Source organism: Diadema setosum, chromosome 15, assembly GCF_964275005.1.
Source record: "Diadema setosum chromosome 15, eeDiaSeto1, whole genome shotgun sequence".
Taxonomy (NCBI): domain Eukaryota; kingdom Metazoa; phylum Echinodermata; class Echinoidea; order Diadematoida; family Diadematidae; genus Diadema; species Diadema setosum.
In genome coordinates, this window is record NC_092699.1 from 10,564,282 (window position 1) to 10,625,442 (window position 61,161).

Below are 61,161 nucleotides of genomic sequence, written 5' to 3' on the forward strand. Positions count from 1 at the left end.
TACTACACGTGTGTAGTAGCGGGAAGCTGATGACGTAAACAACTTAAGGGCGATCGCACATTGCCGGTTAAGGTGGCGGTTCATGGCGATGCTCTGCCAAAGACCGTGTTTACACCGTACACAAACCTTGGTCATCCGTCACTCATCCGCCATAAGCTCCAAGAACCGCGAGGAACCGCCAGAAAAACAAAAACAGAACAAAACGAAAAATTCGAGACGGTCTTGGCGGTTTCAAATGGACCGTGTTCAAAACGCCGTTCATCGTGTAAAGAACGGCATCCTCCGTGTTTGCACCGCAAGATCCGTGATAATACCGTGTTAACACCACCGTAATTTTCATGCGAGCAAAAAAAAAAAAAAAAAAAGAGAAAAAAAAAAGCAAAGATGAACCCATAATACAAGATACCCGGCCCCGTTTTATCAAAAGATAAAATTAACTTTAAGTCAAGATAATCTATGATTAAAGGAGACGTCCAGACGATTTTGAAAAAAATTAGCCAAAATCTACATAAATAAAGGACCATAATGACTAAGTTTCATTGAAAAAGACCCTCCCAACTCGCCACAATCGATTTTTTAGCATCACTAATTTTGAATCGTAACCGTTCGATTTCTGTACGCCGGCGAGAAAGATCACGTGACAGCGTGACGTATCATCCTCACATTGCTTTTTGCTTGGAGCGTCAGCTGGCTCGGGGGAGCCCTGCTTGAGCAACGGTGATACGGGTCAAGCAAGCGGTAGTAGCCGCGTACCGCTCAACAGTCTCTGACCACACAGCGGATGCACGCGGCATGATCTATTGCTTCATTAAAAAAATGCCGATGTGTCAAGTGTTAGGGTGTTGTCAATACTTCAACTTTACTAGTAAGTCTTCAAATTGAAGAAATATTTCGATTTTAAATTGATATTTATCCACGATACTACCTTATCATGATCCTGAATGCTACAACACGCAGCCCCATTACGCTGTGTGTATTGGGCTGCTGGTCGTAGTTACCGGCGCGGCGCGGCGGCGGTACCGCGCTGGCGTTTCTTCCGCGGTTCAAGTTACATGTATACTGTCGTATTTTATCACCGTCAGACACACTTTTCAACAGTCTCGGACAACAAAAGAGGCAATAATTCTGACATTGACAGACTGATTTCAGATTGTTCACACTCAGAAGTCGACAAAACGATCGCGGATTGTGATAGCACTTGGCAGCAGCAGACGTAAATGTATGCCTGAACAGCCCGACAACAGCTAATGCATTGTAAGTGATGGGGTGGACACTAATAAGTACGGCAGTATTATAATACATACATATTTCAATTTAAACGAAAATGTTATAGCATTGCAACTATTTTACATTAATCTTTGAAGATTTTATATAGATATATAACGAAGATTATTTGAATAAAGGAATACAGCGTTTGGCAACAGCACTCCTAAATCGGTGTACGGTCTCCTGCAGTAGCGCACAGTAGCGCCGACAAGGCACACCTATGCAGGCATGCAGATACCGCCCGCAGTCAGCAGTGCAATGGAAGATCGATGCGTAGCTGGGCTTCGCTCGCGGTGCTCTCAGCTGAGGAAACTGCGCCCGATACGTCACGCGCAATGCATCCTGGGACAGATAGTACGAAGGGCTGCTCGGGACAGATAGTACGAAGGGCTGCTCGCGACGGATTCGAACATGAAGAATTACCTTATTTTAAAAAAAAAAAAATCATAGTAAATGTATCTGATGGTCTTTTCTCGTCGGGAAAAGGGTAATAGGTTCATGAAATATTGTTCTTTACACACGAAACGGCTGATAATCATCCGGACTTCCCCTTTAACCTCTCAAATCAACTCTTAAGTCTTTTAATCAATAATTAACTTCCAAATCAACTTCAAGTCCGTTTTATCAAGAGACCCAGAGTTGAAATCAACTTTAACTTCGTCCCCAATCAACTTTAAGTTTTCTCAACCGCTCCAAATCCATAACTTTATAGTTGATAAAATATCAACTTTAAGTAGAGACAGTCTAGGTAGACTCAATTATAGGGCAATTTACAGAAGAAAGATGACTGTCACACTTTCCTAGTCTAGCTGGGGCCTTGTCACAAATGTTTGTCTGTTAACTGCTCACTTTCTCTAACATTTAGTTACGTTTCTTTCATCTAGTTATGGTCTTTTCTTTGCATGAAATTCACGATCGGCACGCATTGCTTACGCGACTGCTGCACGCAAACACCTAGACAGCAGTCTCAATCCCACCATGCGCGCCCGGCGCCTCGGCCCGCTCGCCCGCCAGCGTGCCAATCAACAAGGGCAAGTAACCGAGCGCTGGAACCGCGTCTGTGTGCAAATCATAGTATTCTTGCATGCCAAAGAATATGCGAGGAAACCAGCGATTTCTGACGTGCGTAGGCCTACGTACGTGTAGAGCTAGTTCGTCAATAGCTACTAGTGTCTAATTAATAGTTTAGTAGGCCTATACAGAAAATAAAGAGTTTAATTCTATCGCGCCGACCTTTCTAACCAATAGGCCCAACAGTTAAGTGACGTTACAGCTGGTCGTTTGTACTTTATACTGTACACTGTCATGTAGATTACTACGTACTAGGTATAGAATTTCGACATGCAGACTCGCGATCTATTCTTTACAAATCCGATCCTACACGTAACATACAAGACTTGAAACAATGCATACAAAACACGACCTTCGCGCGCCTTGGACAGTCCCACTGGCACTGCAGAAAATCCACTGTCATTGTCTGTGTCAGATTATCCATGTCAATGAATACTAATGTTAGATCTGATACTCGTCCTCTAAGTATCCTACGTAGTATCAGTGTGCCGGATCTTCTCGGTACGCGCGCGTACGCAGATTTTCGTTCAGCTCGCGATGTGCTAGATCTATCGACGTACTTTCGTCAATACAACGCAAAACAACGGCATATTTTGCGGTTCTGTTGCAACCATATCTCTATGGTTGCAACATACCTGTACTTCTAATTCGGTGGATTCCAAATACGGTGCGCCACCTATCGGTTGTAGCGGACAGGCCGATTTTCAACTTTGGGGTCGACATCGCGCTATGCAGCTAGAGCATGCGCTGCAGCGCAGCAGACAGTAGCTGCATGCGCAGTGCACTGTTTACTATACAAATGATGCACAGGACACCTGTGCATCATTTGTTTTATAAAATGGGTCGAAAACTAACAGCATTTTTCACCTACCTTTGTGGGTCAATACCAGTCAGCGTAGCACTCGCTGAAGAATCAAGATGTCCGAAGATGTTCGTCCCAAACATTTACGCACGTCGCACTCGGTAATCCCGCACAAAAGTACTGTACGTATAAGAGTGTACGTACGCCACACATGTTATGCACAAGAAAAGCCGGCCGGCATGCAGGCTGAGCCGGTGTAGCCCGAACTAGAAGTTGTTTACAGGATTGATAGCGCGTATATAATAGTAGCGCGCGACGCACTTGTAACAACTGATTGAGTGCGCGCTGCGAGTGTAAACATTGTGACGTCAGGCCGAGCATGTTAGTGAGAAATTAATGCACGCACACGTGACTCATTTCAGCGCTTCCAATTGGCTACATTCTTGAACCCATTTTATAATGTATGATAACTGTACTGGCCTAGCGCCTGGCGATCGGTATACGCGGTAACTAGAGGTACGCGTTACGGTCGCCACAAAGCACAGCGGACTTTAAAAAATGGCAGACCCCCCCCCCCCCCCAAACCCAAGGCCCACGGCGAAAATGGCAGACCCCCAAGACCTAGCTGTCTTCCGGCGAATGCGAGTCGACGAACTGAAGAAATACCTGAATGATCGTAGCATACCTCCCGTGCAGTCAGGAGAGGCGGGCCAAGCCAGACCAGAAGGCCAAGAAGCACAAGGAGGCATTGGCAGCCCTGGTTGTGTCTGTTTAGAACAGCAGGTAAGTAACAATTTGGCATGTGAGATTCCTTTTTTTCCAACCAGCGTTGGTGTCTTTTGCCAAAGAAATAAGTGAAAAGTCAAGCCTGCATTTTGCAGTGTACATACGTCGCGTCGAACATGCAACACGGAAAAGCCAGTTTGCTGCTAATACCATACCGTATCGATCCCGAGCAATCGACTCATCCGACCGGCCCAGCCCGGGCGCCCGCCCGCCCGGCTTGGCCGGCTGAGCTGAGCTGCGCTGCTGCATGTGCATATAATGCGAGTAATTTTGATGTCGACTTTTTCCCATAAGGCATTGCGGATTTCGGCCTGTCAGCTACAACCGATAGGTGGCGCACCGTATATGGAATCCACCGAATTCAGCGGCTGTAGCGCTAAGCATACTGCGGCGCACTAGCAGACTACGCTTCCGTGGATGTGGCAAACAATTATGTAAATAATTCGTCTCTTTGTTGTTTGTTCTGCTTTTTGTATTATAATGTTTTTGAGCAGTCTCGTCCTGTGTTTTTTGTTTTGACTTAATCAATAATTAAGTCATGGTGATCAGCTATAACTATAATCGACTATTAAGTCTCTTCGTAAAAAGGAAATTTAAAGTTGATGTAAAGTGATAGCCGACTTTAAGTTGATTAAAGTTAGAGTTGATTTCACAATCAACGCTAAACTTCAACTTGATAAAACGAGGCCCCGCTGGTTCATTAAATTGAATGCTAAAAAGTCCTTACTTTTTTTAACACATAGAGTAACAAAGAAAGTTTTACGTTCAAAAAATTGATAGGTATGTTGAATAGTACATCAGTTACATTAGAAGGTGTGTTCATATTTTTGTTAAAGCTTAACGGCTTAAAAGGGCATTTTACCGGTTTTTATTTTTTTATATGTTGTTCTTTTAATTCTAAAAGACCCAGCGGTGCAAACAGAATCAAAGTTTCATAACGATTAAGTCCGTAATTTAATGTTAAAAATGGAACTTTTTAGGTGAGAATTATGCTAATGAGCTGACGAGCCCGGATGTTATGATGTCACAGGTGCTCTCACTATTACTGCTTGCATACGCGTGCGTTAATTCGTATCGAGTAGCAGACGACGCTTAGGCCTAATTTAGCTAGCAGGCGGCGCTTGTGTACTGTTCTATCCATGTAGATATCTCATATTTCACTAAACCAAATCGCACCAAAATTACAGGATATACTTCATAGCATATTTTGAAGTATTCTCTTATATTTGAACGAAATCAGTAATCGAGAAGTATCAATATTGACGCCGACTTTCAAGTCGTCACTCAAAAAAAAAATCACTCTTCGCGAGAGATCTTGGCGAACGCAAGATGCACAATCTAGAAATGAAGTTAGCCGACTAGTACTGTGCGAACGGGGAATTTACGCGAGAACTAAATTTAAAAGTGTAATGATTTTTGCGACTTGTGTGATATAGGAACTACATTTTTCATTCAACTTACCACAAATAATTTGTAACTTCATTTATTGCCCCCGATTACTTGAAAGAGTTGTCTCATGATATTAAATGGCTAACTTCAGTCTGTGCGTGCGCAGCAGATAGACACTCTAGGTAGGGCCTGGCCGCAATCACTCATGTTAGTCATAACGAGTTAGAGCAGATTATTTTTAGCGACGCCGACAGGAAAGTCGACATCTACACTTACACTTTCCGACATGTGATTTGTTTCCAATTAACGTGAGCTGTTGGATATGAATCATAAAGTATTTCCTGTGAGTTTGGTGCCATTTGGCAAGGTAAATTTTGAGATATCTACATGGATACGGAAGTACGCTAGCACCTACACCAGCGCTGGGATCGCGAAGCAGCGACACTGTGTTAGAATCTACGTGGTCAGGCCACTCTTCCGAGATATGGGTCCTAGTACAGTAGGCCTACTGAAACAAACTGTTAGATCTAACATTAGTCCTTGGTGTAAAGAACACCACTATGAGATTTACTCGACTACAAAACATCGGAAATCCATAAAGCAGATACCTTACCTGAAAAATTCAGCACAGGAACAACAGTGCCTGCAGGACAAGGGTCCAGATCTAGATCTGGAGTCTGGACTTTCGTCTGGACTTTCCCAAGTTCTGGCAGCAGGGTATGTAACGTTACGCTGTGCCTTATTAGCGTTGTGCACATAGGGCCTACAGCTGCAATGTCGACGGTGAGTGAGTGTAGGGCTTACTCATCAAAACTTAGACTGCCACGTAGAACCTACTCCTTGACTGCTCAGTAGTCCTAGTCCTAGTTCTAGTATTTCAGCGTCTATGTGTACTGGGTACCGTTTTCATCTCACTAAGCGTAAATCGTGCGTGCCGTTGAAGAGAGTCTATCTACATTTGGATTTAGATTCACTCAGCCCTCATCTACGTTAGATAGTTTGAAATGCACTGGCGAACCATCGCTCGATCATAATCATCAATGCGTAACGTTACTTACACACGGTCTTCTATGGGCAGCACGTTTGGATAACGATGCCAATTTCATTTTGCATATCTGGAATTTCCCCACAAGTTTTATCTAAATAAAAAGCTGTTGAAGAGCTTGCTTTTAAAGATTAATAGATATTGTTTAACATATCTATTATAGCTCCATATTGCAATTATACTAAATAACATCTTTTGGAGTGCTTCGTGTGAGATTTCATCAGTAAATTGGCATTATGTAGTTCGTCTTGCTAATGTCGGAGTTGTGCACAAAGAGCACCTGTGACGTAGGCCAAATTGCGTGGATCGTTCCATGGCTTCTCGTTTTCATTTTTTTCAAAAAATCATTACAGGCTTATCCTGGGTTTTACAATCTTCTCTTTCCAGTAGTAGGCATCAAAAAATGTAGATTAGAATTATCAGACAATTAGAAAATGTCAGGACAGTTTTCTTTTAAAAGATGGCCAGCTACATGAACCTGTACAGTAAGTTGTACACAGAAGACTACGTAAATATATTGGGTTCTGCGTTAGAAAACGTTTTGGGCTTATTGATGGAACTTGCATGTTTTATATCATTTGGGATGCTCTGGTCCACATAGTAGAGGCTATTACGTAATCCCGCGAGATTTTTGTGCCAATTTTTTTTTTCTCTTTTTTTTTTTTTTTTTTTTTGCTAACATTGTCAATTTGGGGGTGCTGAATCAAAAAACTTTGGTTCCATTTTTCACGTCTTCAGCCACCATTTTGAATTTCACTGTATTGGACCCATTTCTCATAAAGTGAGTATTGTAGAAGCTTCATATTTGGTGCAAAATGCATGGTTGTGATGTCAGACACTCTGATTTTTTTTTTTTTTGTAATAGTGGATTGTTTTGATACAATTTGTAGGCTGCCATCTTGAATTTCAAAATGGCCGCCATAGCAAACTATATTTTGGCACATATCTCATAAAGTGAGCATCGTAGAAGCTTCAAATTTAGTGCAAAATGCACGGTTGTGATGTCAGACAATCTGACATATCTTTTTCTGATACTGTGGATTGCTTTGATACAGTTTGTAGGCTGTCATCTTGAAATTCAAAGTGGCCGCCATAGCGTTTTTACCCATATCTCAGGTTGCAATTACTGTAGAAGCATCAAATCTTCAAGAATGCACATGCTTGTGGTGTCCAACGTTCCAGTACAGCTGTTTCGTAATGCTGGTTCAATTTAGGTAGGCCATCATGTTGAAATGTAAGATGGCCGCCATAGCATTATAATACTGTTTTAAGCGCCTTAGATAAATTTGCCAAAATTATCCTAGTTAGACCAGATTCTTTTCCAGGTCACAGCCATCTCTCAATTCAAAATTGCCGACATAAAATTCAAAATGTAAGGACGAGGCTCCAATGGCGTCATCAAGCCATGCTGAGGGGCAAAAATTGCGTATTGGGGGGGGGGGGGGATGCGAGAAGGGGTCCCATACCACTGTCCCATAATATGTGTGGTCAAGTGTGTAAGCGTTACACTCACATCCCATATATAGCAAGGCGAGTATAACACGTCCATGCGTGGAAGCTAGCTATAAAAATGAGCTTAAAATACACACGTGATTTGTTTTTTCCTCTCAGGCAAGACGTACATTATTTTTGCGTTGTGGAACCTCATTAATGATTACATTTCATCCCAGTCATTATTTGTACAAAAGCAAGCATTGATACAATTGAAGGTGATCTTCAAAAACTTGATGCTGCCTCGAGAGAATGAAGACAAACAAGGAAAAGTCTCGCAATGCCTAGAAATGCCATGGTCACCCTACCAGGCATCCCATTCACAAGCTTGTTTGTTGGCCACAAAGTGAAACAAGGTTTGCTGGACATATTTCTGCAATAACACGAGTGAATAAGGAATGAGCACATAGGCTTTTTTCCTGATTGCACTTGTTTGGGTCATCGTCAATTACTAGTATCAAGACTTCCAAGATATTTACTGCTGTACAACCAATGATTCTAAAACTACGAAGGAGCAACTACAATAGCTCAGTTCTATGGTGCTTTGCATGCACCAGCATTCCTCCACAATATTTATAGGAGACCATGACACAATGGTAATCTAAAAAAATGTCACTGCATTTAAAGCTGATGAATGTGGTGTTTGGCGATCAGGTATCGGAAACATTCGAGGAGGATATTCCACAAAAAGATGAAAAGGGGAAGTTTTCCTGTTCTGTACTAAGAATTAAATATTTATAGGGCCTATACAAATTTTGTTTATATATATCAACAAAAAAACAAAACTGAAGCAAAGTTCATGCTGTATTCACCAACCGTTTATTTCGGCACACAAATATTCCATTGTCGAAATTCGGCAATGAATTTAAGTTATATAAGAAAATCAAGTAATTCACTCTTTCTCAAGTGTTGATACTAAGAGAACAATAACAATTTTTATTTAAACAAAGCAATACGCTCTTTGTTGTAACCCATTGAAGACGAGTGAAAGGGCTCTGATGGCATCCAACTACATTGGCTTGGTATGGACTTCTCAACCTTTTGGGGAGACCCGTGTTACTACCGTGTAGAGACGTCGTGTTCAAAACGTGAAGAGAACGTATTCACATCGCGTTTAATAATTGCTTTTCGCCATCGTTGGGACACGGCTCACGGCGGTTTAAGAACCGCCATGAACCGCCATCTAAAGCCGGCGATGAGTGATCGCCCCTTTACCATAGGCCGATAAGGTTGTCTCCTTACATGCGGGACTGGTCAGATCTCACCTCTCTAATTCGTACAATGAATGCAGCTTCAAACGTTAATGAAGATGAAAGTACAACATATAATTCATTGGCCATGTTGCTTTGGATTTAATAAGTTATTAGTCTTATGTCCTATCATATATTATTAAGGCATATTTTAGATCTTTGTTGCCAGTGGCGTACCGTGGGTCACAACATGGGGGGACGGGCACCTCGTGGAATTTTCATTTACATGGATTATGGAATAACGGTGTGAAACGACAAATTACTTGTAGCAACATCAGGAGAATACATAGCAATTAAATGCGAGCGAGCGAGCTTGAAAATTTTGACATTTACAGTCCAAAAATTGCCATTTGTAGCTGTATTTTTTCGCTTTGGAAATTAAGGGAGCTCACGGGGGCGCAACTGCTGGCAATTATACTGGCAGCAACATCAGGAGAATGGCATACCGATTAAATGCGAGTGAGCGAAGCGAGCGAGTTTGAAATTTTTGACATTTTACAGTCCCCAAACTGCCGTTGTACTTATATTTTTTCACCTTGGAAATTAAGGGGGAGGGGCACCGGTCGCAACTGCTGGCAATTACTGGCAACAACATCAGGATAATAGCATGACGATTAAATGCGAGCGAGTGACGTGAGCGAGCTTGAAAATTGTGACATTTTACAGTCCCAAAACTGCCGTTCGTACCTATATTTTTTCGCTTTGGAAATTATGGGGGGGGGGGGGGGCGCACCGGGCAAAGCTGCTGGCAATTACTGGCATCAGGAGAATGGCATAACAATTAAATGCGAGCGAGCTTAAAAATTCTGACATTTTACAGTCTAAAAACTGCCGTTTCTAGATATTTTTTCGCTTTGGAAATTAAGGGGGGCGCACCGGGCGCAACCGCTGGCAATTTACTGCATGGCAGCAACATATCCATAGCATAGCGATTAGATGCGAGCGAGCGGAGCGAGCGAGATTGAAAATTGTTGACATTTTACGATCCCAAACTGCCGTTTGTAGCCGCATGTATTCGCTTTGGAAACTTAGGGGGGCGCCCGGTGCCCCCCCCCCCCCCCCGATCCGCTACTGGTAGTCAAGGGTTTCGGTTTATGTTCATGATTGGGGAAGGTATGACCAGCGAGGAGGCGTCGAAGTGACCATGCGGGGGAAGGATGTCCTAAATCTGCACTTTAGAGCATCCCAAATTGTTTGTTTGTGTGTGTGTGTATGTGTGTGTGTGTTATATACATGGAAAAGTTAGGAAATAACCCAGGTCAAGTCTTATTATGGGCAATACAAGGCATTTTAATATCGACTAGTATGTAAAGCAACACTGCAAAATCAATGATCTAGCTTTGATACAACGAAGGTGTACATTCTACATTGCGCAACATTGCAGCGGCTCTTTTTTGCCGTTCGGATGTTCTGAGTACACTGCGCACATCGCTATCCTGCTTATATTCAGAACGCCAACCAGGAATCACGCTGAATCACAATCTTGTGTCGGCTCCAGGCCTTTTGAACAATGTTTCACACTATAAACCTCTCTAATTATGGTTGAAAGAAATCTTAGAAAAACATCTTATTTCTTAATCACCCTTTCATGTCGATTTCAAAAGCAGTTTGCTAACCCTTGAATTACCATTCTGGTAAGGTTTTTTATTTTTTATTTATTTTTATTAACCAGCGGATGGGGGGGGGGGGGGGCACGTGCCCCCCCCCCCCCATGCCCCGTAGTTGCGCCACTGTTTGTTGCTATGAAATATATCGTGCACACTCCAAGCGGCACCAACAGTTTGGCAGCAGAGACAGCATGTGTACTGTATGTGTTTGTTTGTCTTTTAATTTGTAATTGTATTGTTTAATTTTATACGCAGATACACGAAACCACAGTGGTGACATTGGTGAGAACTTTACTGACATGTTTGAAACGCAAAGGAGCCACGGTGTGTTGGCCTGCATTGGCAAGAGTATTAAAAGTATTTAAAGGTTCCCTAAAATACAAATGCACGTTGAACCGTGTTGATTTATGATACCCTCAACATCACTTTTGCGGTGAAACGAATATCTATAAGAAACGTTCAGGACATTTTTAATTAATTTTTCCTCAATTTTTCTTCAGATTACTGGGATATGCCTAAAAAAAAAAAAAATGTGACTAACAAAAGACATGGCAATGGAACATGAAAGTTATTCTCTGTCTCAGGGAGGGTGCATTTAAGATGTTTTGTTAATCATATAGATACTTATGCCATGATTGAAAGATGAGGTCATAGCAGGAATATTGATTTGGAAAGATTTTTTTTTTTTTTTTTGTAGGCTTATCCAAGAAATAACCACAAAAGTGATGTTCAGGTTATCATGAATCAACATAAATCAATATGCATTTGTATGTCATAGAACATTTTTTGATAGACAATCTCTGGAGCACATGCAGCAGATGGTATACAGTGTATTAAACATATGAAACATGTATGTCTCCGATTGAAGCTGCAGGGCAGCGGGGTCGCACACACCGCTCCTTGCCCTGCAGCTTCGCCTTCCAAGCTAAACTGAATAGGTAGCAGACGCTGAGCCTGATCTGATCTCCTTGCTTATACATCTCAAAATATGTGTGTATGCTAGTTCTCAATAGGTGCCATGACCAAATATACTGACCACTTCTATTTGTCTTCATTCGCTAAGAACACATTGTGCAATGGACATACAATGAAATCGCATTTTTATTGCCTCGCTTCAGATTAAAAAGAAAAAATCATTGGCGTTTAATTCCATGTTATTTGTCATGTTTGAGTGTTTATTTTTCTTTTGTCCTGTGTGTGTTACCAGATTTCCAAGCGTTGACAAGGCAACTGGAGCCTTCTCTTCGTCACGACAATTGGGGGAATGAAACAGAGATTGCAAAAATTAGGTGAGTATAGGCTTTCGTTGGGCGCGCAGTCTCACGATTATCGCTATCAGAAAATTTGCGCCATCGCACCAAGGAAAAGGGGATGGAGCCCAGACTAACAAGGAGCCAGCCTAGAGCCAACCACAGAACTCTTACACAGTGTAAGAGTTCTGTGGAGCCAACCCGAGTTACGGACTCTGGCCCCAGGGCAAACATCAGACTGCAGGGCTTTGTTGTTGTTATTGTTAGCATGTTATACCTTATAGCCTTTTTGCAAAGGCGGCTCGCGATGGACTCGCATAATACGGCGGGTGGTGGACTCGCGCGCACACAGCGATCGGATGGGAGCCTGCGAGCTCGCCGATCGCGCGCTGTGTGCGCGAGTCCATTGCTCTTTGCGTGCGTGTGCTGAAATTAAGCGAGCTGCCTTTGTAAAAGGCTATAAGGCTGGGTCAAGAGGACAAATGTGTACAGTCTATAGTGACTCTGGGTTTTTGTTTTGCTTCGTTTCTTTGTGTATGTGTGTGTGTGTGTGTGTGTGTGTGTGTGTTCTCTGTTTGTTTGGGGGTTTTCGGAGGGGGCGGGGGCTTTAGGACTCTAGAGCCAATAGAACCCTGACTTTGAACAACTTTGCAGATTACAGTGCACTCCCGTTATAACGAACATGGTTTAAACAAAATTCCGGTTGCAGGGGAGTAAAATTTCAGGTCGCAGCATTATCCTCATTATCCAAATTTCAAATTCCACAGTAGATTAACGAAAGTGTGTTCCAGTTAACACTGTTGATCTCTCGAAAATGAAATTGAGTGCTCTAAAGCAAAATTGGCTTCCTACTAACACTTTTAATCGCTCAAAAAAACACACGCTCCATCAAATACGAAATAGATTGATTGCTGTTTGTGTTGAATTGAATGACCGATAGACACAAAACGTATGGTGTTGTCGAATTTGAATGACGATTTTAAGAATTTGATTAGGAAGGGTTTGAAATTTGACTAGACATATTCTCCCGGAGAGCGTATATTTAGGTCGATGATTCCACAAGTATGGGTCTCTACATACCTCAAACTGTGTTCTCGTTGAAAATTTTCGGTTTTTCTCAAGTGTAAAACAAACACACACACACACAAACACACACACACAAATAATAATGTTAAAAGCATTATCTCATGGGCAGGACGAATTTATACCATAAAGGAGTTGCAATTAAATGATAATGTACGACATTACGATATCTGCAAGACAATGAATGTGGATTATATCACCCATCCCTTATTGCTGCAAAGTTACTTTAACCGTAGTGCAGGCAAAATTTGAAACCTAAATCTGAACGTGGATATAATGTCATTATTTGATTGATTAATGATATATTTCGTTTTGACTGAACAATAAATTAATTATCTTACATCATCACATTTTATCTTCGTTACACTTTAGGAGTTTCAAATTTCCCCTTGTAAGTCACCATGAATGTCATTATTCGTTGATGTTTATCCAGAAAAGCGTTTTCCAAGCATCGGACGTTGCAGAAAACCATTCAGTTATTCAAAACCGGTATTCCACCGATGGATATGCGATTCTCCAGTAACGTCACGAAGATACCACAACTCAACCAGACTACCAACATGACTGAAAAACGGACCTGTGCTATCATTGGCAACTCTGGTGTGCTGTTGAATAGCAGTTGCGGTTATCTCATCGACAGCTCCGATCTTGTAATCCGAATGAATCTGGCGCTGTTTGGAGGCGAGTTCGCTTCGGACGTCGGTTCGAAAGTCAGTCTGATGTCACTGAATTCCGAACAATACAGGCATCTGACGTACTGTACCGACAACTACGGCAACATCACTATCGATGGGCTGCCACGCGTGTGTTGGGAACTTCTGACAAGCTTAACCCGCATGAACGGCAGTACCCTCTGGTATTCCGGGAGTATGGCCCACAACGATCATCTGAAAACGGCGCTGGCGGTGCTGAGCAATTTCTACAATCTCCACTTTGGTTTCGCCTACAGCCCTGCAGAGCTCAAGGGTCAAGTGAAAAAGTGAGCTGATGGAGAATTATTCGGAAATGCTGACAGTGAAAAAAACAAATGTTCTGTAGGCTTTGTTTGGGGTTACTTTTATTTCTTTTCAGAAAAAGAAATGCTTGTTTGTCATAATGTAGACCTGATACTGCGAATTATATTTTACATGTACATGGTAATGGGGGAAATTCATCATGAAGACGAATCAATATACCTTCTGAAGGCAGTCATTCACTAACAAGAAGGATTCGCATCTACTGGTAACAGGGCCTAATCTGGACTCCCTTACTCCGAAACACCGTATCTACGTTCAGACGATGATCCTTAACCTCGAGGATAGCTATCTTCGAGGATAAACTCTGGCCCCATTTACACGCGTTCACATTTAAATGGAGCTCATCCTCGAAGGTGTCTAGCTATCCTCGACAATAAGCTCTATAAGTGTAACCCCTGCCCCGTAAACTACAAGCGAGTCCCATCCGATGATAAAACCACAGAACAGGAAGTTTCGCGACGACCCCAGAACTAACCAGGGTGTAATCACTGAAGTAAAAATGAAGGGGAACATGAGCTTATCTAGGCGTGCGAGTGTCACCAGTGCCAATGTGCGCGACGATCGCAATGGCTATACGAGTATTCACGTTACTGATGCTTTTTTTTTGCATACTCAGTATGTGTGTGTGTGTGAGTGTGTGTGTGAGTGTGTGTGTCCAACAACAGGCACACATGGTACGCATCTAAACAGAATTGTAATGCAATGTATTATGGGGGAACTTCTTCATCCAGGTTCTTCTTCCAGGTTAGCGACCACAATCAACTAGATGATTATTCTGTCACTTTTGTAGAGAGGTTGGCTATACACTTCGCAGAAATTTTTAATAGTTAACTTTGATGATAATGATAATTGCAAATAAATGGCTCAATTTCAATGAATTTGAAAAAAAAACTGTAATCAATAAGCAGAAATAAACAGAAAAAAGTAGAAATAAATAAATTAATTAATTAATAAAGAGCTAGCAGATGATCAGCTATTCTCGTCTTGTGGCCCTTGACACAAAAGTGTTGATGGAATTGGCCTCAACGACTTCCTGAGAGAGTCATTTCCACTGCTTGATGGTACGTGGCAGGAATGAATTCAGATGGTAATGTATGCGGCATTGTGTGATGACAAATTGTTGATTGTGACCCCTTCTTTGTCTTGATGGAAGCGGGATGGAGGTGTTCTTGGATATTCCTCACGCAGGCAAGGCCGTGATGGTTCTTGTACAGCATGGTGAGGCGGGAAGTACAGCGTCGCTCCTCGAGTGATGGCCACTGCAGTTCGTCAATCATGGCCGATACAATCGAGGTGTTGTTACGGTATCAGTCGTCTCATGACGAAGCGAGCTGCACGTCGTTGGACAAAATGAGCTCCAACATGTTGATGGCCTGCTGGGTGTGGGGATCCCAGATGGTGGTGGCATACTTCATTACTGGTCTGACATTAAGTCTTGTATGCTGTCTCTTTTATCTTCCTGGAAGAGATCTTGAGGTTGTGTCTCACAAAGCCCAGGGTCTTGTTGGCTTTGGAACAGATGCCGGTGGTGTGCTCTATCCAGTTGAGGTCTGGGCATAGCGTTACTCCTAGATATTTCACACTCTTGGCAACCTCCAGTGTATGTCCATGTAAGTAATATTCAGGCTGGAGAACTTTCTTCCTTCATGTAACTGGAAGGACAACAAATTTTGAGGGATGGAAGAGCATATCCCATCTTTTCTCCCACTCAACAAGTTGGTCCAGGGGGGCATTTCATCAACGAGTTCGTCGGAGTTTTCACCGACAAATTTGCTATCAGCCAATCAGATGCAAGGATTTCATTAGCTTTTAACAGTTGTCAGTGTAAATCCTTGCGTCTGATTGGCTGATAGCAAATTTGTCGGTGAAAACCTCCGACGAACTCGTTGATGAAACGCCCCCCAGATTACGTTGTAGGTGCTTCTGATCATCAACTGAAGTAACAACGTTGTAGACAGCTGTATCGTCCGCGGACAATCTGACTGGAGAGCTGAGTAGATCAGGCATGTCACTGATGTAAATAAAAAACAGACAAGGCCAAGAACACTCCCCTGCGGCACTCCTGATTGGACAGAAATGAACTCGGATCTTGCTCCATTGATCACTACAGCCTGCCGTCAGCCACCCAGGAAATCTGAGATCCATTGATTCAAAACACCCTGGAGTCCATAGAAGTTGAGCTTGTGGATGAGGAGAGTGGTTGACGCGATCAAAAGTCTTTGCGAAATCCAGTATCAGGATGTCTGTCTGCTTTCCCCCAGCCATGTTAGAGAATACCTCATGGGTAAATTCGAGGAGTTCAGTCTCACATGACCTCTTTCATCTGAATCCGTGCTGTTCAGGATTAAGGATATTATGGCGTTCCAGTTGGCCCATAATAGTGCTGATCAGGATGTGCTCCAGCACCTTGCAGCAGAAACTGGTGAGAGATATGGGTCTGTAGTTGGCGCGGTCATACTGCCCCCCCCCCCCTTCTTGAAAACTGGCGTCAGATTAGCATCTTTCCAGTCAGATGGAACTTTGCCACAATCAATAGATGACTGGTAGATTACAGTGAGGATAGGAGCAAAACTTCGGGATAATGCATATTTGTTTTCATTCGTGGTTAATTTTGTTGGTTCTGAAATTACGAGTTAATCACAAATATTTATTTCGTGACCAGTCTAATATTTCATAATTAAGGGTTTACAAAATACCAAATGTCACAATTTTGTTACTGAGATGAGCAAGATCACCATCTGGCAACAGTATCAAAATGGCGATACATACAATTCACCTCCCGGATACAATTCATTGCAGCTGCGCTGCTGAACAGTCATCGGTCACACAGGTGTACGATGTCTTGTTTTTGAATTGACACACACACACGTGCGCGCGCACGCACACACACACACACACACACATGGAGATAGAGAGAGAAATCCGCAAAATCACAAAATACTGATTCAATGACCAGACTAAAATTGCATTCCCTAAGGCTTTCACAAAATTACCAAATTTCACCATTTGGTTGCTGTGAGAACAGTCAGATCACCATCTGTCAATGCTGAGTAGACAGAGCACTTTTTATTCATCTTAATTGTATATTTGTTGATTTTGATATCACAAAAAAAAACCTAGAAAATCTCCAAATATTGTTTAGTGACTTTACAGTTTACACTGACAAAGTTGTCGGCACTATTACCAAGGGTTTCATGAAATTACCTAATTGCCAAATTTTGGTTACTAAGATCAGTTAGACTACTATCTGGCAATTATCCCACAATTCATTGCAACTGATTGACAAATTACCCTACATCGACATCTTTACGTCGATGTAGGGCAATTTGTCAATCAGTTGCAATGAAAACATCTCGACGGAAGAATTTCGTGAATTTGAATTTCACACAAGTCTCCATGTGGTGTGCCATAATGGCGGTTTGTGGACTATTCAAAGCGGGAGATGGGCTCGCATTTTGGCGACAGGGCGGAGCGTACCGGTCCCGTGGAGCCACTATATTATTTTTATCTTCATCGTATTTATGCTTGACCTAGTGTCACGAGCATTCTGTTCTTTTCATTTCTATGTAGCACGTTTCGACTCCGTCCACACACGCACATGTTAATGTGTATCTACGTTGACCCCGGAAGCAGAGGAAAACGCGGCTGAAATTGGGGGGGGGGGGGGGAGAGTTCATGGAGAGGATACGCTTATTTACAAGTTCTTATTAACAATCTGTACAAATTCACGTCCATGCGATGCTTAAAAGAAACCCAAACCCAAAGAGAAATGTGAATTCTGTGAAAGCAGCAACATTATAATAGAACATATCAGTGAAATTTGTATTTTGTTTTGTCAATATGTTTCTTGTCGTGTTTGTGAATGCAATTTTTGTTTTGTATTTTACTTTTGTTGTTTTATACCATGTATCTTGATATAAACGGACTCACAGAAAAACAGCCCTGAGGCTGATAGTGGGTTCTTTTTAAACCGTATTGAAATAAAACAAACAAACAAACAAACAAAGATTGAGGAAATCACATAATCGATGCAAAAGTTATATATTTTAAAGTTTCGGTGCTTGAAAACCTGGATGTGGAGACTACTAGAGGTTATGGCGTCACATGTAGACAACTATATAAAGAAAATATAATGGGAATTCCACAAAAATTGAGTTTTCATAAAAATTACACATTCCATCAACTTGATACTGACATAACGGGTAGCAATAACTGTATAAATTCCCCCTGCTTTTTTAAAGTGGTTAGTCAAGTGCTCTTTCATTATGTTGGAAAAGTTAATTTTTGTGGAATTTTCGATTGATATTTCTTTGTATTGTTCACATATACGTCATAACCTGTAGTAGTCTCCTAATCCAGTGGTTTCAACACCAAAACTTTAAGAATTCATAACATCGATTGCCTGATTTTCCTCGGACTTTCACTGATGTGTTCCTACTAATGTTGATGATTTCACTCAATCCACATTGCTCTTTAGGGTTTGGGTTTCCTTAACTACAACTGGGGATTGCCCACGGCTCGCTGAGAGATCGCTAGCCCTGAGATAATTCGTGGATAGCTATAGTAAGTTATCTTCGAGTGCTTGCGTGCTTACTCTCCAAGATAGCTGTCCTGGAGGTTAAGGATCACCGTCTGAACGTAACTACAACGTAATCCTAAACTGCCTTTGCATTCCCTTTTGTGCTGATTTCCATTTTCGAAATTCCTACAGAGTTTAGATGAAACTAAGGGATAAGAAAGAGAAGCTGATATAGATAATTTTGTTTGAAGGAAAGCTGAAGATTTATTCGAGTTGACTTTGCATAACAGGACAAATTCATACATAGTAACAGAACTGCGAAAGTTCATCGAAGTATGACTAAATAAAATTTGAGATAAAGTATTAATACATATTTGTCAACGTGTCAGAAGGGAAGGACACTACGACCCTCTCACCTATATGCAATAGATTCAGCAATAAACTTATCAGATATCACACCGATGTAATGTTACTTATCAATGACCATATCCATATCCTGAAAAAGTGATATTTTCTCTTATCATGTGCAGAGTTCTGAAATTGAGCTCTCCAAGTACCGGCGTGGCGGTTTACGCAGCAGCCACGCACTTCTGTTCTCGAATTCAGCTTTTCGGATTTTTTCCGTTCTACAAAGACCCGACGAATCGCACTCTGTTTACGCATTACTACGAAGACGTCAAGCTGAACTACACAACCAACCGACACAAGATGCCGGATGAGTTCAGGGTCCTCCTCAAATTGGACGAGAGGGGCGCACTGCGGATCGTTAACGACTGCAGCGGGAAATGGAATAACGACGTCCTGAGGGCAAAGTTCAAGCACTACAAGCATTTGAAAGGGGACGAGTTGGGTGATTTTGATATGAACTTGTCAGGTCAAGCAGAAATCGAGCCCAAAGATGAAATTAAAATCAGATCTAGGAACAGAACACAAGCAACATAGCAGATACTGTACAGTTCAACAACCCGTTAAAAGGGCATTTTACCGGTTTTTTATTTTTTTTATATGTTGTTCTTCTAATTCTAAAAGACCCAGCGGTGCAAACAGAATCAAAATTTCATAACGATTAAATCCGTAATTTAATGTTAAAAATGGAACTTTTTAGGTGAGTATTATGCTAATGAGCTGACGAGCCCGGATGTTATGTCACAGGTGCTCTCACTATTACTGATTACAAGTGCTTGCATACGCGTGCGTTAATTCACATATTGAGTATCGAGTAGCAGACGACGCTTAGGCCTAATTTAGCTAGCAGGCGGTGCGTGTGTACTGTTCTATCCATGTAGATATCTCAAATTTCACTAAACCAAATCGCACCAAAATTACAGGATATACTTCGTAGCATATTTCAAAGTATTCTCTTATATTTGAACGAAATCAGTAATCGAGAAGTATCAATATTGACGCCGACTTTCAAGTCGTCACTCAAAAAAAAAAAAATCACTCTTCGCGAGAGATCTTGGCGAACGCAAGATGCACAATCTTAAACTGAAGTTAGCCGACTAGTACTGTGCGAACGGGGTATTTACGCGAGAACTAAACTCAAAAGTGTCATGATTTTTGCGACTTGTGTGATATAGGAACTACATTTTTCATTCAACTTACCACAAATAATTTGTAGATTTACTTATTGCCCCCGATTACTTGAAAGATTTGTCTCATGATATTAAATGGCTAACTTCAGTCTGTGCGTGCGCAGCAGATAGACACTCTAGGTAGGGCCTGGCCGCAATCACTAATGTTAAACTTTGTCGTAGAGCAGATTATTTTTAGCGACGCCGACAGGAAAGTCGACATCTACACTTACGCTTCCCGACATGTGATTTGTTTCCAATTAATGTGAGCTGTTGGATATGAATCATAAAGTACTTCCTGTGAGTTTGGTGCCATTTGGCAAGGTGAATTTTGAGATATCTACATGGATACGGAAGTACGCTAGCACTATACCTACACCAGCGCTGGGATCGCGAAGCGGCGACACTGTGTTAGAATCTACGTGGTCAGGCCACTCTTCCGAGATATGGGTCCTAACACTGTTAGTAGGCCTACTGAAACAAACTGTTAGATCTAACATTAGTCCTTGGTGTAAAGAACACCACTATGAGATTTACTCGACTACAAAACATCGGAAATCCATAAAGCAGATACCTTACCTGAAAAATTCAGCACAGGAACAACAGTGCCTGCAGGACAAGGGTCCAGATCTAGATCTGGGGTCTGGACTTTCGTCTGGACTTTCTTCAAGTTCTGGCAGCAGGGTATGTAACGTTACGCTGTGCCTTAGCGCTGTACACATAGGGCCTACAGCTGCAATGTCGACGGTGAGTGAGTGTAGGGCCTACTCATGAAAGACTGCCACGTAGAACCTACTCCTTGAGTGCTCAGTAGTCCTAGTCCTAGTTCTAGTATTTCAGAGTCTATGTGTACTGGGTACCGTTTTCATCTCACTAAGCGTAAATCGTGCGTGTCGTTGAAGAGAGTCTATCTACATTTGGATTTTCGAGATTCACTCAGCCCTCATCTACGTTAGATAGTTTGAACTGGCGAACCATCGCTCGATCATGATCATCAATGCGTAACGTTACTTACACACGGTCTTCTATGGGCAGCACGTTCGGATAACGATGCCAATTTTATTTTGCATATCTGGAATTTCCCCCCAAGTTTTATCTAAATAAAAAGCTGTTGAAGAGCTTGCTTTTAAAGATTAATAGATATTGTTTAACATATTTATTATAGCTCCATATTGCAATTATACTAGATAACAGCTTTTGGAGTGCTTCGTGTGAGATTTCATCAGTAAATTGGCATTATGTAGTTCGTCTTGCTAATGTCGGAGTTGTGCACAAAGAGCACCTGTGACGTAGGCCAAATTGCGTGGATCGTTCCATGGCTTGCTCGTTTTCATTTTTTTTCAAAAAATCATTACAGGCTTATCCTGGGTTTTACAATCCTCTCTTTCCAGTAGTAGGCATCAAAAAATGTAGATTAGAAGTATCAGACAATTAGAAAATGTCAGTACAGTTTTCTTTTAAAACAGTATAGTTTAATGATTTGAGTAGGATCTTAATGTCTTGGAAAGCTGGTTTGTTTGATTGGTTGGTTGGTTGGTTGGTTGGTTTTGCTGTGAATCTTTAGAAGCTTGAATTGATATTATCTCATTACTTCCTCTCTTTCCAGTAGTAGGCATCAAAAAATGTAGATTAGAATTATCAGACAATTAGAAAATGTCAGTACAGTTTTCTTTTAAAACAGTATAGTTTAATGATTTGAGTAGGATCTTAATGTCTTGGAAAGCTGGTTTGTTTGATTGGTTGGTTGGTTGGTTGGTTTTGCTGTGAATCTTTAGAAGCTTGAATTGATATTATCTCATTACTTTGAATTTCAACAGCTGCACAAGAACAAAGGCGGGTGTGAATGAAAGCATGCATTTGAAAGGGCGTTTTGAGTGCGGAAACTTTTCCAAAAGCTCAAGCTCATTTTACAGAGCTTGGAAAATTGCAAGCAATTGCTAGCAAGAACAACCAAAAGGTCTGTTTTATGGATACGTTTTTAAGCGAATGCTTGGTATCTAAGCAATATATTGCTTGCGGGCAAGGTATCTAAGCAATATATTGCTTACGGGCAGCAAGCAATTTTGCTTGTTTTTTGTGCATATGGATTTAAGTAAAAGGCTAGCACAAGCAACTGCTAGCTTTTATGCATCCGGCCCAATGCCTTGCCCTTCTTCAAGCTTCTTCAAGCCACAAATGATGTGTATAAAGTCAAGGCTCATTTTTTTGTTAAGGTTGAAATTTCTCAAGGTCACCACATGGGGGCGCTATTCATAACAAAATAAAGAATTACATTATGAGATCTGTGATGTATTGTTCGGGTTAGGTACATGCATAGTTATCATATTTCATATTCCCATAATATTGGAATTTTAAGTTTGCAGATTGATAATGTGATGAACAAATGATATTACAGGTATAATGTGGGTGAATGAATCAAAATGACACAAAATAGAACAGCAATCTTTGGAAAATGCTGTTATTTTCAAGTATCTCTATTATGTCTATTGTTTTATGCCGTTGTCATAGAAAAACAAAGGAAATAATAGGAAAAACATTTCAGGACCATAATTACTTCACATTTTGCTTCTTCAGCAAATTTCAGCCAAGAAATGCCTATTTCATACATTATAATATTGTTAATTGGAATTGGAACAGAAAAATACGCAAAATCTGACTGACATGGCTTGTCAGTTTATGGTTGCCATGGCAACCAGCAATATCAAATATAGCTAAATTATGTACCAAAATGTTTGGAATAAGATTTTAGGAAAAGTCACCAAATTTGGTTAAGATTGGATTAAGGGCGAAGGAGTGGCGAATGAAAATCTGGTAGGGGGGCACAATGTGCCCCCCCCCCCCCTTGGGCTTTATAGGGTTAACGCAGGAACAATAATTCGAAGATAACATAATCTTTTCTGTTTTTTCTTTGAGGAGGAATCCGTTCATGACACCAGTTCTTATTTTCAAAGAATAGATATCATAACAGGCTCAAGATGTTATTGCATACGTACAAAAGTCCAGGAAATGATATACCACGCACATGAGCTGCACTGATAAGTTGTTAAGTACAAGGGTTTCTTGTTGCTGTTGTCGTTGTTGTGGTGGTGGCGATGTTGTTGTTGATTCTTATTTTCGACAGGTATTGTTTAGTATAGCTAAAAGTATAGCGTAAAAAGTGGTAACAACCAACAGGTTATACAAGAAGCATGAAAACCGCGGTAAAACATTTAATCTTTTCAAAAGTTTTATATAACGGAGAATTCATACATGACACCAGTTTTTATTGTGTAAGGAATGTAATTTTCAAAATAGCATTTACTATATTGAGGAAATCTGCTTGTGTATGATACCTCGTCTTTAGAGCCCTTCGAATCAGAGTCATACCGCGAAACCTTCCAGATAATATTTCTTATCGTGCCGGTGAAGACGCTCCACAAAAAATGTTGCTCGAACTTTGCCGCGGGAACTTTTGCCAAATTCTATTCCAGGCAGTTTAGGGTCATTTTCTTCGACATTACCCTGGCATTACCGCGACAACGTTCGGATAACCCTTCCTTTAAAAACGATCTTGCGATAAGGTTTGTCTGATACCCTTGAGACGCATGCGGAATAGTCCAGACAGCAAAGCGGTGTGCCCGCCGAACAGATGAATGGCTTTTAACACTTTTTTTATTACACATGGTTGCCTACAATGTACATGTACCTGAATGTGCACAACATGAACACTTGTCAAATTTCCTGACAAAGACGTCAATACATTTAGATACAATCATGTATCATAATTTTTATTCAATTAATTTGATTAGAATTTCCTGTAACGCATAATAAATATATTAAAAAATACAAGTGCTGCGCGAGTCTGCTAATGTAACACTGCAGATGAGCTGAATGTGTCTGTTAACACGGTATAACCCTCGCTCTCTCCCGTTGTTTTATTGCCTGAATTCTGTTTTCCGGAGGTTGCCCCGACAGTGTTGGGTATAAGGTCTGTTAAAACACAGCTATAGTATGTGGTCACATAAGAGATACCATATCAGGCCCATATAACTTACCTTACATAGGAATAGAACGGGAAGGTGTGGTAAAAAGTGGACCTTTCTGAGGAAGTGAAATAATTTGAAATTATTCAATAAGCTAGACGAAACGTTGGTTTTTTATTAACAGGCCTCGAATTAACCGACGGCCACCGACGGCCATGGCCATCGGTGCCCCTCTTGTTGGCCGCAATGCCTTTGGTTTTTAGATCAAAGTTTTATACGGCCAAAAAAAAAAATGTGCCCTTTTTCTTGTGGCCGTGGTGCCCTTTTAGAATGAAAGTTATTATTTATGACGTATGATATGCCCTTTCTCAAAGTCTCTTTAATAGGCTTGAAAAACTTTGCTGATCTCAAATATCATACCTTCAGTTCACTCGCGTCCCGATATATCTGATTCAAACTCTTATATCTTTCCGAGATACGAGACGACGTGTACGTACATGTACGCCCGTTCGGCTTTTACCGTCCCGACTGCCTCCGCAGCGCAGCGGCCGCGAGTATGTACTAGCTAGGCAGCGCATAGAGTAGTAAAGAGTTGAAGTTGAAGTTGAAGTTTGAAGTTTTTATTAGCAACAACATTTGAACATGTACATTTTCAATCATTATATAATTGTATTTACATACATATATGAAAAAAAAAACTTATCTATTACTCCTTTACAATAACATGATTAAATGAAGACATTTGAGATTTAAATGTGATACAATGTAGCGTAATTCTACAAAGTTGTTGTTAACAAGGAAACCAAAAGTTAGCACACGTGCTGGTCGAGATTGGTCACCTTGATCTTCATACTAAAAGCTAAACACAAACGAAAAATTATTACATGGTTGGTTGAAATGGCTCTTAATATTTAAATACAACGTACATCATATATTTTCTAACATAGAAAACTAATTATACTTGATACAATATCTATTAGAGAAGGAAATCTGCAAGGCATTTACGAAATGTATAGATCTTTTGCTTTGTTCACGCATTTCTCGTGGCAATGTATTCCAAAGTTTTGGTCCTAAGTAAGAAATTGAAAATTGTCCCTGTGTGGTTCTAAATTTTGGTAAGTACAACATTCTTTTTTCATTTGTTCTTGTCCTGTAAGTATGATGCACAATTTGGCAATAGTCATACAGAGGGTGCGGAATAGTTCCATTGCAGAGATCGTACATAAATGTTAAAACTGAGAACTTATGTAACCTAACAACATCTAGAAGTTTGAATCGTTGGAACAATGGTTCTGAATGTGTTCGTAAAGTCGAAAATGTTATACCTCTCAGAGCCATTTTTTAGAAATATGTATACAATTTAAGTGAGATTTATAAGTACTGCCCCATACTTCAATACCATATAATATGTGTGGTTGTATAAAAGATTTATACAAAAGCACAAGAATGCGCTGCGGAACATACTGTCTTAATTTATACAATACACCTACTTTCCTTCGAACACATTTATTTACCAATTGAATGTGAGGTTTCCAAGTGAGATGACAATCAATCTGAGTTCCGATAAAGGATGCAACACTCACTTCATCAATGTCTGTGTCAGATAGTTTTATTGCACCCCTCATCGAAACTAACTGGCGTTTTCTTCTGATTACCATTATAATTTGTTTTCTTTAAATTGATTGTAATCTTATTGGCATTACACCATGTTTGAACTTTGTGCAGGTTTTCATTTACTTCATTCACATCTATTTCTTTTTGGCGCGCCGCCGCAGATTGAGGGGATTGGACGGCACCCACTTTCCTAACACTTTCCTAACATTGCTAACGCTTTCCTAACACTTTCCTAACACTTTCCTAACATTCCTAACACTTTCCTAACGTTTCCGAACTTATGCCCCTGTGTCAAAACCTTATCTGCGCATGCGGATACGTCCGTCGCCCGTGAATGGCTGCATCACAGTACTGTATTTGCATATGTAAATTACAGTCTTCGTATCATCGTCGCTCTCTCTCGCGCAACCAACACGCGCGAGACTCGAAACCTGGAGCGAACTCTCGACAATCCTGGCCGCCGAGCGCCGCCCGGCGGCGCGGCGGCGATTCCCGGCGGTGGTGGTGGTGCACGGTGAGGCAGGTGGATCGGTCGAACCTCTGTCTGATGTTTCTTACGAATGCCAGTTCGAGAAAAGTTACTTCCTTCTAAGGTAAAGGTGAGTAAGAATCTCATAATACTAATTGAACGTGTGTAGGGAAATACCCGGGTAATACATGTGTGAGGAAATGTTGATGTTGGAGTTACTTTCTCAAGCACGCGTCAACGCTTATTGTCGTGCTTTGCGTATGGTCTACATACAGTGCCAGTGCAGTGGCCAGGTTGTCTCTGCATTTCTTAATTTATTTCCCAAATCGGTATTGTAGAATCTAAACCACTCCGTCTTTCATCGAGTTAATCTACTGTGGTTATATTTACTGAAACTGAAACATGATTTAGTTTTGTCCTCACTACATTTCGAGGTTGATGACAAAATGTTACTCTAATAGTTAACGTTACTACCTAGGCCTATATAACCAAAATTCAAAAGTAAATACAACTGTAGAATCTACTTAAAATATTCACAATGTTAGTACGGTATCGGTATACGGTATAGAGGTTCTAACGTTAGATCCACTCGTTGCTTCAATTTTTACGTAACTTAGCATATTGAAAGTTAATTTCATTAAATTCCCCTGCTAAATCTAATTTTCATGAATGTTTCTGCTGCTTGTATACCAGATCTAGAGTAACTGTACATGTATAACTCCACAGTTAAAGACCTAATAAAATGGTTTAGACATTTTTTTCTCAATGATGTAATAATATTAAATGTTAAATTCTAAGTAATTCTATGGTTGTGCGGGGTTTTTTACTGTTCTGAATTTTGTTCTATTATATTTGTTAACATAATGGATGCAATTTCCTCGGTTTTGGAAAACTTGCTATACTTTCACCGCATGCGGCGCACTATCACTTCTAAATTGTGATGACGTCTAAGAACGGAGTCGTTCACGACCAGTCTAGCCGTAGCCAGCGAGCTGGCAAGGCTATGCTAGCGCAGCGCAGCGACGAGCCGGCCGGCCGGCGGCTGCATCTGGCTAGCGCTGGCGGGGGAGCGAGCTAGCGAGCGCATAGCAGGTGCTGCGCTGCACTATTGTCATTGGCTAAGCCTTTAGACAAAAGAATATTTAATGAACTGTATCGGATTTAATACTGCCAATAATACAGATTACAACTGTGGTACGCTTGGATATCCATTATTTTCGGCAAACTCGTGAAATAGGCCCCACCACTGCGTGTCTGTACTAATAGTAATACTACGGCGACTCGCCCGTTTCAGCCCCACCGTGTGGCGTTCATCTCGGTAGGTAAGCACGGCGGTGGGGCTGCCTTCCACAGTGAATACTCTTGAATGCGGCGAAAATGACTTCATAATATGGCCCTCGGCTCGACTAACGGCCAATTTAACCATAAATACAACCCTACCTAACCCTAAACCCTAGGAGGACCTACCCTTGCTTGCTATAAAGGCACGGGTACGGTGCACGCGCACTGCGGTGGGGCCTATTTCATGATAGCCCCACCACCACTGCGTGTCTGTACGTACTAATACTACGGCGACTCGCCTGCTTTATAGACCTAGGGGTCCGTTTCATGAAAGTCTTAAGAGAGACTTTCTCTCTCCTAAGTCACACTTAGGAGAGACTTTGCTAAAAACCGTTTCATGAAAAAGCTATCGCCTAAAGCTATCACATAAACTCAGACTTAGGAGAGACTTTTTCTACAAACCATTTCATGAACGAAGCTAGCACATAAAGTCTCTCCTAACTTGGCAAAGCTATCACATAAATCTAGGAGTGGTCAGGAGCACTCCTAAGTTTATGTGATAGCTTTTTGAGAGTCATTGTATCAAACTTTTTTCTCATTTTTGGAGTAATTGACCCCAAATTTGGCATGTGTGACCACTGTCAAAGGTAGATGTGCAAGACATCTTTTTCGTTAATATCGCGTAATGCTTTGCCATGGCAACGACATATTTTCATAAAAATCATACAAACTACTAGGACCCTACACTCAGTTTTAAAGCAATGCAGTTGAAATTCAGCATAGAATCAGATCAATGTAATGTGTAGTTGTGCAAGACGCTTTTTTCCCTGTGTGGATGTGAAGAAATCTGTTGCCATGTGTTGCCATGGCAACAACAGTTTTTTCTATACCAATCATACAAAGAAATATGTGGATTGATCTAACTTCGTATAGTTTTTTAGCATTTGACCTAAATTTTGGCACATGTGACCGCTACAGTATGTAGATGTGCAAAACTAATCTTTTGTTGATGTTGAACAATGCGTTGCCATGGTAACAGCATTTTTTTTCACTTAAAAGCATCTAAAATATTGTGAATTCAGATAAATTTGTCAGTCTTTGAGCAATGGCTTGAAATTTGGCACATGTGACCGGTATAGTACGTAGATGTGCAAACTTCATTTTTCGTCATTGTTGAACAATGCGTTGCCATGGTAACAACAGACTTTGAATAAAAAGCATACAAAACTATTGTGGATTCAGCCATCTCCCTCAGCTTTTGAGCATTTGGCTTAAAATTTGGCACATGTGACCACTATGATATGCAGTTGTGCAAACTTCAATCTTTCATATATAGATATGGAACATTGTGTTGCCATGGTAACAGCATTTTCAATGAATATAATACAAAAAATTTGTGGATTCAGTTTACTCCTTCAGTATTTGAGCATTTTACTTGAAATTTGGCACATGAGACTGCTAAAGTACATTGACTGATGTGCGAATTTCTTCTTTGATCGTTGTCAATGTGTTGCCATGGTAACAGAGTATTTTGAATGAAAATCATATAAAAATACTGTGGATTCAGCTAACTTCCTCAGCTTTTGAGCATTTGACTTGATATTTGACACATGTGACAGTCATAATATGTATTTGTGCAAACCTTTCTTTCAAATTTTCTTCCATTAATATTGGACAGTGTGTTGCCATGGTAACATCATTTTTTAATGAAAATCATAGGACTTACCAGTTTATTCATCCAACTCCCTCAGTTTTTGAGCACTTGATTTGCGATACGTAATTATGACACATAATTTAATGACGAACAGATTTTTTTAATAAACAAAACATGACTTTATTCTATGTTGAACAATGCGTTCCCATGGTAACAACTTTTTATAAAAAATAAAACCGTATAAAGTTAGTGCTGGTTGAACGAACTCCCTCAGTTGGAGGTGGGGGTAAAAATCACAATGAGTGATAGTTCAAGTTTCTGCAGGTATTCATGGTTTCATACTTGGATTTGATTTTACTCATCAATTGCCACAATTGAAACACATTTCATTTAAAGATGCATAATGATAAGCGCCGATAATGATTCAATTATTTAATTCATTCACCACTATCAATTTCATACTCATTAACCCTATTAAGCCCAAGCTATTTTGACCCTTCCCAGGCCCAAGGGGGGGGGGGGGCACATTGTGCCCCCCTATATAACTTTGTTATTGTTTGATGTCTCATCGTCATATCTAGCACATGGGTAGAGCAACTCATACTCTACATGACCGCATACTTGAGTTGTTTCAAGGTCACCCATAGAGGGCGTTATTTATCAAAATATAAAGAAATACATAGGAAATATGCTAAAAACATGATTTTTTTGTATAATTTCTTTATCCCCAGTATATATGTCTTATCATAGACCAATATTTTTCATATTTGCCACAAATGATGTGCAAGTCAAAGCTGATTATTTGTTATGGTTGAAATTTCTCAAGGTCACCACATGGGGGCGCTATTCATAACAAAATAAAGAAATACATTATGAGACCTATGATGTATTGTTTGGGATAGGTACATGCATAGTAATCATATTTCATATTCCCATAATATTGGAATTTTAAGTTTGCAGATTGATAATGTGATAAACAAATGATATTAGAGGTATAACTTGGGTGAAGGAATCAAAATGACACAAAATAGAACGTCAATCTTTGGAAAATACTGTTATTTTCAAGCATCTCTATTATATCTATTGTTTTATGCTGTTGGCACAGAAAAACAAAGGAAATAATAGGAAAAACATTTCAAGGCCATAATTACTTCACATTCTGCTTCTTCAGCAAATTTCAGCCAAGAAACGCCCATTTCATACATTATAATATTGTAAATTTGAATTGGAATAGAAAAATACGCAAAAATCTGACTGAGATGGTTGTCAGTTTATGGTTGCCATGCCATGGCAACCAGCAATATCAAATATAGCTAAATTATATATCAAAACGTTCGGAATAAGATTTTAGGAAAAGTCACCAAATTTGGTTAAAATTGGATAAAGGGCGAAGGAGTGGCGAATGAAAATCTGGTAGGGGGGGGCACAATGTGCCCCCCCCCCCCTTGGGCTTTATAGGGTTAATATTAGTTCTACACAATTTAACTACATGTCATGTGACAGATTATGTAACTGCAGAAACTATTGAAACAGTTGTTGCTGTCAAATTTTCATATTCTGGTTGCCTGATTCATTGGAAAATCTGATCTTGAAAACATGTATTTCATTATTCAATATCGTCATAATCACAGCACAATTATCATAACCACAATGATGATACTGGTAAGAGTCTTTGTGAAATTATTATCACTCACAGTATTTTCTGGTATTACACTCTACTTCATTTCTACATAATAAGTTATTCTTAATTATATCTTTCTGATCAAATTATAATTGCCCGCATAGATATAATTTTCTAACTTGGTTACATAAAGTTTGCCGTCACACGCCTGGAAACAATAACAAAAATAATGCACTGCAACGTTCACTGATGTATTTATGTTTGGATCACTTATACCTCAACACATCTTTCATAATCATTTGAAATATTTTCATGGTTTATTAATCAAATTGTGAAAGCAGCTGAACTTCAAGCAATTCTATCATTGCAAATATTTGGTAAGCATACAATGATATGTGTTGCAATCCACTGTTTTTGCACTCTGAGGTTCCCTACATCAGAATACTAATTATGATAATAGTACTAATAATAATGACCTTGTCTGCTACACAATAGCTTTTATTCATCAAAGCAATCAGAAATCAGACTGTTATGTGCTGACAGAGATTTGCATTTGTCCATTTTAAAATGGTTTCTTCCACTTTACTATAAATCTTCTTTTCGGTTTTTTTTTTTATCTTTTTTTTATTTATTTATTTATTTTTTTTAGTGTGCTTCGATTCACCCGTTTGCTTTTCACCGACTTTTTTGCATGCTTAGCTGTTCTGTTTTGTTTTGCAATGCATTTGTTTCTCTTTTCTTCTAAGGGGGATTTGTCTCATTTCTGGTTTTGGTTAATGCCTGGCAAAGCACTTATGCCATCACCAATGGACTCATCTATGACAAAACTCTGAGTGAAGTTCAGCAGTCAAACTGCAATAGTCTGATTGTAGCTTCATATCTAACACTGCAATTGTGACTCTGCATCACAAAACCCCCAAAAAGTCACAAAAAGTCACCAAACATGGATTTCTGGTTAAAGGGATGGTGTAGTTTTGGTTGAGACCTGGCTTCAGATTTTTTTTTGTGTGTGTGATATAATGAGAAACCTCTTCTGAAATATGAAAGGGCACATAATTCCAAGAAGAATTCAATGTTTACTTGATGAAATTGGTTTTGAAATGGCTGAAATATGCAAAATAAAGCGATTCCTAATAAAAGGTGGAACCAACCTTTCATTAGAATCGCTTTTACTTTGTTTTACTTTGTTTTCGGATGTCTCAGCCATTTAAAAATCGATTTTCATCAAATGAACTTTGAATTCCTCTGAGAATGGTATGCTCTGTAGCACTTCATTAGTGGTTTCTTAGTATCTTCCAAAAAGTTAAAAGCTCAATCCTCTTTCTGAAAGAGCAGACTCTAAGATTTAAAATGATGTACAACTCAATTCAGATGGACTCTCCTAACCTATTTGTATATTAGAAAAGCACAACCTCTGCAAAATCATAATCCTTTCCATGTTAGTTCCGACTTCCAGTTGTTTTGCTGGTTGTGAAACATTGATGTGTATACTACGTAAAAGATTACAGCCGAAATAATTAATGAAATCATCGTGATGTTCACATTATTTCACACTGTATTTTACAAATGAATAATTTCATTCTTTCAGAATGGTCCCTTATAATGAGGAAGAGATAGTCGTAAAAAGGATCACGAATTCAACCATGTCGTGTACCTTTCAAGGACACATGTACAAAATGCGAAGAGATTTTGGGGAGAAAAATACAAAATGCATTTTCAACCCCTGCTGGTGCAAACATCATGGAATACAGCCTAAATAATTAATAATGTAATCATCGCGATCCCGCTGGGCGCACACAGCGTAAAATAAGTTTAATAATGCATGTTACTCTGCTTGCACCCATGTTCAGAAAAAAAGTAAAACATGTTTTTAATACAATGTGATTTTGTTTATTAAAATTTTATACTGTGTTTCACAAATGATATTTTCATTCTTTCAGAATGGTTCAATACACGAGGAAGAGATACGTGTAGAAAGGATTACGAATTCAACCCTGCCGTGCACTTTTCGAGAAGGCATGCACAACACACGCGAAGAGATTTTTCAGAAGAAAAACAAAGAACGCGTTTTCAACCCCTTCTTTTTTTTTTTATTCTTTTGGTATCAACTCACAAATGATTCCTTTTTATCCTTTCTCAATAATAATGATCCATTTACTTGTGTAATAACAACACAAAGACTGCTCATAAGTTTGATTGCTTGGTATATGTGACTCCATGCTTATGTTTTCTTTGTTTTTAGTGCGTACGGTTATAATGAGGAACCGGTTATAACGAGGCAATATTGGCGGTCCCACGGACCTCGTTATAACGGGGTTTCACTGTATATACATTGATTTTGAAAGATTAAATTCATATATATATATATATATATATTTACAGCCGTAAAAACTATCATATGTTGCATTCAACCTGTCTGCATCACCCTCGGTAAGCTCCATGCCTTGAGAATCTATATGAAAGAAAAAAGAAATACAAATATGGAAAAACAAATATTGGTTACATACTGAAATTTTATGACACGCCATTCATCCCCTCTGCCTGACATTATACAGAGTGTTAAATATGTGGGCTTACAGTTGAATGAATACACACACGACTGGCACACATATCATTACACAGAACTACTTTTCAGCAATTTCTTATACAGTATATTAGAAACAGTTTAACAGCATCTACGAAAAAAAACTAAGAAAATCGTCTGGGATGTCATACACAAGAATTAGTGTAGCAGATTCTTCCTGATAACAAAAAAGGTGTGACACAGACTCAAAATGAGAATGTGATTGTGATTAGTGTAGCAGATTCTTCCTGATAACAAAAAAGGTGTGACACAGACTCAAAATGAGAATGTGATTGTGACTTTAAACACTCGTCTGACAGAACGTTATACATTCATGACTTTTTAAAAAGGATTGTAACTTATGTCAGGCAAGCTGGGGGTTCCAAAATAAACAGAAAGATGATTCAATGGGTTATGCAATAAATCAGCTGCATTGCTATGTCAGTGCGTTAATCAACTAATGTAAGCCGTACTGAATTCCCAATTGTGGCTGATATACAGGCGCGGTGGAGCACCGCAATTTGCATCTCATTATCGCCTCGTTCTATTTGAATTTCCAACGGGCATCCACGGCTGCCCGAAACTGTGTGCATGAACAAGTCAAATCTTTACCTTCTCCTTGTGCCGCTATGCGTGCCGCTAGTAAACTCAAACTTCCCACACTATCTAAGTTTTTAAAAACCTTCCTTTTGATGAAAAAATTATGAAATTTGCTGCACTAGAACTTGAGATATTAAAGCGTTTTGAAAATCACCTCTCGCAAAACATGCTCTCTGTTTTTTTCCGACTGGACTATGGCCGGGCTCCAATGTGTCCGAAACTGGCAACATAAGTTCATCAGGCCTCAATCCATATATGGTGAAAGTTTTCGCTTTGTACCACCTGTACTTTTTGAGAAATCAACTTGTTTCTACAGGGTTTGAAATAGAAAATTGTAGTCGGCGAAACAATTGAAAATGACGTCATTTCTTTTCCCGTAATATTGGGCATGCGTGGTACGTGAGATTCAGGATTTCGTGCTCATTGTTGGTTTGCATGTGACGCAGTCAATTTTGCTGAGTGTCGCACGGCGGTGATTGCTGAGCTGCTGCCGCGCACGCTGCATGCAGCAATGCGTTGTGTGTGCTGTGACATGCAACGCCACAGTGACGCGATTAATTATACATGGGACCGACCTGTACGCTTTGCGTTCGTGTCATTTTTGACATCACCTTCTGTTTTTTTCCGACACAACCATGGCCGGGAATATTATGGTATGAAATTTAAAATGCAAGCAGATAAATAAATTTCGGTGTACTTTGTTTGAATGGTGCTTTTGTTCCGCAATCACACTTCGTGAATTTTAGGATGATTTTCGAGGCATATTTTTGGTAATTTTGCTCGCCAGGTTTTCGCTAAAATTTCACATTTTATCATTGTCAAATCCTTTAATATGTTATATGTGCATATTCGGACATGTTTTCAAATTCAAACTAACTCAATTTTAATCCGAAAATAGGTTTACTGAAATTGTTATTAGCTTGAGAAGTTGTTTACTTTTTCTCAACTACGCGAGTACATGTTGTTTACTTTATGCAAATGAGGCTCGGCTGCCGATGGATTTCTGCGAGATAATTGGGGTGCTCCACCGCGCCTGTATAGACATAAACATTAAATCAACTCCCAACTGGGGTGTATAAATGCACTAATTTCTTCATTTCTCGTATGGAACAGTTCACATATAGAGGTGACATTGTTTGTCCACCAAGTCTACAATAATTGCTAAAATAAGAAAGACCGAATTACCTGTAACTGATATGTCATCAACAGAGGTTGCCCTTTTTCAACTGTTATTCAAGTTGTTTATTTTGTAAAATCTTTATACTTTCAAGTTTAATTTGAGAAAAGCATACCTGTGTTCTGTCGTAGATAAGATGCTGCTATACAGTTTGTAGTCCAATTGTAGTCTGACTCTGACCTGGGTGAAGTTCAGCTGCAGTTGTCTGTCCCAAGGCTTGGTGAGGTTCAGCTCTCTTCAGGCCTTTGGGTGTGCAAATTTAAGAACAGTTAAATACCATACAAACAGAAACATCGGATGCACAAATGGGATAGTTGGAAAATATTTGAGATGAGTGTACATCTTTATTAAAACAAGCAATAATAACAAAATGTTCATTAATGATTATCAATTTTGTAAGATATATTATGTGAACAACAAGTTGTAATTGCCAGTTTTCAAAGTTTGAATCACTATGTAATGAGCCCCTGTTAGCAAATTGTAAGAGTATGAGGTAATTTTAGTAATGAATGAGAGGGTAAATTAATAACAAGCATTCACTTTATTCAGTTGGCAGCAGAATTATTCACCCCCCTTGCATTATGGACACTATAGCAAAATAAATAACATTACAATTACTAAATCATATACAAGTGGTGAACAGATAGTTTATGACAAATGCCTACCTGATCAATAGTCTTTGATTTGCATATAGTTAGAAACTTTGATCATTCATGCATGAAGAGATAAGGTCCAGTGAGCACATTATGGTCATTTCAGACCTTTCTGTGATCACTGAAGCATGACGTGTTATGGTCTGATGATAACGATTAATTTCTTTTGTTTTTATGGAATTTTAAATAGTATCTTGCCATTCTATGCACAACTCTTAGCATTTCATTGGGTTATATTCATTTTGACATGACTTAAACTTTGAATTATTAATATCACGGCTAAACCTCTGTACAAACTCTATGGTGGCAACTTTCACTAGAAATGAGTTCATTTAGATATTTTTGTACAACGAAAAATGCCAATTGAAATATTAAGAATCCTACATCAAATTCCATCATATTGTGTCACCTATCAAAACATTGAGTGAACAAACCATATTCAACGAAGCATTTCAGTGATCACTGAAAGGACTGAAAATGACCATAAATGTGCTCATTGGACCATATCTCTTTATACATGAATGATCAAAGTTTGTAACTATATGCAAATCAAAGGCTACTGATCTGTTATTTACTTGTAGCAAACTATCTGATCACCGCTTGTATGATTTAGAAATGATCTCAGTTATAATGTAATTCATTATGCCAGAGTGTCCAACATGCAAGAGAGGGGCTGAATAATTTTGCTGCCAACTGTAGATGATCAAGATAACATGATTTCTCAACTTGCTTCAATAGCTAAAAATAATCATTTAACACACCAAATGAAGATGGTGGAATATCCATGACACTGTCACTTGACTTTTCCATTTGCATCTTGCCCCCAGTCCTTAACTCTGAAGTGGATGAAGTTCACATGTTGTCTGGTCCTTGGCTGTTTGGAGTTTATTCAATATACAAGAACAGTTAATATCTTACAAACAAAACAATAGTGCAGGACATGGGACATTAGAAAGTATGTTAGAGATGGTTGCTTTGCCTTTGCTATAACAAGCTATAGCAATCAAATTGAAAAGCCCTACCATTGATTTTGAAAGAATGAATTCACTAGTATCTACTGATCCATAAGCTATAAATAGGACTTTTCACAGTTTAAAATGATTAGCTATGTCGAATATTCTTGTTTCAAACATTGTAAGAGCATAAGGTGGTTTTGATACTAGAAAAGGGAGAGGGTAAATAAACAATCATAGTAGGGCCTACATTATTAAGATAACGTGACTGCTAAAGTTTGTTTCAGGAGCTTGATACATGTAGACATGCAGGTACCCCCCCCCCTTCCATGAATTATCTCTTTTCAATTGGATCAGTATGTAATATTCTACAGATAGTGAAATAAAAAATGCAAAAAACAGTTGTTTCTAGAAGGGTCACTATTCACTGGATAACAATGTTTGTTTTCAATTACCAAGATGGACATTACAGCAAACATTGTTTTCAATATTTCCTGTCTAACACTATTCAACTAAAAATCCAGAGACAATTTGATGTCCAAATGTAAATAATGTTGCAATTGTAGTATTTGAAAATATACAGATATGATGTCTGCTAAAATAGTATTATAAGCTAAAATACTTGCATTCTGTTGAAGGTGACCATGCTGGTAGATACATCGTAAGTCTCGACGAAGTTCAGTAGCAGTCTAGCTGTGGAGAAGATGGAAGTTCAGCAGTTTGGTTCTGTGTTCAGTGAAGTTCAGCAACTGACTCTGGGCTTTATTAGATGAAGAAGTCTGATTGTAGCAGTCTGACTGATGTTCCATATCTAACATTATAATTAAAAATGTGAATACAAAATAGAAAATGTGTTTTCAAACTGTTGTTTGATTATACAAGATTTTACACACAATATCTAGAATCTGCATGAAATTTGAAATCAGTTCACATGTTTTTGCAGTTTAGATATATAAAGGATCTTATATTATTATTTTTTTGGGGGGGATGATTAAAAGACATAATACTAGTATTTGAGTTGTCTCAATTCAACATGTGTAAGCCTATAGTTTAGGGTATTATGACTTCTTGAGGTTCTAGATCTTGTCGCTAGGCATCCATGTTGCAAGGTCTACATCTACCTAAGATCTGGTAGGACCAGCTGTACTGTGGCTTCACATTCGGGTTGATCACAGTTACAGCCTGAGATGCAGCCACAGTCTGACTCTGATCATCAACTGTTGTCATGTCATCATCATCAGTTAAATTGCTAAAAGAAGTTGTGTAAGCGGTATTAGCATCGGAGTATGGACCTATAGAATCTACTAACTGCCTAGATAGATAGCACTATTAAGAAGACCTATTAACTTCCTTACTGATGAGTGATAGGCCTACTTATGGTAATGATAATATGTTTAAGAATATCAAGGCAAAGGGTCTAGTCTGGTTATACTTTTGGTATACACTGGTTAAGTAGTATCTAGGTCAGTAGGTGCTACTCAGGATCACTATACCACTGGATTCTAGATCTATAGACATCTGGTAGTATAGCAGTAGAATTCTAGAGGTTCCATGCCAATGAATTTAGGTAAACATCATTCTCTATCTTATTGTGACACATGCATTGCGATTACAGTGCTGTATGCACTTAGAATTGTTGAAGATAGCTTTCAAGTCTGAACCAAGATCTGAACCATGGTTTCCAATTCATATTCTGTGTAGACCTGGATCTACGTACTACTACTAGGCCCTACTATTACTACCGTACTTGATCTAGTTAGTCTAACCACTGTCGGACTCTCCAGATAGTACTACCGGCCCTAACCCCAGGGCACTCCCTGTTAGTTGTACCAGTACACAGTGCTTCGTGTTCGGGCTGGTCGCAGTTATAACCCCTAACCCCTAGTATTTTACAAGTTTTTGTTGTAGACCTATATTAGTAACGTTAGATAGTAACATTAGGACTTGTAAACGTAACAATGACACAGGTAACGTACAGCTGGTTCTCTGTAGTGTAAATGCTAACGCTATAAGTTCACGTTAGGGCCTAAACTAAAAAACATTAGGCTTAGGCTAGGCCCATAATTCTGTTGGACAAAATAACCTGAGATTTTCTAGACTGAAAAAAAAAACCCAGATCTTTCCTGTCGATTTGACACAAAACAGAAAATTTGTATCACTTCTGAATACTATCCACACAGCTAGTGACAGTGTAATTATTCAATGTTAGACACGTCTTCAAAAATATAATATTAATAATAAAATGCAGACCAATTCTTTACTTATGAAATTTCCGGTTTCTTCTTCGATCCCTTCACAATTCACGCCTTAAGTTACCTGCAATTCACCCATACATGAACAAATCGGGCAATTGCTCTCATGAAATATCTGCACGCTAAAAATCAACCCACAAACATTTCACTATTACTTGTAGAAGTTGTAGTAGCCCTAGACCCTACCATGCTAACATTAACAAACTACCTAACTCAGCTGGCCATTTGGTCATTCAAACAAACGGCGATGTGCCTACGTGGGACTATTGTGATAACGCTACTACCGTTAAGATTAGATCTACATCTAGCTAGCCCTTGGAGAATTGTAGAAGATTCGAACAAAAATATATCCAAATAATATCACATTATGAATCCACATGCATCACTTTTTAATTGCAGACAGCTTTAAATATACTCACTAATAGAAATATGTACTGGTAGCGGTGTAGAATGCAACTTAGCCTTCAGGATCTTGCCTCCGTCGTAGATCTGTTACCTCTGCGCTGTATACACTGTGTGTATACGTGCTATGTCTAGGTAGCGAGTGCTCACCGCATGTAACACAATAGGGAGAATACGTTAATGATATGCTAATGATATGTTAATTAGTATTACCCTCGAACATGATGATTGAAAAAATTAAAGTCTCTCATAGCTTAGGAGAGACTTCGTGAAATGGTTTTTACTTCTCTGTGAAAGTCTCTCCTAGCTTAAGAGCGGCTTGGCCATTTTAAGATTTATGTGATAGCTTTTATGTGATAGCTTCATGAAACGGACCCCTGGGGGGTGTTTCATAAAGAGTTGCTCGTAAGTTCATGCAGTCGCTCTTAAGTTGGTGTAGTCGCTGTTAAGCTACGTGCGACTTGCAAATTGTGTTTCATGAAGCTGCTCGTAAGCTAAGTGCGACTTGATTTAACAAAGAAGTATTCAATGTTCATGAACGAGCCTGCTCTTAAGCAAATTATATGCAAATTATATGTAAATCAGATAATCAATCAATTTTTTTTTTTTCTTGGTACGGTTAACGCGGCGAGCTTGATTTTTCGCTGTCGATACGTCTGCTGGCTGCTTGCTGTTTCTAGCCGACTCGCTGAGATACTTTGTTATTTATCGTCTCCTTCGAAGGTAAGGTAGCTTTATTTTCATTTCCTTGTGTGAATTATGAAATTTTTGTTGCGTAGTGAGATAAGTTATCCTGAAATATGAAGCTTTGTATGAGTTTGGGGCGATTGACTGACTTACTGTGCGTGTGATGTGAGCTGTGTATGCGCAGCGTTTGCTTTGGCAGCCGATCATATTAGTCCCACATGCCCAAATTCTTGCTGTATTTTTCTGTAAAGATGAACTTATCGTGCTGTGTTCATCGCGGTCGCTTTGCATGTGCAGATCTTACTCTGAAAAGGGATGCAAAGAAAGAGAAAGATATAGAAGATATAGCCCCGCAACGCTGTCACGTCCTGACTACTTTACTGGAGTAAGATCTGGGGGATAGCTTCGCTTCTGCCCTACCTTAGTACCTAACCGTGTTTACCAGTGTTTGTAAACATCAGTAACCTCGCCACCCAGCATGCCCAGCGCCCGCGCCCCGGGCCGGGGGGGTTAACTAATTTACCTTGAATTGACCTTGAAGGCCACACCTCGCTACTATGGTCGGTCATAATAGTACATTAGTCATCACTTACCGTAGTGTAGATAGTGTGGTGTGGCAGGGCCAGGGTTAAGGGAGTCCCATGCAAGACCGAGTCTAGATATCATGAGTAGATAGAGCTAGAGTTGTCGTACTGGTAAATGGGAAAAGGTAACGTGTTAGGCCTACTGTCACTAAGTGTTTCTACTGAGCACCGAGTCACCCGACCGACGATAACTGTTTTTTCTCGTTCGAAACACAGAGCTGTTCTGATCAGCGAGTGAGCATGACCGAGTGTGCGGTGCGCCATTTTCACGCGCACTTGTACTTGTTTTGAAAATACGTTGCTGCGACACTGTATTTTGGAATGATGCTGCGAGATCTAGTGTCTAGAGGTCTACCTTTTGCATAAAAAACAAGAATTTTTTGGATTAATTAATAAAATGGGAAAACCAGCCATATGTACAGCGCAGGTCTAACATTACATACACTGTATTCCACAAGTGTTGATTTAGTGAGGCTGAAATACCCCTCTGTTTGGCTCTGTTTTTTGAGCTGCATTTTTTGTTTACATCATGTATCATAATTATTTGTGTAGCACAAGGAACTTGTCCTTTGCTTCATGAAGAAGCTTGAAATCAATGTTTTTTGTTATCGCTCAGTCTTTGATATGGTGGAAATTGGAAATTATATTTATAACTTTTATTGTCAACAACATCATTATCATTACCATCTTGTATATGGGAGTGTGGTAGTCCTGCACTGCTGTAGTTTCCCTGTCTTTTCAGAAAAACAAATTGTTCAATAATTTTTTGACTGCTTTTTAAAAATGTAGTGGTTTGCATTGTACATGGATGTCACGATACATAAAAAATGTCTGTTGTGTCGAACTTTATTTACTCTACTCTTCAAAAACTTTGACAAGAGATGCTGGTAAATTGTTCCAAGACTCAATAACATGTTTGCTTGGGGAAAAAAAGGAAAATATAAATAGCATCTGACATTTAACTTGTGGTGCGTATCAAATAACTTTAGGGAAAGCATGCGTCTGTGTGTAGAGACAAGCTTCTTTCAATTGGCTCACTAATATTAGTAATGCTGACATTTTCTTTGTTATTTTGTCATTCCATGTCAGCTGAACATCAATCATTATCCCGACTATGTCCGGAATCGGACAGCATCATGCTCACAAGGTAAGTTACTTAGGTATCCAGAAATACCATCATGCCATGAATTTGGGTGATTGAAGATTAAGGTTACCGAAATGTTACTTTCTTTGTTTTTAAGTCGAGATGAGAAACAAAAAATCAATGGCCTAGATATCCCATCCCAGCATGGAATCCTTGATCCATCCCTCAGGTAATTTTTCAGTCACTTTGACCTAATCTCTGGGCATTGCTGGGTTTGCCAGTTGGCATCAATTTTGAAAAAGCCATCATGACTGATGTTATAATTACAAAGTGCCATATTATTTCAGGGCTTGCATTGACTGAGAAATTGCATTGTTGTGAACACTTCACGTAATAGAAGGGGGGATTCAGAAATTTCTTAAGGGGGGGGGGGGGGTGCATGCGCCCCCAAATGTTTTTATTTCTTTCGTTTTAACCAAAATCTAAGGTGGCACATGTTCGGTGCACCCTAACTGGATTCGCGGCTGTTAACATATCTATGAAAGATATTTTCCCAAATATATAGTCAATTAAATGAAGTCTGAATGAGGTAAAACAAATTTAATAAGAGCAATATCACAGACGTATCATGCAATTTTAGTCCATTAGAAATCTTGATGCAAGATTACGGTTGTTACTAGTGTGTACCTAACTTGATTAAGCTCACTTGATTCATTGGGATTCATGGTCAAAAGGTGGCTTCCATGAATGCAAATCCTTGGGGTAAGTAGTGAAAAATAGACTAGATTGCATACAGATAATGTGCATGCATAATTTTTAAGCAGTGAACACAGTCTTCTTTCATTTTTAATCAACAGAAAGAATCAAGAAAACGACAACAAAATTACAGTCGGGAGGAGAAGCTGCAAATAGTAGACTTTGTGAAAAGACGACGCGAGGATTTATTCGGAAAAGCAGGGTACTGCGGTGTGAAGGTGCAGTAAATTGTTTTTCTGTACTTCTTCTGTTACTGCAAATGAGTATTTGTATCAGAAATTTTTGGAGGTTGTTCAAAGCACTTCTGGCATTAGAAGAAATATTCATTTGCAAATGAGTTCTTATCTTTATCCCAGAAAGAAAAAAAAGCACATGAAAAGATATATTGGTGAAAGCCTCAGGTTGTGAATTTTTAATTAAAAATATTGATTATCCAATAAAAAAGTATGATATTTGAATACACTGTAGTTTTAATGCAAATAAACAAAGACGTATCGCAATTGCATCTGTGAACTTACTCTATTATGAAAAATGAATTCCTACATTGATTTCTCTAGGTAACGTGACATTCACTCCTATAATAGTTGCATCTGTCATACTCTTATTTTTGTTGTTGATGATGATGTTGTTGTTGAGAATTATGGTTCTGAATGTGATATGGTTTATAGCTCAAAATAATGATTACATTCTGAGTATGATTTGTGCTATGCTTAATATGAAAATTTCTCATTAGAGAAGTTGTCAGCAGGTCAAGTCCTAAAATGCATATCAGGAGAACTGCCCTCGGGAAGTCTTTGGAGCTGTGGGGGAAAACTGTCCTCCATTCAGATTTGTCCTAAGGATAGTAGTCCTCAAGAGAAATTGTGCCCTAGGTGGAGTTCTCAGGACGGACAGTTGGGATTCATAGTTGTCCTAGATTCCATGAAATGATATTAAAGTAATTCTAAACCAAAATTCTATTGACAGGTTGAGGACAGAAAAAGGAAGGCGTGGGAGGAGTTGTCCATGAAACTGAGGAGCAGTGGAGGTAAAGAAGTGAGGGAATGGCGTGATCTTAAGAAGAAGTGGCAAGACATGAAGAGCAGAGCCATCAAACTGCAAGCGAAAGCACATCTTACAGGTGGGCATGCTTCCATAATCTTGTGTTATTAATGCATATTATGCATGTATTATCACAAGGATGGCAATTTTTTTTTATTTTTTTATACATATATACAAGAACCACAGAACTCCCTATGTCAAAAAATACACAACAGAGAAAAATTTGTTTAAAAGTTGAAATCAGTACTCTAGTAAATAAGCTATTGAGTGCACTTTCAAGTTCTTTACAGTACATTCAGGGGTTGGACAGGGATGGAATGGGAAAGGAGCCAGTACAGTACTCTCCGCGTAATCGGGTATCGCATAAACGGGTACTCCGTTTAGTTGGGTAGTAATTTCAAAATCAGATCCAATGCACATTAGAATTACCTGATAATCGGTTTGCCTCTCCGCATAAATGGGTAAATAAGTTTCTTCTTATCCAATTTCTACCCACATTTTATCGCAGATATAACACTTTAAGAAATCATGACTGACAAATTTTCCACGACTAATCGCATTATCTGTTTGATTTTCAAAGAAGACCGATCATTTGGGGAGTGATTAAACATGAAAACACATCACCAGTACTTGCCACACATTAACGAACATTACACATGTCCCTGGCACTCACAACTGCATAGACAGACAGGAGTTGAACACACTTACGCTTCTCCCTTGCTCTGCAACGACATTCACAATACGAGAAGTTTGCACCAAAAATCAGGCTATTCACCAGCTCCATAAATTTGCCTTTCCCTAGTCACTTCTCGAAAAGTAACCCGACGTTCTACGTGACGAGTGCACGCAAAGAGACATGTTCATTTCGGAAAATGCCTGTGTGTTAGCGAGGAATCTATAGTTAAAGGACAAAGTTTTTTGAAGACATATTTGTCCATAAAGAGAGTGTGCTCGTGACTGAACAAGTGTAAGGTACGTATAATGTGCCGTGCAAGCACGCGTGTTAAGCATACAGTGTAGGTGTTTGGTGCAGTGTACAATGCATGTACATACACATTGTGTGTTTCAATTGTGAATGAGACGTTTTCTTCTGTTAATCGGGTACTCCGCTTAATGGGGTAAGAAACGCTCTGCTCGAGCCTACCCGATTATGTGGAGAGTACTGTATTACATTTACATGTAAGTTGTTGCTTTTTAAATTTCAACTACAGTGTACTTTCCAGGAATTTCACCCAGTGTGATGGAATATGCATATATGGACACCATGTCCACATTGAAGCCCTCAAAGCTGTCCACCCACCCTCCCCTCCTCTAAGTTTGCAGTGTTCTCAGATAATAGGTGTAGGGTCAAATGTCAGTGATGTAATATGCTGTGATTATCAACATGTCTTCAACTTTTTTGATGATGTGAACTTCAAACATGGCATGTGCTTACCTGTATTAGCTTTTTATATGAAGCACAATGATATTGCCATACATGTTGATTACAGTACTGTCCTGCTTCATTCAAATACTGTAAAACAAGGAATGTTCGTGTTCATTATAATTGCACAAATTTCGCGAAAGCCAAGATTCGCGGAATTAAAATGCATGTGAAAGTTCTTGTCTACACTGAATGCATTCAATGCCAGTGGCAATTCGCAAAAATTTCATGCAGCTAAAACATCATGTTTTACATTACTGGGTAGTCATGTTTGCAAGTGCACTTTGATAAGAACATGTAATACTATCAATTGCAGTGCTATTGCCTGTATTACTTCACATTTATTTTTCTTTCTTTCAGTATTGACAACCATGTGTATTAATTCTGTTTTCTTACTTCCAAAATTTAGGAGGAGGACCGCCCACGCCCATCGACTTTGTGAGCGAGAAAATCCTCGAGACGTTGCCCCCAGAGGTCACGGAGGGGCTTTCCAGCTCACAAAATGAAGCTGGACTAGGGGTTGGTTATGCTTACATAAATTCTGTTCTTAGTTATTATTTTTTTTTTGTGTGTGTGTTTTTTTTCTTGGCATTTTCAATGAATAACCTTATCCAACATTAAAAAAATATTTGGTGTTATGTTGGAGACATTATCAGGTTCTTATTATGTTGAAATTTTGATCAAACTCAGAATGCTTAAATAGGTAAATTATATCTTCCAAAAAAGAAAAGGATACTCATATCATTACATTTGTTGAAGTAATTTCGATTCCATGCCTCTTTCTGTAAATACACTGTTCTTTTTTTTTCATTTATCTTGTTTTTACCAAAAGTGAAGATCAGAACTGTTTCATGAATGGCCTTTCTTATCTCATTTGTAGAATGTTTTGTTGCTGACCTGCATGAATGGGCATCCCACAATCATTGTATTATGAAAGGTCATCCTTATGTAAAGCTTTTCTCATCAGTTGCCCCCCCCCCCCCCCCAAAAAAAAAAAAAAATGACTGTATTTTGATAAAAGGGCATAGAATATAAATGAGCATGAATATGGTAAATGTTACCGATTGGTTGTTGGCAGAGGCATAAATTTTGACCACATGTGGTGTAGGTTTCATCGACTTGGTATAGAAATAATGTCACATTTCTCAAGATGAATTACTTTCTTATGTTGGCTAAATGGTCTTTCATTTCTTTTTCCAAATATTTTTTATCTCATCAGGAGTGCACTAATTCCCAGAATTCGGAGGATGCTCCGGGGATGATGGACCTTGACGATGAAGAAATGGATTTGAATACCGGTAATCCAGACGAAGTGGCTGTTGAGAATCTAAATGCAATTACAGAGATTGTCTCCTACTCACCAAACCTAATCCACAATGACCTGATCCAAATTAGTGGCCAGCTCAGCACCATAATTGAGCTCCTGAAAATGAGTCTGAAAGGACACAAGGAGCAATAAGAATAGCTGTTTTCACCTTGTCTGAATTCTTAATATGGGTAAATCCACGTCAAATCATCCAATTTTCAGAGAAGTTGTCACCCGACCCCCTCAGATTTTCTTTGAAATCACAAGAAATGTTCCCTAGAGTGTCTTCCGGAAAATCCCAAAATATTTCACCCCAAAGTCAATTTGTTGCTAAGATACAGCCTCACATAGCAACCAATGCGCATTACAAAATATTTTTGATTGACTGTTGTAGCATGGATTTTTATGCCACAGTGCTCATTATCTGGAAATTGGACATTGATGACTTCAGGGGGGGGGGGTAAGAGTGTGCAACAAGAATACATGGAAGGTGAAATTGCGATAGTCAGGTGAGCGCTTGACCCCTGGGTATCTTGTTTATTTCTGTCAAGTTTGAGGCGCTCTCCATAAAAATGGCTGGCACGAATGCGCTGATTTCATTCAAAATTACTGAGCAAGTAAAATCCTTCAATGGCATAATATTTTAGAACCTAAGGTGATGAAATGTGGAAGATGTCAGTCTCTAAATATGCATGAAAATTTTTGAAAATTGACATTTCAAACCATTTTCGGTGACATCATGGACGTTACCGAAAAGTGAGTTTTGCGTCACAGTCAATTTTTCTTGCAAAGATTATAAAGTTCTCTCAGTTTCTAGATAATGAACACTTGTACATAAGAATCCATGTAACAACATTCAATCAAACATGCCTAATTTTCTTTTAAATAATATTTTGGAACGCACGTCGGTTGCTGTATGAGGCTGTACCTTAGCAACCAATTGACCTTGGGGTAAAATATTTTTTGAATTTCCGTCAAACACTTTGGGGAACATTTGATGCAATTTTAAAGGAAATCATAGGGAGTGGTGTGACAAGCATTTGATGATTTGACATTGTTTGACCCATATATGTTTGCATTTGAGGAGTGAATTCTCTTCGTGTTCACATTTATTATAGTTGAAAATCCAAAGACATTCAGTCAGATGTTGTCATCAATTGAATTATATATTTTATAGTGTTACAAAGAAAGACTGAAGCTTTTCAAACAAATAAGATAGCTGGGCTGTACAATATTTCATATTGATAAAACTTCATATCCATGAAATTAATATGTGCATTCCTAACAATTAACAACCAATAAGTCGCCAACATCCTTTCCTGTTTTCTTGTTTTTTACAACTCATTGCATCCCTCAAAAAGAGTTGGCGGATAATATGGATTTGTTCTCATAATGCAGCTGCAAACACCCCTGCGTCCGTCACAGATATTTTCTTGTGAACTCTATACAGGCTTCAGTTCTTTTCGAATCATCTTTAAATTATTGATGAAGGTGTATGATGGAAAAACAAAGAAATCTTCAGATTTTGGTGATGGCCTTGCTTCTGTCTTTTCACAGACATAGTGACAAAAAAAAATAATAATAATTTGTCAGGGTCTTCTTGTGTATGCTAAACTTGCCATGTTTCTTTCTAAATTTTTCTTTTCAAATTTGGTATGTAAACGTATCTTGGACAAATTTAGATACCTATATATACTGGTAATGTAGCAACCACTATTCCACCTTTCATAGGGTCAAAATTGTTCTCAGGTTAAAGTTTGCAAAAATGCTTGACCTATCTCTTTAATCAAACTTCATATTTACTAAACATATCTTTTTCTAACTTGCTAAGGAGCTGTACAAAGTGTATGGGTGGTCATTCTTCATGAAGCACACAGCAATTTATGATGACAGCCCCTTCAGTGTTTTAACTTGGATATCATGTCACATTTTGTGCATGTTCTCTAGCAGTTCTGAGCAGCAAATAGTGTGCAGGAGCACTGTGCTTTGTTTGTTAGGAAGTGAAGGAGAGTATCCAATAGTTCTTGGCAAAGTGCTATGAAGGGATTATCAGTGTCTGAAATTAGACGGATATTTGGATTAAGACCTACTTTTCATTTTCTTTTAAAAAAAAAGTGCTTATTCTCATCGTGAATTTTTTGTTGTAATATTAGAGGGCATAATAGAAGCAATTTGATATTTCTCAAGGTTTTTAGGTTGTATGAAGAGAAACTGAGGATTCATTTTAACTCCTTGAACATATTTTTATTTTCGTATAAACATGAACAATATCATTAAACCTAGTCTACTAGACTTTAATACTTGTATAATTTTTTCTTTTGGAGTAGTGACATTTCACACACTCTCTGTGATGTTTCATCATCTGAAACACCATGACCCTGTTACGGGTCAACAACAAATTAACTCGTTGAGGACGAGTCCCGAGTATACACGAGCAGGTGTCTGTGGGAAATGCGTGTTTTGGCAAAATCAGTCCTACTTCAACGTGTTAACGCCAAAAATCAGTCGGGCTGATGAAACGTCTCAGAGAGGACATGAGAGTCACTATTACAAAAAATGCAAGTAAGTCCAGTTCATTACATTAAATGATATAGTTTATGATCTACTTTACCTGAATGACTGGGAAAATTCAGACTTTTCAATGTCATATATACATGTCTGAAACCCTACACTGAGTTATCTCTGACTTTAGAGCAAAGAAGGTTAGACCTCGTGTAAATCATAATTATATGCCTAAATTTTATCCCAAAGTTTCATACATAATTTAATGATCTTAAAACTACCAATTTCTTTAGAAAAGAAATAGTGAAGGAAAAAAGCACATTAACTTCTAATGTTAGTTTTATAAGTTCTGATGTGTGTGAACTTTTGGTGACATCGAGATGCCGGGTCATGTAGAGTGTACTTTATGAAAGAATGAGAAGTACATTGTATGTACAGTGCACTCTCTTTATAACGAACACAGTTATTACAAAATACTTGTTCAAACGAATGAAAATTTCAGGCCACAACATTATCGGCTCAATATACTTTCATTCATTATTTGTTCAGTTATAACGAAATTTCTATACAATGATAGAAAACTGCCGGTCCCCAGGACTTTGTTTTAATGTGAGTCCACTGTATTATATTATTTTCTTTCATATAGTTTTGTGAAACAAACACCTGCATTGAAATTTGGTAGAAATAGAATCTCTATCATAACTTACCATTTCCCTAGAGGTAAATTTCATAAACATTACTTGCTTAAGTACATCTGTAATGAAACTAATGGAATCCTTTGAATGTAGTGTCATAAATACATTGTATATTTATTTAATTTAATGGTATTTATATATACAAACTATTTCTTCAAAATGTACATATGATTACCATTTTGACAATATAAGATACTTCTATCATCCAGATAAAATGCTGCTTAAAAAGTCCTATTCCAATATGCAATATGTGTAAGTTATTCTTAGTATTAATAATTCGTATCATTATTTGTAAATAGTAATTACATTTATTTGATGTTTATTGCCATTAATCCATGGACTAACTTTGGAATTGCAAATATTGATTCCTGTATGTAATTATTTGACAGAAGGTTATTATATTTTATATAATCATCTTTGGAATTGCAAATATTTATTCTTGTATGTAATTACTTGACAGAATGTTATTATATTTTATATAATCATAATATTTTATGGAGTATTGCAATAAAACTTTGACACTTCAACAGAAACGTTAACACATTCTGTTCTATTTCATTTCTGGCAGGTGAACTTAAATAACCAGTCAAGGTTTCTGAAGAGAAGCAAGAACATAAGAGTTGCCATTTACTTTTACTATGCATGAATAGGTAGGCGTACTTCTTCCATGAATATCACTTTTGTACCTCTAGAATGGTAGAATGTATATTCTATCTTACTTAAAGATTTCCACATTGGAATTATCAACAAGATAAGCTCACAAAGAAATTTGAAAATATGTTGCTCATAAATTTCTTCCTAAATTGCAGCTAAATGACTTTTCATTATGATAGAGAAACAATACATTTAACTAGCATTGTTTCCAATATATTCAATACATTTGTTTGGGAAATCATTATCTTAAATATACAGTTTTGATGATTCTCATTTAGAATCAAATCAGTTTGTAATTATATAAAGTTGTTCACATTGTTATATACATGTCATATTGGTTAAGAAATAACTGCCAAGTCTCCTAGCTTCTTGGGGAGAATCCCTAAAAATAGACATTTTGCTGGGAAAAAATTACAGATTTTCAACATACTGTATGCCTGATTCGTACATTGATTTCCTAAATTGGATTGTGAAAGCTGGAGAAAAATCTCCATTACGATGTCTTTGTAAATTCTCCCTTAAATGTGAATATTTAATGTGGCAGTTCTAGTGTCATTAACCATATACGACTCTTGAAAGTACTTCAGCAATCATTTGAGATATCACACATGTTTGTAAATCATAAAAATCAAACAAATTAGTGATGTTGGCAATCAAATCCGTACAGTATTGCTAAAAGATAAGAGAGAGCATAATGAAATTGTTTATTTCTACATGTGTTTGGAAAACGTGTACTTTCCCACTACCCCCCCCCCCCTTCTCCCCCGAATGCAACATAGATTTCTGTTGATTACAATAGCACATAGATCTCACAACATTCTTGACAAAGAAGGTGTGATTAAGAAAAGAAGTCATGGACAATGTCCATTTGCACCATCTGTCCAACTTGGTACTCATGGTCGTCGTCCTCATCGACATCGCCCCCTTCGTGTTCATCATCTTCGGGAACTACCTCCTCCTCGTCTACTTCGTCATCTGGTTCGTTGAGGAATTTGGAAATGTTGTGCAGCACAGCACATGCGACAACAACATCGCAGACCCTTCTTGGAGCCATCTGCATGCCTTGGCCCTTCAAGCAACGAAATTTGTTCTTCAGCTGTCCGAAGGTCATTTCGATCAAACACCGGGTTCGTGCATGGGCTCTGCATTTAAAGGAATTTAAAATAAGTTGGAAAAAATTTAAAATGATGTCACGAAATGCATGTTAATGGTGGACTTAGGTAAAGCTTTTAGGGAAAGAAGACGTTGACTGCCCTTCCACATTTTCATCAGACATGTAGACCACTGTAAATGAAATTTCACCAAAACTTAGAAAACAAGACATTCAAATGTAAATTGCTAAATACACTGTATATTTCTTCTCTCATACAGGACAGCTCCTCCATCGCTGAGGATGATTTTAATCTACCATGGAAGAAAATGATCAATGACCCTAATGGAGTTATCTGGGGCATCAAGGGAGCTGTCTTGGAAGGGAACATCCTAGTGTAGTTGTCAGATGGGAAGTGTCCATGAGGTAGTTACTCATTGGGGAGTTTAATGTGTCTATTGTTGAAATAGAGCACAGAAAGCGATATGCCCAGAAATGCCACTGATTAAATGTCAATTGGATGGGAGACAATTTTATAATTTTACACTTTTAATGAAATAGTGAAATGCCAATTATTTACCAATACAAAAGAAAGGAGGGGGATGCCTTTCTTTGTTCCAGCTCATGCATTTTTAGGACTTTAAAAATTTGTTCGATTATGTATATAAGGGGTAGCGGATATCTTGGCGTTTTTGATACATTGCACATACCTGTTGTATGCTCTCTTCGGTGGTGTGTCGTCTTTGTTTTCACCAAAGGGAGTTTGGACCCATCGTCTGAGGGGATAGCCACTGTCTCCTAACAGGAAACCACTATCCCCTCTGTTTCGCAGGAATCTTCCCAGATGACTCATTTGCAGGATTCGTGCATCATGCACAGAGCCGGGCCATCTGCAAGGTCATTGTACATGTACCAGTGATATTAACCTTGTATTGTCTGTTTAATGTCACTCTGACAGTATGCAGTTTTTAAAAAGTTTCAAAATAGAAATACAGAAATGTACAAAGTTTCAGGAAAACAAGGTTTGATGGTTAGATTTCAAAATATCAGCTTTGTTGAGAATTGTAATGTGATAGAATAATATTTTTTATGTGGGATATATCTATATATTCTCACTGAGATGTAAATACTTAAACATAGCATTGTCAAAAATAGTTAATGATGTTAAAGTTATAAATATTTTGGTAAACCTAACCAAAAGTGTGTAGGAATTAGAAAGGAAATTTGGATTTCAGGATAATCTAAAGGCACTCTTGCATTTGATTACCTACACATTCTCTTTGTAATATCTCTTTCTCAATTATTCCCCCACTCCCTTTTTGCTTCTACATTTATGGGGCCTCTTCAAAATATGCATTCTTTTGAAGAGAAAAATGGTACACTTCAAACAATTATTTTTCTGGAAATATCCAAATTGTTTTGATGTAACTTAAAGATGCTGTATTTCATTGAAAATTAAATCATTTGATAAGCCCTAGTTAATTTCAGACAGTCAGACTTTCACATGCATTTTCTTTCCTGTATCTCTCTGTCTTTGTATTCAATATAACTATTTATTCCAAATGAATGGTGTGTTTCAAGAGAGGGAATAATTACATTGCTTCATAACAAATTAAACCACAAAATTGAAGCATAAGTTGGCCTTTGTTAGATAATTACATCTAAATTACAGAACAAAAAATCCAAATACAGAAAGATTCATTTTAAAGTCAGTATTCAAATCAACTTCATTATTATATAGAAATGTGAAATTCCAAATCGGCCCACGGCATCACACCCCTTCTCGTTGAGAATGATTAAATGATGAAAAGGCAGGCAGGAAAAAAAAAATGAAAATGTGTGCATATGAAGGATCTCAACAGAGGCACAGATAAGGTTGGAAAATTTTGGAAATTATATGGGTTTACAGGCCGGCTGCATTGGCATACCATCCCAACTCAAACAATTCTTAAAAAAAAAAAATAAGGAATCAAAATAATTCTAATTCAAATTTCACAATTCCTCATTATGTCATTATTTGATATGTACCCCCTCCACCGTCCCTCCCCCAAAATTATTTTAATTTGATTTCTTATTACATTTTTATTACTTTATTTCTTTCATTTAGTTGGTTGTGTCATTATATATGCTTGTATTATATACATGTATAATACTTTTTTTTTTTGGGGGGGGGAGGAATTGTTGGTCCATTCACCACCCGGCCCCTCCAAATGAGCATGCCAGTGCTCCCTCTCGCAAATTACACCCCATGCCCCCCTCTGTGGACACAATAATATTAATAAGAAGGGGGAAAGAGCCTACAAGTTTTGTACGTGTTCTACGAGTTGTACCTGGCCACGACGTTGGTGATGACGTATTTTGCGTCACACACCATTTGGACGTTTATGGTATGACGGAACTTCCTGTTGACGTAAACGTGTTCATTCACACCGAGGACAGCAGAGTTCAAACCCACATGTGTACAATCCACAGCCCCCAAGACACTCGGGAAACCTGCTATGGCGAAGAACTCGTTCTTCACACGGTCTGCCTCAGCTCCAGTTGGGAATTTGATGAACTGCATTGGAAATAGAATTTGAAGTTAAGTTTATCTTAAGTTTGGGCTTTTTCAATCTTCATTCAACTCAATGTGCCATACTGCTAACTTAAATTCTTACGAGTGGGACAGTGTAGTACCGGTCCACTGTAGCTAGAACCCCCAAGGCCTAGCGGCGCGCCGGTGATAGCCGGCGGCGTAGGGTAGGGGTAGGTAGCCGGGATGCGGGACGAGTATGATCTGTGTGAGCATGGTGAGGAAGATAGCCCTGAGCGATCGCGATCGAATTGGAAATAGCTGCATTTGTTCACATTTATTCGGCTGTATAATTTTAACAGTGTGCAACTACAAGGCATTGAAATATTAGTAATATAGTCTAGAATGATTCTGTAATTTAGTACCGGTAGGACCCTAACTGAAATTAGATAGACTCTGAAGTTTACACATGGCCTGGCATAGCAGGGTGGGGCTATCTAGTATTTCTAACGTTGTTAGATGTCTAACGTCTATAAGTTTGCAAAAACTGAAGAAGAGTATTAAACCAAAAAAGATCACACACAGACTCTATGATCTTCAGAGTCTCTAGATCGAACTGTTGTTATGCTTTTAATAATCAAAGAACAGAAATTCAAATAGACCGTAGCATAGTCATCATGGTTCTACTGTACTACTATAACTACTCAGCTTAGCATTATAGCAATAATAGACTAAATACTGCCTACCGGTAATGTTACAGAGTGTCTAGTAATGATGATACTATTATTACTATATTGTCTTACTACTCTAGTACAAATACTAAATAGTACTACAGTAGTAGAAGGTTTTTGAGCTTCACTGGATGTGTGCTGGCATGGGGCTGGGGGGGGGGGGATGGCGGCTGGTGACCGTTGCGTTGTAGGCGATGGGGGAAAAAAGGTGTAAATAGCGAGCAAATGAGGCATCTGCGTGTTAAACCAATGACAGCTCCTGCACTTGGCATCGATTTTTGTTGTACAAAATGTGCCTTTTTCTTATTGGCTGCCCACATTTGCTAGCCCCCCCCCCCCCCACCCAAATTTTACTAATATTGGCACAGCAGAGTCACAAATGTCTGCTCCTATTGCCTTGGACGCCAACAGACTAGAAAATCTAGTAGGTTATTACTAATATTATACACATCTGTGGTTAGAATAGACTCAGAGAAAGAGTCGGTGACTCAGTAAAGACTGAATGATATTGTAGTTCTACTAGTGTGTAACCGTTACTGCATTTTGTCAAATTCAGTGAATTACTGTATCCCATAAAGGTTAACTACAATTTCATACATATATCTATATTATATTAGAGAGAGATACAGTTCTATACAGAACATTATTAGAATTAAAGAAGATGCAAGAGACACCGCCTACCTGACTTCTCCGTCGAACCAGGGCCAGTGTCACTTTACGGATGCATCGCGACACGGTCGCAATGCTCACTCTGTGTGATCTAGCTATTTGACTGAGCAGAGTGCCTCCAGCATAATACATCAATGCTATGCACACTTGCACAAGAACTGGCAATGATCTGTTCCTGTTCGTTCTTGGTTGAATATCGCCTCTCAGTAAGTTCACAAGAAAGTTAATTCCCTGTCGTGTAAATCTGTAGGCTTTCTTGATCTTGGTGTCGTCCATTCCTAGGAAAGGATCTTCTCTGGGGAGGAAGACCCTCCTACCCCTAGCCGCCATTTTGTTGCTATGAAGCACTTACGAATGACTTGTGAACAACCTTTGATTTTTAAGAGCAGCCCAAACCTGTCGTAAAGTTACGAGCAACTTGTGGGACTTACGAACAACTCGGATCTTTATGAAACGGCCCTAGTTGATCGTAATTTTACGAACAACTCTACGAAGGACTTTACGAGCAACTGGGTGCACTTACGAACAACTGGGTGCATTTACGATCAAGTTGGTCACTTACGAGCAGCTTTATGAAACACCCCCCTGGACCTACTCGTGAATCCAGCCCCACCGTGGCATTCATCGGTAGATAAGCACGGCGTTTGGGCTTCCTTCCACAGTATGATTTTTAGCATAAAACAAAAACTACTCGACCAAAATTGACGATCATTCTTGGTATCGTTTTTCTTAGAAAATGACGCATCTAAATTACTGATCATATTGCAGAAACTGACTATGGGAAACTGGCTAGGCCTTTTTTTTTTTTTTTTTTTTTTTTTTTTTTTTTTTTTTTTTTTTTTTTTTTTAGCCACGACCCACCCTGTAACACAACATATCCCCCTAACCGTTAGGCGTTAGAGTGTAGCCTCTGTACTACTACCAAAGATTCTGCTATTACTACTTACTAGTCTACTAGACCTAGTGCCGTAGTGGTAATAGTACTACTACTAGTAGTAGTACTAGTAGACTACTACTACTAGTAGACTACTATAACTACTAGTAGACTGCTACTAGATCTACTACTAGACTACTAGAAATCTACTGGTAGTTTAACTTGTAAGCACCGGCCGACGGGCCAGGCCGCGGCCGGGACGCTCCCGCTTGCTTGCTGCGGCCGGAGTAGACGCTCACTTTGTGAGCGAGCTGGGCCTGTTCTTCTAATCTACTTACTAGACAGTTACAACTTACAATGTCAATCATGTAGAATACAGTATATCCTTTCTAACGTTAAACTATATGGGGGCATACCAGACATACCACTCTGTATTTCCCAGGCGATCGTTTCCGTGAGGTCTATTCTCGAGCTTGGTGCCATGTTCATACGCTCTTGCACTGGCAGCGGGGGAGATGCAGCTGGTTCATATCGGTAGGTGCAGCCCCACGATAACGTTCTGGTTCATCGGCTGCCTCTCCCTCCCCATCTTCCTCTTCAACTTCATGTGCCTCCTCTTCCTCTCCGCTATCGTCAGAGCTGCAGTCTTCATCATCATCATCAATGTCGAAGTTTACCCATATAGCTATATAGGGGAAGACATTATGCTCGAGGTACGTATCTGTGCAAGCTAACTTAGTGATAATGTACGTGGTAATGCGTACATGTCGACAGTCAGTGTGTCGACCGGGAGCGCACATCCCGCGGGCGGGGCCCGGGCCTGGCCGGGCTAGCTATCGTGTATGCGCGTGTACCAAGCTAGTAATCCGAGTGCTTGTGCTGAGCGGCGTCCTGCTAACTGTGAGCACAACTCCGTGCTTATACGTCATCAATCGGTTCAGGGGTGTTGGTCACGTGACTATCTTTTTCGCAAAAGCTGCAACGGGGTCCTCCAAAAATGTGATATTTGGGGGAGTTTCTAGAAGCGATAAAAAACGGAACGACACTGACAACATATTTACATTGATAATCATGACATATATTTTACATTTCTTTTGCATATCAAAACATTTTGCAAGCATTTTATTAGATCTTTAAACACAGCTAGATAGGGCACCCCTCGTGAAAAAGTACTGCAGTAGTACTGCAGTACAAGTATTGCAGTACTACTGCAGTACACGTACTGCAGTAGTACTGCAGTACTAGTACTGCAGAAGTACTGTAGTAAATTGGACACTTTACTGCAGTACTAGTACTGCAGTACTGCAGTACTGCAGTACCAGTACTGCAGTACTACCTCACTTCTTCCTTGCAATACTAGTAGTACTGGTACTGCAGTATGGTACTGCAGTACCAGTAGGCCTACTGCAGTACCAGTACTACACAGCAGTAGTACTGCAGTACCAGTACTGCAGTACCAGTACTGCAGTACTACTGCAGTACTGGTACTGCAGTGGTACCTCAGTGGTACTGCAGTACTACTGCAGTACCAGCACTGCAGTAGTACTGCAGTACCACTGCAGTACCAGTACTGCAGTAGTACTGCAGTACTACTGCAGTACTGGTACTGCAGTACTACTACAGTGGTACTGCAGTAGTACTGCAGTACCACTGTAGTACTACTGCAGTACCAGTACTGCAGTAGTACTGCAGTATCACTGCAGTACCAGTACTACAGTAGTACTGCAGTACCACTGCAGTACCAGTACTGCAGTAGTACTGCAGTACCACTGCAGTACCAGTACTGCAGTAGTACCAGTACTACAGTAGTACTGCAGTACCACTGCAGTACCAGTACTGCAGTAGTACTACAGTACCAGTAATGGTACTGCAGTACTCAGTACCGGCACTGCTGTAGTACTGCAGTCCCAGTACTGCAGTAGTACTACAGTACCAATAGTGGTACTGCAGTACCGGTACTGCTGTAGTACTGTAGTACCAGTACTGCAGTAGTACTACAATGGTACTGCAGTAGTACCAGTACAGGGAAACCTGGGAAAAGAGGATATCTTATTGGTCTCATCTGAATTTGCAAATATTGAAATAGTAAACATACAGTTTGCCTATGTTTACAATGAGGTACCGGTTATAACGAGGAAAAAATGGTGGTCCCACCAACCTCATTATAAAAGGGTTACCCTGTACTTCATTACTGCAAATGAATATACATACGTACAATTACAACGATAAACAAGTGACAATCTATATCTGCTTTCATAGCATACATAAACAATCAATAAAATATAATACAATGTTTGTTTTTTTCTAGAATTCAAGTACTGAGTATACATGAAACCCATGTATGTTTTTCCCTGTAGGCCTACACCCCATCTGGGGCCCATACGGGCCAAATGGCTTTGCCAATTTAGTTCCATATTTCCCCCATATACACCACATGGGGCCCACATTGGTTTTGTCAGGGCAGGCATGTAATCTAGAAGATATTCTACAGTGTAAGTGTAGCTAGGTTGAAAGGGAAATTTGTTTTCCAAGGTGGAAACACAGATTTCTCTCATGTGAATGTTTGCAAAGTAATGAAATAACAAAAAACATACAGTAAATGTATGAAGATGAATTACAACAGACCGCTTCTGCAATTTAGTCAGATTTTATGCATGCTTTCTTCACAAAATTGAACCTTAACAACCACAAAGCTTGACTGAAGGCTTGCCCAAACCAGCAACAGCCAGGGGAATTCATGTCTGTGGAACTCGGTGGAAGGGGGCAGGTGAATGATATGCTTCATTTCTAGGCTGTTGGAAAAGAAATATCCGTAAGTTGTTATGTAATATATTACAGAAACGGTTTGTTGGCACAAGAGATGACACTTCAAGCGCTGACAGGAATAATGATCAATCTGATGTACATGTATTACGAAAACATGCAATCCTGATGTAAAGTTAAGTTGAGAGGAGTAGAGAACACAAAGAACTTAAATCTGAGTAGACTTGATGTAGCATAAAATTTAAACTATTTATTATGGAAAGTCCAGCAAATGAAGGAACATATTCACAATGCATGCAAGAAAAAAAAAAATTGTAATGTTCTGTCAATATCATGATACAGTACATGTATAAGGAATTATATGTATTTTCAATGATGATCATATAAATAAAATGATGCCTGAAAAAATTTCCAATACTTGGTTTGATTTTACAGTCCAAGTAGTAGTACATAGCCGACTTGATCCTGACACTTTTCCTTTTCATTCAAGATAACACAACCAACATTTTCCTCATTTATAAATAAAAAGAGAGAAGAAATGTCACTGAATGTGATAAATGTCCCACCATAGTCTACAATCACAAAGGCGACAGTCAATCTTTTTCTTAATTTCCAGCTGGAGCCTCTTGCACACTCTTTGTCCTCCTCCTCGTCTGCATGTTTCCTTTATGATCACGCGAGTTGGAAATCCAGTGGCAAGCCCAGTTTGCGGTCTCTTTCTCGCTGGTATCTTGCAGCCCTTTGCTTGTGCATACCAATGTATCATGTCTGCAGTAGAAAAGATGATAAAAAAAGAAATGCTAAATTGTCAGTACATACCTGTGTATATACATACATGTATTCAAGATTGAAAAAATGAAACATCATGGAAATTTTATTCCAAGTATCCAGATATTGAATCAACCCCCTCCACATTTTGGCGACTACTCCGCCACATGAAATTTTTGACTGCATCGTTCCCTGACTTTTACTTTGAAGTCTTGCACATCTTTTGATACTGTCATGACGCTGCATGACGTTTTATGTATGCCTGTCAGACTGAAAATGGCTCAAAACGTGATTTTGTGTATAAAGTCTATGCAAATTGAGTTTTCTCTTCTTATTCATAAAGATATTTATATCTTTATGAATAAGAAGAGAAAACACAATCTAATCATTTTCACTTTCATGGGCTGAAACTAATTAATTTTATCATGATAATGCTTGAAATGGGTTCTGACATAAATTCTGTGGGAAAAAATGATAAATCAACAGGCCGAAAAAACAAAGAAATACATGTACCTAAGATTACCAAGAAATTAATACAACAATAAAATACTGAAGAAATTGATTTTGATACTATTTTTTTTTCAAATTCATTGTTAGAAATGCCACAAAGAATGTTTTCACCAAAAAATAGGATTCTAGGAGCTTTAATATCTGATAGGGAGCAAAATGCATGATTTTATGCATATACTGTATGACAAAAATTTCCATTTCTTTTTGTATAGCTTGGTAGATGACACCACGGGTAATGAACAAGCCAAATTTCATAGCGATTGTGCAATCAAACGCTGAGATCTCGGGGGGGGGGGGGGGGGTAATTGAATCAACCCCTCCCAGGCCACAGAACACTAAAAAGGGCCTGGCCTGGTTAGGGATAAGAGGAATTCAAAGTTTATTTGATGGAAATCGGATATGGAATAGCTACAAAATCCAAAAAGTACAACTAAAAGATTGTAATAAAATTTGGATTCCACGCTCTAATAGGATTGCTCTGTTTTGGACATCCCAGCCATTTCAAAATTGATTTTCATAAAAAAAAAAAAAAAAATGAAATCCCCATGAAACTACATGGTCTTTCATACAGTTGTATTTTACAAGAGGTTTCTCACTATCCCACAAAAAAACAAAAACATGACAAAAACCTTAAGCCAAGTCTCAACCAAAACTTTATGATAGAGCTCTGTATCCTATAAAAACGAAGGAAAAAAAAAGACTTTGAATGTGGAAATTTAAAACAAAATGGCTAATAAAGTAATTCTGTTTTTGAAGAGGGTTTGGCTTGACTTACTGAAAATAGTACTTGAGACGAAAGCATGGCAACCTTGTAAATCTGCAAACGAAGATGTCCCCTTCATGCTCGACCTGTTGTTGCCATGCAGGTCTTTCTGATCTCATGACCCACAATCTTCTCCAGAGAGTTGCCGCACACCGCCTGCCATTAGGATCCACTGATTCTGAGGATGCATGTCTGAAAAAGAGTTGAAAAGATCAAATCCTTAAATAAAATAAGAGAATTTACTAAACATAAACAAGCAGCTGACAAGAAAAATGATTAATTCCTTACTTTTGTATACATGTAAAAAAAATTCAAATCTCATTTCTCATTTTATGTGACATTTAATTTCATATAAACACTATGTTCACTGTTATTGAATTGATTTGGTTAAAAACTAAC

General features: G+C 38.9%; 3 protein-coding genes and 1 long non-coding RNA gene across 4 annotated transcripts; 2 read left to right on the top strand and 2 right to left on the bottom strand.

Moving 5' to 3' along the window:
- Positions 1 to 13,525: 13,525 nt before the first annotated feature.
- Positions 13,526 to 19,517, top strand: LOC140238508 (alpha-2,8-sialyltransferase 8B-like). Its single transcript, XM_072318413.1, has 2 exons — positions 13,526 to 14,019; positions 19,106 to 19,517. The coding sequence occupies exons 1-2, from the start codon at positions 13,541 to 13,543 to the stop codon at positions 19,515 to 19,517; spliced, it is 891 nt and encodes a 296-aa protein (XP_072174514.1). The 5' UTR covers positions 13,526 to 13,540.
- A 13,148-nt stretch (positions 19,518 to 32,665) lies between these two features.
- Positions 32,666 to 39,455, bottom strand: LOC140239025 (uncharacterized). Its single transcript, XR_011901946.1, has 5 exons — positions 39,368 to 39,455; positions 37,323 to 37,507; positions 36,505 to 36,617; positions 35,206 to 35,333; positions 32,666 to 33,202 (listed from the first exon to the last, which is right to left on the bottom strand). It is a non-coding gene; the product is annotated as an uncharacterized lncRNA (long non-coding RNA).
- A 2,168-nt stretch (positions 39,456 to 41,623) lies between these two features.
- LOC140239024 (uncharacterized) lies at positions 41,624 to 46,486 on the top strand. Its single transcript, XM_072318921.1, has 5 exons — positions 41,624 to 41,768; positions 42,563 to 42,679; positions 43,428 to 43,581; positions 45,335 to 45,444; positions 46,145 to 46,486. The coding sequence occupies exons 1-5, from the start codon at positions 41,736 to 41,738 to the stop codon at positions 46,382 to 46,384; spliced, it is 654 nt and encodes a 217-aa protein (XP_072175022.1). The 5' UTR covers positions 41,624 to 41,735; the 3' UTR covers positions 46,385 to 46,486.
- A 4,434-nt stretch (positions 46,487 to 50,920) lies between these two features.
- On the bottom strand, positions 50,921 to 56,109 carry LOC140238964 (putative nuclease HARBI1). The gene is made up of 4 exons (XM_072318858.1): positions 55,097 to 56,109; positions 53,503 to 53,729; positions 51,883 to 52,062; positions 50,921 to 51,224 (listed from the first exon to the last, which is right to left on the bottom strand). Exons 1-4 carry the CDS (start codon positions 55,412 to 55,414, stop codon positions 50,921 to 50,923), a joined length of 1,029 nt encoding a protein of 342 aa, XP_072174959.1. The 5' UTR covers positions 55,415 to 56,109.
- Between the last annotated feature and the right edge of the window lie 5,052 nt (positions 56,110 to 61,161).

Excerpts from the sequence above, each read along its gene's own strand:
- LOC140239024 (XM_072318921.1), top strand. The coding sequence starts at position 41,736 with ATGTCCGGAATCGGACAGCATCATGCTCACAAG. Across the intron at positions 41,769-42,562 it reads GACAGCATCATGCTCACAAG|AAAGAATCAAGAAAACGACA; the intron begins GTAAGTTACTTA and ends TTTAATCAACAG. Across the intron at positions 43,582-45,334 it reads AGCGAAAGCACATCTTACAG|GAGGAGGACCGCCCACGCCC; the intron begins GTGGGCATGCTT and ends TCCAAAATTTAG.
- LOC140238508 (XM_072318413.1), top strand. The coding sequence starts at position 13,541 with ATGGATATGCGATTCTCCAGTAACGTCACGAAGATACCACAACTCAAC. Across the intron at positions 14,020-19,105 it reads CTCAAGGGTCAAGTGAAAAA|AGTTCTGAAATTGAGCTCTC; the intron begins GTGAGCTGATGG and ends TATCATGTGCAG.
- LOC140238964 (XM_072318858.1), bottom strand. The coding sequence starts at position 55,414 with ATGGCGGCTAGGGGTAGGAGGGTCTTCCTCCCCAGAGAAGATCCTTTC. Across the intron at positions 53,730-55,096 it reads TGGTTCGACGGAGAAGTCAG|TTCATCAAATTCCCAACTGG; the intron begins GTAGGCGGTGTC and ends TTTCCAATGCAG. Across the intron at positions 52,063-53,502 it reads ATCACCAACGTCGTGGCCAG|ATGGCCCGGCTCTGTGCATG; the intron begins GTACAACTCGTA and ends ATGACCTTGCAG.